Here is a 72,089-nt window from a genome sequence, read left to right as displayed (position 1 = left end):
ACTACTAGATGGTGCCATAATCATGTGAAACTTACATACCATAGGTTGTTTGGCTCTTCAGCTTGAACAAAGAGTGAAACAGGAGCCATCAAACGTTGTGTATCATATTTGATACATGGATTTAAAAGGAGGGTTTTCAATAAAATAATATACAAAATTTTAACCAAGCTCAAGTTGTTTATAGTCAGCAAATACTCATTTTAAAATATCAGTAACAATATAATCATTACTGTCACTTTAACTTTATTAAGTCATTTATCCCATCATAAGAGTCACTTTTCGTGAAAGTACGCCGCCACTTTTTTTCACAAATAACCACTAGATGACGAGGTGCCACAAACATGTTTAACTTACATACCATAGGTTGTTTGGCGGTGAAACAGTGAAAGAGTGAAACTGGAGCCATCAAATGTTGTGTATCATATTTGATACACATGGCATTATAGGGTTAACCTAAACCTAACCGATAGTATCAAGAAAGTGTTTATGAACTGATAATCTGCCATTGTATGTGTGATTTGTGTGAAAGTGAGCTTTGTAAAATAATTTTGCAAAAAGGCAGGTATTGCAACATGATTCTATGAGACCAGGTTGCATTTTGCTCTACATTCATTTGATTTAGCTTTAACATTACATGTGCTGGATGTTAATTGTGTGTCTGATTTTTTATTAAATGTTTCGTACTCTCAAACATACAGAAACTTTCTATTAGTCAAGGTAGACTGTGTACTTAGAAAACTGCCGAATGATAAAAGTGGCTTTGAATGTTCGTAACAGAAGTCGACCGATAGTGAATTTTGCCAATACCGATGACTAAGGTGGTGGAAAAGGCCGATAACAGATTAATCGTACGATGGTTTTTAAATTCAAGTTATAGAATATTTAAAAGTGTTTCCTTACTTTAATGGGCACAGACATAGAGTCTGAGGACAAAATGAATAAAATCCCACTAATAACCAGAAAAAAATGAAGATTTTGTGCTTAAAGCGGACGTTTTACCCATAAACAAGAAATACCCTTACTTGTTTCAGGACTCTTATTTTGAAATGTTAGATACTTGGCTCCATTACAATGCTTTATATGTAAGTATTTACCAAATTAATTTTTTCATAGCCTATATATATTCACCAGATTAAGGATTATATACTGTATATATGGGTCAATGATGTGATGCTATTTTTTATATATTTTTTGTCTTATTTGAGAGCTCCTTGGTCATAACAACACAGAAACACTTCAAAATAAAAGCTCAATTTAAATAAAAAAAAGTGTGACAGATATGTGATATTCACTGTTATACTAATACTACTACTACAACTAATAATACTAATAATAAATCAATAGTAATTGTATTATATTTAAGCAAAATCACACATCTGTGATGCTCTGTTATGCAGCACTTTATTTGACAAAAATAACTCCAATGGTGTATTTAGGATTATGCTGTGAGGTTCTGAATAAAAGCACTTCATTTGATAAAAATAATACAATATTATATTGAAAATTAATTGTTATACTTTCATTTGATTACAGTTTTAATGAATTATTTATTTAAACACCATTTTGATGATTAAATTGAAATAAACTGTTGATTTGCAGTTCAGAAAAAAAAAAAAAAGGTATCAGACTCGGTCTCAAAAAACTGTATCGGGACATCCCTAGTTTAAAGTCAAAAATGTCATATGGTGTAACTTTTTTTAAATTAATGATTAAGTTGCTTACACTCTTGTGTATTCTAGTTTCAAAGAAAAAAATTTACTTGATGGTTACACCACATGACATTTTTACAGTCATTAAATAATAAATAATTTTCAAAAATGTGTAAAGCAACATGAACTCAAGATTGCATGTCTACAAATATGACACGTGTTTTAAACTTGATTTAAAAAAACATTTCACGTTTTTTATCATCTCGGACAACTTATTTGTCAATGACCCATATATACATATATATATATATTCCAACAGACGAAGCTTTGTATGATTATTTACAAAATATATAGTTGGAGACACGATGTGCTGATGGGGCATGTTTCCATGTAGTCGCATTTAGGACACTTGATTTATCTAATTAAAATAACAACATATGCATTGAAGTAAGAATAAAAATATGGATGAATATTGTCAATGATGAAAGATTTAAATACAGCAAATCTCCACAAGGTGTCAGTGACCTCTAGAGGCCGCTGTTTATACTGTAGAAACAAGCCTATTGGCAACTATCGGCAAAAGTTCCAAAAAGCAACTATCGGCACCGATTAATCGGTAAAACCGAGATATCGGTCTACCTCTAGTACATAACAGTATATTTAGACCTTTGTCCACACACTTGAGTAAAAGTACCATAAATTAGACCCTGATGTAGTAAAGCATGGCCTGATTCCTCTGAAAAAGAGGTGCAGAACATGGATCATTCTCAAACCATTGTTCTCATTTAAGTAGAACAAAGAACATCTCACATGCAAAGGCAAAACGCAGCAACTATGCATTGTCAAAATTATGACCATAATCCAGTCGGCTCTTAGACTATACTCTGTTCTGTGACAGATGAGTTTGGGTCAACTATGTTCCAATTCAGAAAGAAAAAAAAACAGGGTGTGAAAATTGCAGTAACTCCAAAATCCACACTAAAACCTACTTTGAAGCCATTGTTTTCAGTTTCATTGCTGATGAAGTAACAGCGTTTTGCTTTTGTGGCGAAGAAGAGTGTCTTGAAGTGAAGAACCAATGTCATAGTTTCTGACACTTCATACCTCTACGCTTTCCTTTCATTGGAATTATCGTCACAGTTGTACAAAACAATTACATACAAGTGGTGCTCCATCCATGTTGACGCAGTTGAAGTAGCCCACTAATTTCCTACTCATTGTGGGTAAAGTGACTGTAGTTTGTCTCCCATGTCATGAAGGCACACGTAGCTTTGCACAACGTGCCTTGACACATAAAAGCAACACATGTTGTCTTTGTCACTTTGTAATGCCACTGTAAGTGACCTTGTACTAGTAAGACCAGCTGAAACCATCAGCAGAACCAGTTTAGCTGTTTGTTTGTCAGATCAGTCTCTCCTCTGGAGGCACTTTGAGCACACTGCCCATCTCTAGTCTGGCTCCAGCTACTTCCTGTTGACTTGGGCTGTACATACCCTCCGACTGTCGTTTTCTCCGGGCGCTGAGAACCATGCAAACCAGCACCACCAGTGCCAATAGAGTACCAAGACATGCCAATGGGATGGCAACCACCAGCCATGGCACACTTTCCCTCTGCAGTGGCTTCTATACACAGACAGGTGAGTGTAAACAAAATAAGTAAATAAGGATTGATTGCATAGCAGAGATAGTGAAATGAACAGGAAGAATAAAGGAGATTTCGACTCACGGTATTCTCACAGTTGTCTCCAGTGAAGTCGGACACACACTCGCAGAGGTATAAGTTCTGTCTGTTCAGGCAGGTGCCTCCATTAAGGCAGGGGTTTGACTCACACTCGTCTATATCCACTTCACATCTGGAAAAAATAGAGTGGTGAGTAGGAATGGGAACTGAGAATTCAATTTTGTTTTTAAATGTCAGAACTGAATGTTTATCATGACTTTCGGTTTCGTTAAAGGGGTCATGCCATGAGGAATAAAATTTTCCTTGATATTTGTACATATATAAGAGGTCATTGTACTACAAAAAACATACTGTAAGTTTCAGAGCTCAAAATTTCCTCTCGAGTCCAAAAAAAGCTTTTATTGTTTCCACTCTGCAATCAGCTACATTGTGACATCACAGCGCCGTGTAATTTGAATATCCCTGCCTCCACAACATATGTAATCATCACGGTGAGTTGACAGAGAGAGAAAGCGACTGGGTAACTGCAACACTGGAATGGTAATACTGTTACTGTAGTTTGCTTTTTAACCAGCAAAAAGAGAGTAAGGTCGCCAGACATGGTTGTGTTTCTGGTTGTGGAAAAACTGTTTTTCTGCATAGTCTTCTGAAGGATCCCAATGTTAGGAATGAGTGGCTAATTCAAACAAAGTTCCTATGTGGGATTTTATGTTTGGATTCTTTGGATTCATGCATTAATTATTTTGAGAACCAAGGATTCAGACTTTGCATAGAATCTTATATTATTAGATGTAGCAGTGGCAACTATATTTTACACTACGACGGCATTTTAGTGCCATGTAAAAAAAAAAAAAAAAAAAAACAAATCTATGATTTCAAGTCATCATATTTTGAGAATTAAGTCAAAATTATGAGATTAAAGTCTTTACTCTCATAATGCTATGACTTTATTCTCATAATTTTGACATTATTCTCAAAATATTACAACTTTATTCTCTAAATTTTAATTTTATTCTCAAAATATTGACTTTAATCTTGTAAACCTATGACTTTATTCTCGTAATTTTGACTATTCTCAAAATATTATGACTTTATTCTCGAAATGTTAGATTTTGTTTTTATTTTTTTACGTGGCACTACACTAAAACGCCGTCGTAGTACACGACAGCAATGCCGGTGAGTAACAAATTTAATTAATTCAGCTGCCTGTGTTTGTTTGATACAGTATGTAACTGTATAGTCAGCTGTTTTTATTGCAAAATAAATCATGATCGGATCGGATCGTGCTTATTACATGGTTACTTATCAATGAAATACATAATTCCTCACAAAATATTGATATAAGATTAAATGATTTAAATAAATGAAATGAATTATTATTAGGGCTGTCAATCGATACATTTTTTATCAAATTAATTACATGGAATAACGATTAATTAATCGAATGAATTACATACATAAATCTTCAAATAGAAATAATTCAATATACTGTATAATAACTAAAGAACTATAAATATTTATATTTAAATTATATATATATATATATATATGTATAATTTACCAAAAAAAGAATTTAGCAAAAAAAAGAACAATTTTGATAATTAAAATGCATTAAATTATTTTGACACAAGTAAAGCATTAAAAAGAAAATACAAAAAGTGTCTTTAGAATGCAATATATTGTTTATTTTCATATTATTGAACATAAGCCACTCATTGGCCTACAGTCCATAGCAATCCATATTGCGACTGAATTCATAAATCAGTCCGGGATTTATTATGAGATCTTGTCTAAAGACCCGTCAATGTACACCTGCGTCAGACAGACACTTCTGGAGCATCACGGTTGCGTCGTGTCTTAAAACTTACCATTTTTAGGTTGCTGTGTCAAGTTATAACACATATTGAGATCCCTGCATTCGGATTTGCACTCCATCAAGCTGTGTTTGTGCGTAAGAAAGTGTTCTCATCTTGTGTTGTCTGCTCTCGGTAAGTGTGGTTTGTTCTCTGTATAAGCTGCACATTGCCTATACAGCGAGTTTAACTTACTGCCCCCTGGAGAAAACAGGTGGTACTCCAAGCTTGGATTGCTCAGAAATATTCTTTATTACGGTCCATGGACATGATTAATTGCGTTAATATTTTTAACACATTATTTTTTGTACAATTAATCACACAGAATTAATACATTAAATCGACAGCCCTTATTATTTTATTTGTTATATTATCATAGCCAATTACAATCAATTATTAAATTCAGTAATCGATGCATCTAAGTTTCAGCATAATATTGATGCATTTTAAGACCCTGATATGCTATGGTTGAGTCTAAAAAATTTCATTGGGTGTGCCAGCTGATTTTTTGGTTGGCATTTGTACACCCTGGCACACCTGTAGCTACGCCACCACACTATAATTAACAAGGACTCTGATGCATAAGTCTACAGAAGAAACAGGCCGATGTCTGATGTATTAAGAAGTTGTAACTCTCACCTCTCTCCAGTGAACCCAGGTTTGCAGGTACAGTTTGCTCCCAAGAATCCATTGGTGCACACGCCTTCATTTTCACATTGCACATCCACCTCACAATGCCATCTGATGGGTGAGATACACACAGTCATGAATGTTTGTGTTTCACAATTTACTTAATAAAAAAATAGATCTACATTTGCTAAAGAAAGTTAGCTTCGAAGCATTCTACGCATTAGTTTAAACCATGTAGGGCATTAAAAAGGTCGTGTTCTAAACAGTGAGAACAAAATACAATAAGAAGGCTTCCCAAAGTGACAGTGTGACACTTGAGGACAGATATCGAGCAGAAACAGTTGCAAAAACAACAGCAGCAGAATAGCGCCCTCAACTGACAACTGTTATGAACAACATGGCATAAAAATAGGATTACGCCTAAATAATTCTCTGCAACTACAATACTATGAAAACGCGCAAAATGATTGACAGACAGAAAGCATCATTGACCGCGGACACATTTTTGTTTGCTGTTTACAGAGTCTAGAGCCACCACAGAGAACGGTGAGATATCTCACGACACTTAATTCATTAATATCTTTTAGGGAGTAGAATTTTATTTTATTTTTTATTTTTTTGCATACCTTTCCATGAAATATTTTTTAACATTGTAAAACGCCTCAACAGAAGTTGAGTTGTGGAAGTTTGGTCATGGAAAATTTGTGGAAATTTACAAGTCAAAATGTGTAAGAACTTTGGGTTCCACACTTCGAATGTTGTACTCAGTCATTGTTTTCTCACCCCTGTTTTGTTATAACCCCATATGACTTTCTTTATTTTTCTGAACACAAAGGGAGAAATTGTGAAAAGAAAATTGTGCTCAGTGATGTCATACAATGGGAGTTTATGGTGACCACCTCTTCAAGCTTCAAAAGAACACAAAAGTATAACTCAGAAGTCTAATAAATTATTCCATGAGACTCATGATTGTTATGAAAGCATACGATAAGATTTGGTGAGAAACAAACTGAAATCTAATGTACCGTTGATCTCCGGTGCGTGTTCATGATAGGGCACGAGAGCAACAGTTCACGCAGCCCCCTTGTGACATTGGGGCATTCAAGCAAAAACTCGTTTTATATAAACACAGGTCCTCCACAGCGATAGTAACAACTGCACACAAAACAGAGAACAGAACTTACTAAACATGTCTGAAGAGTTTATAGTCACATAATTGATGCATTTCTATGTCCAGCCTTATTGTTTTCAACCGGAGTCCTCAATCAAACAGAGAGAGATGGAGTATGTGGGAATCTCTTTTTCATTCTGAACTGTTGAGTGTTTATGACAGACCTGAGGAGAGTGAGACCTCTGCAAAAACACAACCTTTTTCACAATTTCTCCCTTTATGTTAAGAAAAAGAAAGTCATATAGTGTTATAACAACACAGGGGTGAGTAAACAACGACAAAATTCCCTAGTTTTGATGGTTTTATTATTTAGTAAGGGATGAATAATTCTTTGAATGAATGTTGTCAGAGCAACATATACAACTCTCTCGCTGGCAGGCTAAAGGCCGTGTGCCAATGACTCGCAAAGATGTCTTAAACTAAGCACATACTGTGTTGATGATGAAAACTGCACCAAGTATACTGTGTGATTTTGATGTGTCATGGTGCAGTTATGGTACTCACTGGCAGAATGGGCCTGAGTGATCAGGTGGACAGATGCAGGTGTATCCGTCAACTGTATGCAAACAGGAGCCACCATTCTCACAGCGATGGTCCTGGCACCTGTCCACCTCAACATGGCAGTGATTGCCACCATAGCCAGGGGCGCACTCACACATGTAGTCCCCCGGTAGGTCCCTGCAACTTCCATGGATGCAGGGCTCTTGGCTGCACTCGTTGATGTTATCCTGGCAGCGATCGCCCATCCATCCCGGGGCACATTCACATTCAAAGAGATTGAAGAGGTCCTGGCATCTGCCATTGTTCTGGCAAGGCTCAGAAAGACACAAGTGGGTGCTGGTGCATCCCAGCTGAGGCGCTGCCACCTCGCCAACTCGGATGAATTGAGAGGTTTGTGGTGCTTCCTCCTCGAGGCTTCCAACAAATGGTAAATATACCCCACCAATTCGTACCTCACCCAAACAGCCGGTATAGTTCTCGGCCAACCACACTATGGAGTGGTTGAAGAAGTCCATGTTGCCAGCGGATGCCAGCATGTAGTGGGCTTCTTGCCCATCCACAGTGAGACGCCAACGAGGCACTGCATTGCGCGAGCTGGACACGGAGAGCTTCACTTGGTGCCATTCACCGTCCGAAACAGGCACCTCACTGGTGAAAGATAGCACTTCCAGACTGTTAGCCTTGCGAAACTTCACAATCAGGGAGGAATTCAGAAGGCCCATGCAGAAGAATTCCAGATTGTTGGAGGCACGTACCAGCGTTCCGTTCTCCTCACGGGTTCGCAGCTCCATTGAGATGGTTGTCACAGAGACATATAAGGAGCCGTTGGCACTGTACTTCAAAGCATTGTTCTTGAAGGTGGCATTGGCTAAACCTGGTGAGAGGAGGGTGATATTCAAGAAAAGCGATTCAAGGCTTAAACGCTTAATGAGTAAAGACAGGATCAAAGTAAATCTTTCGCAGACACAAGTTGAAAAACTTTATTTTGCTCTTAATTATGGTACATTTGAGTCCTGCAAGATCTCTTGATTTTATTAATGGTTAAATGTTTTATTTGTGGGTGTAGTATCAAGGATTAAATAAAGAGATGTTATTCATCATTAGAAAGAAAATCGTAGCCATTTTTGTGGTTGGCATGTGCCACTTGCTAATTGACAAGGCTGGGCAATATATAAAATATTCACAACATACGGTACCATACCGAATGGCTCATCCCTAGGCCCCAATCCCTTCAAAGGGTCTACCATCCAGAGTAAGACCATTGGAGGGTTGAAGAGTGTAGGGCTCAAAAGTAGCGGTGATTTGGAACGCACTTCAGTGTCATCTATCCATGCTAAAGAAGGCGCTGTTACCGTCGAATAAAGGCTGAGAAACATTCTTTCGAAGGACTCTTCGAAGCAGCTAATTATGAGCACTTTGGTTTAGAACAACCCTTCAACCCAAGTGTATCTGCCCTCCTCCCCTTGGATCATCAAGCAATTCTATTGGCTACTTTTAAAATCCTATGCAAACTCTGTATGATTCATTTTCTCTTAACTCTTCAAATATGACAAAGAATAACTTTTAAATTATATGTCACATATCATATTATTAAACGGAAGATATAAATGGTTAAATGAACTTACTGAAATATTGTGGAGGTGCTCTGTACTCTATTCCTCATGGCGTTTGTACAATTTCTGCTTGTTCAAAAATAAAAAAGATATGAATGGTAAGATAAACATTTATCTGTTCTGTTTTCTACAGTTAGCTTACAAGCTAATCTGTTAGCCTATTAGCTTAGCATACCACTAGCTTCTTCTCCTCTTCACTTTCATTACATTTCTTCTCACTGTCGCCACCTAGTGATACGGTGGTATGATTGAATTCAAAAGAACCTTTAATTTGCAGTATATTTAATGATTTTACAAACTTTAAATGTTTTAAATCTTTGTGGTTATGGTTAGGTTTAGAGTTATGGATAGGTGTAGGTGTATGGTTGCTGCGGGACTCTAAATAACACAACAAACAGTGTATGAATGTGGCATCCAACTGTTCCAAGACTTCAGGATTTCGCTGGTTATTTGGAGGGGGTGTAACTTGTAGTGGGCGTGTCTTGTAGTTGTCTTGCAGGACACGGACAGACCTCTCTCCTTCAACATGGCAGCAATAATTGTTCTCCCTTCAAAGTGCCCTTAGGAGGCTGATTTATCCCGAATGGAACACAAGGATATTCAGAATTATTTAATATTGTTCTTCTTTGTGTTTATTTAGTGAAAAAAGTGTGGTAAACATGCTGTGACTATTTTTAACTAGACTTTTACTGCCTTTCACATCATGCATTTAACATGTTAATTAATGTAATTGGCAACTAACAGTGCTGTTACATGCTCAATCTAACACCGATAATGTGTAAGGTCATGCAAACACTTTAAACAGTGTTCCTTTATCGGGATAAGGTCATAAACGGTTTAAGCAAAAATCGGCACGAATCTCATACAAACGCATTTTACTTGGGTTTGCGTTGATTTTAGGTAGTTATCGACGTACTGGTTTACATGTAAACGTGCTCAATGAATGATTGATTTTGTCTGAAAATAAAATCACCTTTTAAAGTAATTTTTGAAGCAAATACTGTACATAAATATTGGGATACATCACCTGAAGTCTGAGAAATATTTAGAAAATGTTAGATATTACCCAGCCCTACCAATTGAATTGTTGGGTCTAGCCATGCTTCAGAGTTTTACTGTTGATCTATTTTCATAAACATTGAGATGTTGTTCAGCTAGCCCACAATGACATCTCAGTAAAACACATACTTACACTCATACCCATCAGGTAAGTCCACACATTTGCTCCCAAAGACACACGGATCACTAACACACCACACGCGAGTGTCACACGTCTTCCCAGAGTAGTTCAGAGGACAGGAACACTCAAAGTCATTCCAAATGTCCTGGCATTTTCCTCCATTCTGACAAGGTCTCATCTACAGAGATACACACCAAGACACACACTGTAATTATAAGAACACCAATCTTTCAAGCCAAAGCCAATAACAGCAAGTCGAAATGTGTAAACAAACGTCTCACCTTACACATTTGGTCGCTAACACAATGCTCCAGCAAATTAGATGAATTTCTTGGTAAGTAGCTTGGATGTTGTGGTTTTTGGCTGATGCTCCCTGAGTACATGTACAGTTGTGTGTTATCTATGCGGACGTCCTGCAGACAGCCTTTAAAGTATCCATTCCACTTTGCGGTGTCCTCTCCGTCAGGAAGCCCGCCAAGATACGCCACATCCCCTGCCTCTATCTCAAAATTATTAAACTCTCTAGGGGCAAAAATCTGTACTTTATTAAAGAATATAAAGCCTTGATGTTTTTCAATAGCCACAAACACCTTTTCCCCGTTGGTTATGACGTTGGAGGTCATTCTCATGGAGCTGTATATTGCAATATATATTGAGCCATTTCTTAGAACAACAGTGAGGTAAGCTTCATTCTGACGTTTCAGTTGAAAGATCAGACCATTTAACTGGCGTGATTTCAGCCAAAATGACACAGTGATATTGCCGCTGTGCTTCTGCATGATGGGAAAAGCAGCAAAGCTTCTGTTGCGCTCATGACTGAATGTCCATGAAGAGTACTCTGTTGGGAAAGAGAGTTGAAAGGTTTTCATTTATACCAGTACTGGTATGAAACATGGCATTACAAGCAATAACATGCATGTAAATCTCACAAAAACACGTCAAAAGTTATATTTCACACCAAAATATATTTCAAAAGTCTATATTGTATTTAGCACAAAGAAAATTAAACCTATTTTTAGGACCATTAAGAGTTATTTTAATGACAATTAAGCACATTTGTCATCCCAAATTGTTATTACCATAATTAGGGCTGGAAACCCATTTTAAACAAAAATACCAGAACCGAATGATTTTCATGACTTTCAGTTCTGTAAACAGTTCTCGAACATGTATTCTTCCGCTGATGCAGATGCACGAATGACTCCTATGAACTGGTTCTTTTAAATTTACAGTATAGTCAGATTCCAAACAAATTACTCTTACAAATTACAAATTACTCTTATGAGCCGGTTCTTTTGAATCTACAGCATGAAACACAGCGCGACCAGTGTAGACCGATTCTTTTGAAAATACAACGAGAAACACACAGCAGGACCAATGTAGACCGATTCCTGAATGAATGACTCTTATGAGGCCAATTTTTTGAATCTACAGTGCTAAACACAGTGCAGACCAGTATAGACCGATTGACTCTTAAGAGTATAGACTGACTCTTAAGAGACAGTTCATTTGGATCTAAAGCTTGAAACATACAGTTTCCCAGTTCCCAAAAGAATGACTCCTATTAGCCGATTCTTTTTAATCTACAGCGCAAAACACACAGCGTGACCAGTGTAGACCGATTCCTTAATGAATGACTCATATGAGCCGATTCTTTTGAATCTACAGTGCGAAACACACAGCGTGACCAGTGTAGACCGATTCCTCAATGGATGACTCATATGAGCCGATTCTTTTGAATCTACAGTGCGAAACACACAGCGTGACCAGTGTAGACCGATTCCTCAATGGATGACTCATATGAGCCGATTCTTTTGAATCTACAGTGCGAAACACACAGCATGACCTGTGTAGTCCGATTCCTAAACAACTGACTCATATGAGCTGATTCGTTTGAGTCTACAGCGCAAAACATACAGCGCGACCAGTGTAGTCCGATTCCCGAATGAATGACTCTTATTCTTTTGAATATACAAGAAGTTAATCAAAAACTTACTGAACTGACTTGAAATGAACCAAGAATTCAGAATAATAGTTGTTGTGTGAATGTGCGAGTTGTTGCTACGAATGTGTAGTTTAATGATTCTCAAAATCTTATCAATAGTTTTGAGGTGAAATACACCCTGACACATTTTCTCCCCTTTTCTCCCCAATTTGGAATGCCCAATTCCCAATGCACTGTAAGTCCTTGTGGTGGCATAGTGACTCGCCACAATCCAAGTGGTGGAGGACGAATCTCAGTTGCCTCCGCGTCTGAGATCGTCAATCCGCGCATCTTATCACATGGATTGTTGAGCGCGTTACCATGGAGACGTAGCACGTGTGGAGGTTTCACGCTATTCTCCTCGGCATCCACGCACAACTCATCACGTGCCCCACCAAGAGCGAGAACCACACATTATAGCGACCACGAGGAGGTTACCCCATGTGACTCTACCCTCCCTAGCAACCGGGCCAATTTGGTTTCTTAGGAGACCTGGCTGGAGTCACTCAGCATGCCCTGGATTCAAACTTGTGACTCAGGGGTGGTCTTGATGATTTGGACACTGGTCCCAGCATGATTAACTAGCTCAACCAGCAAGACTACTTTGGTCAACCAGCTTAATAAGAAAGACCATGCTGGTCGACCAGGTTCACAAGCTAGGTTTTGCCATTGCATGATAAAGAATCAACCTGTTCATATTCAATTACTTTGAATACAGTTAAAATTAAGTCTCACCTTCTGAACAGTTGTGTCCATGAAACGGCCTGTGACAGTCACACTTATAGTCCGACCACAGGTCTACACAGTGACCGCGATCAGAACAGGGGTCTGGTTGACACCATTCTGTCTTCTCACAGCCCACCTCAATGTCCACGGCCTGCTCTGGACTGAGGTGTTGCGGAAGGACTGGCTGAGAATCTATCAGCAGATCCTCAAAACAGCCAACAAATCCCGTCCTGGTTGCGGTTTTGTTCAAGTACTCCTCTGGAACTCCACCAATGTACACTTTCTCCAAACCATGTGGCTGGAAGGAGAGAAGCTGGTTGTGACCTTCATCCTCAGCTTTGGTCTCGTCTTCTGCCAGCAGGGTCAGAATTAACCTCTCATCCACAGTAACCAAAACTTCATGCCAGAGTCCATCGCTGAAATTACCCTTCAGTGTCACAGCGAGTTTCAAGTCTCCTGATTCAGCTCTCGAGTTGAGATTTCCACCAATTAGCTCCAGTATGAAAAAATGTTCTTGGCTTCCTCTGTAGAAGAGAATTAAATCAGGCAAGGTCGTCCTAAACCGCAGTTGGATACTTGGCCCCAGGAATCCAGCTTGCCTGCGAGTCCTGTTACTATGTGGAACTTCGACGACCATATAACCCCCTCTAGAGAAGGAGAAGGTTGTGGTCATTTTACATTTGTCACCGTAGAAACCAGGAGTGCACCGACAGGTGTGCTGGTGCTCATCGCCTTGCAGTGAAGGTATACAGGTGGCACCGTTTTGGCAGGGGTCATCCATGCAGCCGGTCAGTGTGATGTTACAGTCATGGCCGCCCCAGGGCAGCTGGTCAAGCGCAGGAGGAGGACATTGGCATATGTAGTCATTAATGCCGTCTTCACATTGGGCTCCATTCTGACACGGTTCATTCTCACATTCATCAATGTTGATCTCACACACAACACCTGTAGGGGAAACACAAAGACAAAGGTCTTGTGATAAATTTGGTACATCTGTTCAACCGGAAAAAAACTGTTATTTTGTTTTATTTAATAGCTTTTTAAATGCAATGCTTTTATTTTACGGAAAACATTTTTATAAGCAATCCAAACAGACAGACAGACAGACAGACAGATAGATAGATTGATTTAGTCATGTCTGTGCGTTGGATGCTTTCAACACAAAGAGTTTTGAACACAATAAAGTGTGTAGTGTGCAGTTTCTGTTTGACTTTCCAAACAGTTTCCCAAAAACATACACCTGTCTACCAATGGTTGGAAAAACAGACAAGCAATTCAGAAAGACAGATATGTTTAGTTTTCAGACGGACAGACAGACAGACAGCCAGACAGACAGACAGATAGATAGACAGATATATATTTTTAGTTTTCAGATGGACAGATGGGCAGGCGGACGGACGGACGGACGGACAGATAGATATATAGATATTTTTAGTTTTCAGACAGACAGACAGATAGATAGATATTTTTAGTTTTCAGACAGACAGACAGACAGATAGACAGATAGATAGACAGATAGATAGATAGATAGATAGACAGACAGATAGATAGATAGATAGATAGATAGATAGATGGACAGATATTTTTAGTTTTCAGACAGACAGACAGACAGACAGATAGATAGATAGATAGATAGACACAATAACATCATAGTCATGCAGAAATGTTAGTAGCACCATCATTTTTTTACTGCTGTTTCACTTACAATCCATTTTGAGCCAAATGGAACAAAAACATGGCATACATTATATATGAGATTCTTCAAATACTGTATTAAATGACAATGCCACACTTAATTGGCCTAATCTGGACAGGAGAATGATGAACTCTCCACAGGTTAATTCTACAGTAATCCAGCAGACCTGAAGCCCTCCAGAAAGTGTCGACACTTTACCTGTCAGGAGAAGCAGCCCATTGCATATCACTTCCACTATTTCTCGTTTCATCCTGCCAAACGTCCAGACCGCAGTCACTCTCCTCAACAAGACAAGCAGTCGCAGACACTGACACAAACTTGACAGCTTCCAATTCAGACGTCTATCTCAGTCCCTACTTTCTATCTACTTCTCTTGGTCTTTCTTTCCTTCTGGCTTCTCTCTCTCCACACACCCACAGCTCTCTGTACCAAGCGTTCAGGAGTGATTACGGGGGATGAGTCCAGCAGATCTTCCCCTCCCTTCCCAGCTGCCTCCTGTCCATGCTGACATCAGGAATGTCTGACAGCTCAGGCTGCTGTGAACGATTGCTTCCATGCCAGCTAGAGGCCGACTTATTACTGGGGATGTGGTTTTAGTCATGTCTGTGCGTGGGATGCTTTCAACACAAAGAGTTTTGAACACAATAAAGTGTGCAGTGTGCAATTTCTATTTGACTTTCCAAACAGTTTCCCAAAACATACACCTGTCTACTAATGGTTGGAAAAACAGATAGTCCCGCCCCAAACTCACACCTTTTCCTGTTGGTTAGAGTCGGAAGATAAGATGTTGGGCCTCTCAAAAGAAACAGCAATGTTTTAAAAATGGCACAGAGTCACAGTTTTTACACTTTTCAGGAAGTCAGCTAACATATATTTGTCTCTAAAAAAAATTTTTTTAAATTACACACTTCACCTTTTATATATGAATAATTTAAACACAAGTGTTGCTGACTTTAAAGGGATTTTAAAGGGGAAAATAAAATCCTTTGAACCATCAGTTATTTGTCCAACAAAGTCAAGAACATTTGTTGTTCTTCAGGATGATCTGTCTTAAGCAGCTCTTCTGTAAGCTTCTCACTTCACGCAAAAAAACAACAAAAAAATCAGACATGTAAACACACACAAACACAACCTAAAATTACCTCAACATTTGACATTTGGAAAGTGCTCTTTCCTCCAGTGATCATCTAACATGTTTATCCTCCTTGTTATTGAAATGCAGCATTTCCTGTTTTAATTTCATTTGTAATGACATGTCTAGCATCTTCAGCTCAATCACTGTGTATGTGAAGGCGTTTGGGGTAATCATGGGTAATTCGAATTAGTGGCCAATTAGCCGATAAGTGTTCCATTAACAGACACGTCTGTAATCTTTCCTTTTCTATTCACGCTGATGAATTGCATCTCCTCCAGACCCAGTATAAGGAGAAGCCACTTGTTAACATTTTTGGGAGAAATCGCAACACTCAGTTTGGCAGCTGAAGAAAGAAAGTCCAGCTCTTCGATGAAAAAGCCATTCGCCATATTGATGGATACTTTTTTTATGCATTTGGCAGACGCTTTTAGCCAAAGCGACTTACAGTGCCGAGGGGGATCTCAGAGCTCAAGCCCAGTTCTGTGCTGGAACCCCTTCATTGTGGACAGCACTCCAAATCTGTTACATGCAACGACCGTGTGCTACGTCTTAACCAATGTTCGTGAAAGAGCTCATTTTAAGCAAAATTTTTGTGCCAGCTTAAAGCGCCAGTGGGCGTGGGTAGGATCATTTGCACTATCTGTGGGTGTATGCGCACAAGCTGGATTGCATTGCGTGTAAATGAAGTGTCACAAAGCATAATTTGTTATTTTTCCTGAGAAATAGGTCATTGTGCTAAGACATTTCAGAAGCACCACTTGTCTAAACTCAGTTCCTGCATTTGCAGTTTAGAGATTCCACCAGCAGGTGGTAATAAAGTTAATGGCCAAACTCTGAAAGTATAGTGGATTATCCAATTATGTCCACTGTTGTTGCTGTTTTATGAAACAAAAATTTATGAGATTTGTGTTACTTACTAGAGCTCATGGTTTATTTTTTCAGTTATTATTATTATTGTTTATATGTTCAGTTGTATTAATGATCTAATTTACAGCATATCTGTATTTTATATTTTTCCACCTGTTGTCATAGAGTGATTTTTAAGTCACTGCAAAAGGGCCGGTGGAAGAATTTGGAGAGTAAAATATTTGGATTTGGTATTATTTGACCAATTCGTTATTTTGATTATATTTTTCATTTAGTTTAAAGTGTAATTTGAATTTAGAAATATTTTTGGTATAATTTTTATGTTTTTCAATAAATTAATTTAATCTGTCAAAATCAAAATCAAACAAGGTGCGTGCAAAAATCCCTCGAGCCACGGCCTAACCTGGAAGCCGATACAATCGAGTGTCAGGTAGATGAAAATTATTAATAATACTTAAAATCTCTACAATATAAGGGAGCCTATGTTCAAATCCTGATGAGAACCACAGTCACTGTCATAGAAATATGCTTGACATTTAACAAGGATTCAGTTATTGCATTTATATTCTTTTATTTGATTGCATACAGTCTATTTACACTAGCAACTCCTTATGAATGTGCTGTCTTTGTTTATATCGCTGCTGCTTGAGGGAATGGACTGTACAATAGGACGCATACAGTTCAATAACCTGAGAAGAACCTCAAAATTAAATTGTGCATGAAATAAAGCATCTACTGAATCAGATATTCCGTCGCAGCACAATAGTAATGACTTCATGAATTTTTTTACTGATAAAATTTAAATAATCAGAAATAAAATTGGAATTATGCAATCAACTGTCACAGAACCTCATAAAACAGTGTCTCATAATTTTCCTCACGAGCAACTTCAATCCTTCGCTGTCATAGTTCATGATAAGCTAACAAAACTTATCAAAAAATCAAAAGCCACAACATGTATGTTATATCCAATACCAACTAAGCTCTTAAAAGAAGTATTCCCAGTAATCTCAGAACCTCTTCTTAATATTATTAACTCCTCGCTATCCTTAGGACATGTCCCATGAAACTTTAAAATGGCAGTTATCAAGACGCTTATTAAGAAGCCACAGCTTAATCCTGGAGAACTGGGTAATTACTGACCGATTTCAAATCTACCATTTATGTCGAAAATACTAGAAAAGGTAGTGTCCTCCCAACTATGTTCATTTCTACAGAGAATTAGTATGTTTGAACAGTTTCAGTCAGGATTTAGGCCCCATCACAGTACAGAGACTGCACTTATCAGAGTAACAAATGACTTGCTCTTATCATCTGATTGCGGCTGCATTTCTCTTCTAGTGCTTTTAGATCTTAGTGCTGCCTTCGACAGCATAGATCATGACATTCACTTGAATAGGCTAGAGAATTATGTTGGCATTAGTGGACTTGCATTAGCATGGTTCAGGTCCTATTTATCAGACCGCTACCACTTTCTATGTGTAAACAAGGAATTGTCAAATCAAACAAAAGTTAAGTATGGAGTGCCACAGGGATCAGATTTAGGGCCTCTGCTTTTCTACTTATACATGCTTCCCCTGGGAGATATTATCAGGATTCATGAAATAAGTTTCCACTGTTATGCCGACGATACCCAACTTTATATTTCTTCTAAACCTGACGAAATTTCACAATTCTCCAAATTAGCAGAGTGTATCAATGAAATCAAAGATTGGATGGCCAGAAATTTCCTTCTACTCAGTTCCAACAAAACAAAGGTACTAATGATTGGACCAAAAACCTCTAGAAATATAATGTGACTCTCGATGGATGTACTGTTACATCGTCTTCTATAGAAAAGAACTTAGGTGTTATATTTGATACCAATCTTTCCTTTGAAAATCAAATTACCAATGTTTGTAGAACAGCATTCTTCCACCTCAGAAATATTGTTAAATTATGACACATGCTTTTTGTTGCTGATGCCGAAAAACTAATTAATGCATTCATGACCTCAAGATTAGATTATTGTAATGCATTACTGGGAGGATGTCCAGCAAGATCAATAAATAAACTTCAACTGGTTCAAAATGCAGCAGCCAGAGTGCTGACTACAACCAAGAAATATGATCATATTTGCCCCATTTTATCATCGTTACATTGGCTACCTGTTAAATTTCGTATTAATTTTAAAATTCTGTTAACTACGTACAAAGCTTTAAATGGTCTAGCTCCACAGTACTTAAGTGACCTTCTACCATGCTATATTCCATCACGTTCATTACGATCACAAAATTCTGGCCTGTTAATTGTTCCTAGAATATCAAAATCCACAAAAGGAGGCAGATCCTTTTCCTATTTGGCTGCTAAACTATGGAATAGTCTCCCTAACACTGTTCGAGATGCAGACACACTCACTCAGTTAAAGTCTAGACTAAAGACTCATCTATTTAGCAAGGCATACACCTAATTTATCCTTCAACTCACAATTAGGCTGCTTTAGTTAGGTCTGCCAGAACCAGAAACATCCATCATGATCTACAATATGCATAAAATTCATATCCCGTGGTTACAGAGTTGCAGACTCCACTGCTCTATGTCGCTGAGTGATGACGACTAACCACAGGCAGTGCTAGCCAGACATCACTTCAGTCTTTTACGACGGACTTCAGAGGATGAACTGATGCCAACTCCATCTGAAAGACACCAGATACTTCATATGCCAGTGCGTGAACCTTGGACTTAGGATGAACCCCACCGAACCTCACTGAAATGACCTGCAGGTTGAACTGCGATGCACCTCACTGATCTCTGCCTACATCACCTCGGTCTAATGATGGACTACATCCTTCATCATCCAACTAACAAAGGACAATACATCTATGTGAACTTCTGCAGTTAATCCAGGATGGACTTCAAAGACATTAGTCATTAATCTTACAGTTCTTACAAATCTTTTTTTTTTTTTAAACACTGGTCCTTAACGCTTACTTAGTTTATTAATTTTAAACCATGACTTGCACTACACATAAATAACTTATATTGGCATTATATTCATTTTTTTTTTTTATGCATGATTTCTGTAAAGCTGCTTTGAAATGTTGTGTGTTGTGAAAAACGCTATACAAATAAAAATGACTTGACTTGACCTAGCCCATTAGCGCTATGCGAGTGCAATTTCACCAAACCCACTTGCACATAGACTTATCGCATGCTTGCACAAAACTATCTAAACTTCATGGCGTGCAATCTACAGTATGTAGGGGGACTTTAACACTTTATCTGCAGCCAAAAAAATGCCACTTTATCGAATAACCGAATTAAAAGACCCTGCAAACAAAGCATAGTGAAATTTTGCACTTTGAAATTTAGAAAATGTTATCTAGCTCATTACTTTCCATAACATTTCCCAACACTGGTTGAAAGGTTAGCTAAGTAAAACGTTTTAGAGATTTATCTTTCCCCATGAATGTAAGGCCAAAATGGCCACAAAGTGGACCAACCTGCATAAAATAAGACTTTGCATCCATCTGCCACAGTCATGTGATTATTTCAAACAAACTGTTGCATTCAAAACTTTACATGGTAATACTGAAAACAACGACACAAATAGACTCAAACTTGCAGAAATGATATGCATTGTCTCACCTGTGAATCCTGGAGGACATGAGCACTGATATGCATTGATGAGATCCTCACAGGTGCCTCCGTTTTCACACGGCATAGACTCACATTCATTCACATTAATTGAGCAGTTTTCACCTATATAAAAGAAAACATCATTACCAGCAGCTCCTTTTATTTTACGAGTTAACTATTGTAGACTGTGAACGCTGTGTCAAAGTAATTTCATCTTCATATGTCACCTGTGAATCCAGCGATGCAGTGGCACAGGAATCCGGCTGCATTCTCATAGCTGAAGTCGGTGTCCAGTTCAGGCAGAACTCTGTAGTGACTGGAGTCTGATCGCTGGAAACATTCACCGTCATTCTCACACGGCCAAGTTTCACACTCGTTCACATCAATCTCACAGTTCCCACCTATGTAACCTGAGAAGATTCATTTAATTCACAATTACGTTAACTGCAAAGGGAGTGTGACCAAAGTAATTTGCACAGTCGCCTCAACTAAAAATGCATAAATGTCATTGCATTTTGCATTAGATTGCAAAATATCAAAGTTTTGGGTTGTTCCGTGTTAATTCAACCAAATTTCAGAAACTTTTTTATTTCATTAATACTTTTTCAGAAGAAAGATAAACATAAATTATGATGAAAGCCCAAATATTAAATGTAATATCGGTCAAATATCATTTGGATCAATATTCGGTCAAAACTAAAAAATCATTATTTTATGTGTACACAGACATTGGTTGGTCTATTTCTAAAATCAGTTGACTTCAGCACCCCTTGCATTATACGGCAATGGTGGAGTCCAAAAATTGGGGGGAAAAAAACATTTTTGTGTTGTGTAGGATATCTTAATCTCTTTTTAGATTCTGATTCAGAAAAAAACGTTCCTTTTGTTTTCCTAATTTTTAAGGCGCTATCGTTAATCCATTTTCAATGGTCCATGCACATTTTGTTTTCGACTACTGACAATTGGTAAAGATTTAACAATTTATGCATGGAGCCACATTGAGAGTCCCATATCTCTGGGATTGAACCATATAGGGCCTTAAAAATGAAGATATAGAAAGGAAAGTTTGTTCTGAAAGGATATTAAGATATGTTTAATACTTCTGGAGCTATAGGCACTTCAACTTTGGAAAAACAACACAAAAGTGTGTTTTTTCCCCATTTTTGGACTCACACCATTGGCATTTAATGAAACAAGGGGTGCTGAAGTCAACTGATTTTAGTAACAGACCTACCAATCTATGTGTACAAATAAAATAATGGTGCTGGTTTTCATCATCATTTATGTATATCTTTCACCAGTAGAAAAATTATCAAAACCAAAATTTTGAGCTGGGGGACTCACGCTTGCTTTGATATACTGTTATCCAATGCAATGACATTCACACATTTTTAAGTGTCAGATGTGTTGTCTGTAGCATCATAGTGTCTCATTTGATTACAGTAAAGTAAGCAGTGATTTAGGAGATGCTTTTATCCAAAGCGACTTAACATTACTCTTAATATGGGGTCAGCACCGCTGAATCAACCTGGGATTAAGAACCTTGACCAAGGGCAAGACAGCTCATTGTTGATCCCTTACAGGGTTTCTAGGCCAGATCTTTAACCATTAAGTCCCTCAAAGTAGCCATAAGAAAAGCATATGTGTGCTTCGTAATAAGGGAAAATGTAAAAGATTCGGTTAATCAGATGAGTGAGATTAAATAGTTGGGTGAGGGTAAAGCTGTGTGGAATAGAACATGGTTAAACAAGGATTATGACTTTAACAGATGGCTGCACTTGTGTTATCAGGTGGTGGGGTTCAAACATGACAGCAACAGCCTTTTACATGTGCCGTGACCTGTACTTTGCCTAAAATGTATGTACATCTGCTCAGGAAAAGACCTTGCATCCATAATAAATACGTTCATTTCATATATTAAATAGTCTGTTTACCTTTTACTGCTTCATTTTTATTTATTCACAGCTGTGATGTCTACTTTATTGTGGCTTTTTGATTGTTTAGAATAGCATACTTATACTATTTCTGTAGTATGGAGTATTTATATTATGCTCTGTATGCAAATTGTCTCTATGCATGGAATAAATGGATGAACAACTACAGTCTAGTTTTTGTTTTGTTTTTTTTACACAAAATTACACTAGAAATGCAAAATAACGTTATTATTTTTGAGACAAAAACTGGATGCCACTCACTGAAATAAACATGCTATGTGATGTCATTTGACAACAATGCAGCATACTAACATTTGAAATATTTACTGTTGCATTATGCATTTTTTCACATGCTATTTATTTAAATTAGTAGACAGTATATATTATGCAGTATGCAGTTAATATTATGCAAGTATGCCATCCAAATATACCTGCAGCCTAAGTTTATAACGATTTGAATGTTTGCATTGGCATACATGTTTCTCTAGAGGGCAGTGTGATGTAAAGAACATGAACAATGTTTAAACATTGGTTCTTTGGCACGTGGATGAACCAGATGAAATATTATCTTCAATTATTACTGTAATTCATCTGCCTAATATAACAGCATCAATGACATATAACAAATAAGCTAAACTATAGTTACCTGGCCAGCAGAGACAGGTGTATTGGTTAACTCCCTCCTGGCAGGTCGCACCATGCTGACAGGGGTCAGATGCACACTCAGGTATATCCTCTTCACAGAAAGAGCCCACAAATCCAGTGCCACTGCAGTCACACTCAAAGCTGTAATTAAACCCCAATAATTAAGTTAAACTTTGAAGTCACAATGATTGATTAGTTAAATCATTGGTTGATTAGTTAAGCCACTTAGTGATTACTTAAGTTACTGATTGATTGGTTAACACTCAACTGTAAATACACTCACCTGTTGACCATGTCCAAACACAGACCATCATGCTGGCAGGGTGAACTTTCACACTCATTGATGTTGAGTTCACAGTAAATGCCTTCATATCCAGGTTCACACTCACATGTGTACAGTCCCACATGATCGTGACAGGTGGCGCCGTTCTGACATGGAGCCACTTCACATTCATCAATCTCAACTTCACAATTCACACCTGCAGCCCAGATGAACACTTACACAGTGAATAAATAGAAGTCTCTCCAAACACAAACATTTTTAATGTATTTATGTTAAAACAACTGCAATTTAAAAAATAAACAAAGTTATTTGGACGAAACACATCTGTTCCGTGAGCACACTAATTGCACTTATCACTGCACTCAACCTGCACTTAATGTACAGAAGAAAAAAAATCCTTGTCTGTCTCTTTCTTCTGTTCTAGCATCTTTGAAAAATTGCTTGCTATGTGTCTCATTTGTAAGTCACTTTGGAGAAAAGTGTCTGCTAAATGACTAAATGTAAATGTAAAGGTATCATGGAAAAAACATATTTTTTTGGACAAGTACCAATACCGTCCTTTTTCTGTATATATACTGTGGTTTTACCCTGTTTTTAGACATGTCTCATAGTAATGTAGTAATACTATGTTTTTGACAATGGTACTATGGTAGTAGCATGGCATTTTGGGGGATGTTCCATGGTAATACCATGTTTTTTAATGTACAATGGTAATAGCATGGTATTTTGAACATGTATCATGGTTATACCATGTTTTTGGACATGGTGCTATGGTAGTACCATTTTTAGACATAACATGGTAATACTATGGTGTTTTGAATATGTGCCATGGTAATACCCTGTTTTTCTCGACAAGGTACCATAGTATTACCATGTTTTTGGAAATGTACCCAGGTGATACCACGTTTTATACATGCACCCTGGTTTTACCATGTTTTTGGGCAAGGTACCATGGTAATACCATGTTGTTTTTGGATATGTACCCTGGTTATACCATGTTTTTAGACATGTACCCTGGTTATACCATGTTTTGTGGACATACTATGGTAATACCATGTTTTTTGGGCATGTACTCTGGTAATACCATGTTTTTTGGGCATGTACTATGGTAAAACCATGTTTTGTGGATGTGAAGTATGGTAATACCATGTTTTTTGGACATGTACTATGGTAATACCATGTTTTTTGGACATGAAGTATGGTAATACCAAGTTTTTATACATGTACCCTGGTTTTACCATGTTTTTGGACAAGGTACCATGGTAATACCATGTTTTTTTGGATATGTACCCTGGTTATACCATGTTTTTAGACATGTACCCTGGTTATGCCATGCTTTTTGGACATGTACTATGGTAATACCATGTTTTGTGGACATACTATGGTAATACCATGTTTTTGGACATGTACTATGGTAATACCATGTTTTGTGGACATGTACTATGGTAATACCGTGTTTTTTGGACATGCACTATGGTAATACCATGTTTTGTGGACATGAAGTATGGTAATACCGTGTTTTTTGGGCATGTACTATGGTAATACCATGTTTTTTGGGCATGTACTATGGTAATACCATGTTTTGTGGACAAGAAGTATGGTAATACCATGTTTTTTGGACATGTACTATGGTAATACCATGTTTTTTGGACATGAAGTATGGTAATACCGAGTTTTAATACATATACCCTGGTTATACCATGTTTTTAGACATGTACCCTGGTTATACCATGCTTTTTAGGCATGTACTATGGTAATACCATGTTTTGTGGACATGAAGTATGGTAATACCATGTTTTTTTGGACATGTACTATGGTAATACCATGTTTTGTGGACGTACTATGGTAATACCGTGTTTTTTGGACATGTACTATGGTAATACCATGTTTTGTGGACATGTACTATGGTAATACTGTGTTTTTTGGACATGTACTATGGTAATACCATGTTTTGTGGACATGAAGTATGGTAATACCGTGTTTTTTTGGACATGTACTATGGTAATACCATGTTTTGTGGACATGAAGTATGGTAATACCATGTTTTTTGGACATGTACTCTGGTAATACCATGTTTTTTGAAAATGAAGTATGGTAATACCAAGTTTTTATACATTTACCCTGGTTTTACCATGTTTTTGGACAAGGTACCATGGTAATAATTTTTTTTTGTAAATGTACCCTAGTTATACCATGTTTTTTGCTCATGTACTATGGTAATACCATGTTTTTATACATGTACCCTGGTTATACCAAGTTTTTTGGATGTACTATGGTAATACCATGTTTTTTGTTCATTTGTGTGTTTGTTTGTATTTTTTGCCCATGTACCCTGGTTATACCACATTTTTATACATATACAATGGTTAAACCATATTTTTTGGACATGTACCATTGTTATACTATGCTTTTTTTTTTTCAACAATGTACTATGGTAATACCATATGATAATACATGTACCCTGGTATTTTTATTATTATTATTATTATTATTATTATTATTATTATTATTATTATTATTATTGACATTCTTTGACACGACATGTAAATGCTTATATGAACATAGTAAAATATATGAACAGTAATTACCATGGTACATAGTCAAATTTTTTTGCACAAATTTTACCCCCTTTAGGGGTAAAAAATCTTGTCACTGGGGCAGTACCCTCAAAGGTACACCCACTGTGCCCTCTCAAGATACTAATTTGTACCCCTTAGGGACTGATAAGGAACAAATATATTATGATTGACATGCAACGTGTACCGTGGGTTTGACTTTAAATGTACTGCCCCAGTGACAAGCTTAATTACCCCTAAAGGCACACTCTTTGCACCATTTCTTTTATGACAGTGTATATATCAAAGCATCATGGTACTCCCATCTGACACAATCACTATATTGTGAAACCCCTACAGTGATGGTAATACACAGTCCTTACCAGTAAACCCAGGCAGACAGTCGCAAATGTAGCGGTCCTTCCCGTTGATGCACGTCCCATTGTTCTCACAGGGTTGTGAGGCGCACTCGTTGATGTCAATCTCACAGTGGTAGCCTTGGAAACCAGGCACACAGTAGCAGTAGTACACATCAATACCATCCTGACAGATGGCACCATTCTTGCAGGGCTGCGACAGACACTCGTCAATATCATCTTCACAGTGTTGGCCCTGGAAACCCCGGGCACACTGGCACTCATACCCAGTTGGTGCCCACACGCAAGTGGCATTATTGTAGCACGGTTCATCTGAGCAGTCTCGCACCCTAGTCCTGCAATCATCCCCACTGTATCCACTGGGACAGTGGCAGGAATATCTGTTCACTCCATCCACGCAGTGGCTCTTGACACCCATGCAGGGGTTACTCTCACAGTCGTTGATGTTGTGGGTGCAGTTGGGTCCGTCAAACCCGTAGGGACATAGGCAGGTGTAGTTTTTGGTTCCTGGAGTGCTGATGCAGTTGGGGCAATCTTTGTCAAAACACGGGTCAAATAAACGCTCACATTGTATGCCAGTGTAAATAACCGGGTCATCTGAGCAGACACAAAGGAAGCCAACCATAGTATCAATGCATGTGCCTCCGTTTTGGCACGTGGTTGGCGAACACACGTCGGCCGTCACTGTGCAGAACAGACCTGTGGGTGAGCAATAATCCATTATCTGTTAAGTGTCCTTAAATATCTCACCAGTCTCTGTGACAGCTCTAGACTCTTTAAACAGCGAACAAAAATGTGTACACGGACAATGACGCTTTCTGCCTGTCAATCATTTTGCATGTTCTTATAGTATTGTAGTTGCACTGAATTACTGAGGCATCATGCCATTTTTATGCCATGTTGCTCATAACAGTTGTCAGTTGAGGGTGCAATTTTGCTGCTGTTGTTTCTGTCAACAGTTTCCGCTCGTGTCGATCTCAGTAAAGCTCATTTGGTATCTTTGGAGTGCAGGGTTTTGGAAAAAAGGGGGCGTGGTTAATTCAATGGCTCAGTTTGTGGAAATTCTAGAACAGCTAAAATCACTTACAGCACCTTTAACAACTACTTTGATTATTTGTACAGTACTCTAAGAAAGTTGAAGACTTAAAGGGATAGTTCACCCAAAAATGACGACACCTATGTTGATCCAAACTCGTATAACTTACTGTCTTTGTTTGGATCAACATGACGGCCGTGATTTTTGGGTGAACTATACCTTTAAATGAGAAATAGATAGAAGTGGATTTAAATTCCAGTGGGATAAAGGGGCTTTCCTTCTCTCTACCTCCTCCACCGGCAGATGGGTGCACAGCATAACCGTCTTACCGACGCTGACTTAACCTCCACCAGATGCTCCGTCAATGGATTGCGTCTGCTCAACTGACAACCACTCACTGACACAAATCCATCTTTACACACGTGACGGATCGCAACGTATCTGCTGACAGCACGGCCATGCACAAGGCCAGGAGACCCTGGGTAAATTTTGAAGCTAATAAGCTCATCTGCTGGTTGTCACCATGAGGATTCTTAACTAGCCTACCCAGCAAGAATCAACAAGCTGTATAATTTGAGGTATCATTCATGTCTTTTGCACAAACTGTGCAGGGCGAGTAACAGGACAAAGTTTAATCCTTAGATGTTTAGAACAAACATCTAACCCTAAATGTGAGCCATAATATTCATGATGTTTGCCTTAGTGGAAGACATAAAAACTTTAGTCCCTGTCTGGCCTTCAGACTCTCCATAGACAAGATCAGAGAGAGAACTGTGTCAAGAGGTCTAGCAATGACTGTGAATGACACATCCTTTAATCCAGGATCATCTGCTTTGTTAAAGTGGGTGTGTGAGCAAGAGATCTGGCCTTTAGGAAGAGAAAGAGAGTTTGTCTGAATCAAAACCAAGTCAGACCGTTGTTACTTTGTCAGCTATAGCTGTCAATAACAATAGTGGCTGTTGTTCTTCAAATGAAAGGAAAGATTTGAAGTCTAGACGGGTCAGGCAGAGGTTAGAGATACTCATAAGCTTCAAAAGCTTCCCTTTAAAATGCAGTAAATTGAAAAACTCTAGTAAAAAACATTCTAGCAGTCAAAGAGATGATCGGTATGTTGGACCCTCAGGACAGAAGACAAAATCCAAACCCCCATCATGTGACAGAAAATACCAAAAAGCCACTATTGAGCTCCTTTTCTACAATAAACACATGCCAAGTGTTTATCAAAGGAATAGTTCACGCAAAAAGTTAATTCTGTTGTAATTTATTCAGCCTCATGTTGTTCCAAACCTGTACAGTAATTTTGGCCTCATCAGCATTCTCTTATCGAAGAAAGTTTGCTTCCAGCTATGTTTTCTGTCATGTTTCTTTACACTATTTTTGCGTACCACAGCCTTGAAAATCCAGCACTACAGAAACAGCTCACCCAAAAATTTAAATTCTGTTATCATTTATTCCTCTTTTTAATCCATGGATCACAAAAGCAGACATTTTGAAGAATGCACTAGTTGCTTCTATCAATGCAATTACAAAGAATGGGGACTAAAGCTTTCAAACACTGAAAAAGACGCAAAGTACCATAAATGCAACTCATGCTGAAGTATCCATTTACTGTTATTGCATGGGGAGAAAACGACTTGTACATTCGTCAAAATTTCTCTGTTTGGAATGACATGTGGGTGAGTAAATGATAGCAGAAATACATTTTTGGGAGTACTGTTCCTTTAAAATTTCTACAGTAGAAAAGAAGACTAAAAGAGAGCCATTAGAAACCTATACAGTGGTAAGAATAAGTATGTGAACCCTTTGGAATTAGCTGCCTTTCTGCATTAATTGCACATAAAATGTGATCTCATATTCATCAAAGTCACAAGTATAGACAAAGCACAGTGTGATAAAGCTAACAATACATAAACAAATTTAAGCTTTCATGTCTTTATTGAACACATCCCATTCAACATTAACAGTGCTGTGGAAAAAGTGAATCCCTAAGCTGAAGGCAAACCTGGCATCCAATTAATAAAATGAGATTGGAGGTGTGGGTTAGAGCTACTTTGACTTATAAAAAGCACTCAAACATTTTGAGTTTGCTATTCACAAGGAGTATCAGCTGACGTGGACCATGCCTTGCAAAAAAATAAATTTCAGAAGACCTGTGATCAAGAATTGTTGCATTGCATAAAGCTGGAAAGGGTTAAAAAGTTATCTTGAAGAGCTGAGATATTCATCTGTCCTCAGTTAGACAAACTGTCTATAAATGGAGACGATTTTGTACTTTGGCTACTCTCACTAGAAGTGGCCGTCCAGCTAAGATGTCTCAAAGGGCACACCGCAGAATGTTCAATGATGTGACAAGAACTTTAGAGTGACAGCTAAAGACTTTGGTTGAAACTGGTTAACATGTCTGTTCATGAGTCTACTATATGGAAAACATTAAACAGGCATGGTGTCCATGGCAGGACATCACAAAAGAAGCCGCTGCTTTCCAACAGAAACATAGATGCACATTTAAGGTTTGCCATAGACCACCTTGACACTCTACAACACTACTAGGAAAATGTTTTGTGGACTGATGAAACTAAGGTTGAACTGTTTGGGAAGAACACGTAGCACTACGTATTGCATAAAAAGGGCAACACATACCAACATGAAACCATCATTCCAACTGTGAAGTACGGTGGAGGGAGCATCATGATTTGGGGCTGATTTGCTGCTTCGGGGCCTGGACCGCTTGCCATTATCGAGGAAAAATTAATTCCAAAGTTTATCAAGATATTCTACAGGATAATGTCAGGGTGGCTGTGCGCTTGCTGAAGCTCAGTAGAAGTTGAGTGATGCAGTAGGACAATGACCCTAAACATCAAAGTAAATCCACTACAGAATGGGTTCAGAAAAAGAAAATTCACCTTTTGGAGTGTCCCAGTCAGAGCCCAGACCTTAACCCAATAGAGATGATGTGAATGACCTCAAAAGAGCCATTCACACCAGACATCCTAAGAATATGGCTGAGCTGAAGCAGTTCTGTAAGGAAGAATGGTCCAAATTTTTTTCTGAACGTTGTGCAGGTCTAATCCGCAGCTACCGGAAACATTTGATTGAGGTTATTGCTGCCAAAGGAGGATCGGCCAGTTATTAAAACCTAGGGTTCACTTACTTTGTTCACAGTACTGTGAATTTTAAATGGGATGTGTTCAATAAAGACATGAAAGATTAGAATTGTTTGTGTGTTGTTAGCTTAAGCACATTGTGTTTGTCTATACTTGTGACTTTGATGAAGATATCACATTTTATGACCAATTAATGCAGAAAAACAGCTACATTCAAAGGGTTCAAAAATATATTTCTTGTGACCCTAATATAACAATCCAAGGTAAACGAAAAATAACTGCACAAATTCACTCAAACATACATTAAAAACAATGAAAACAACCTTGAGCTTAAATTATCCCAAATCCTGTTTTGATTAAAACTCTAAAGCTGTCCATAATGAACACACAATTATAGTGAGGTATCTTGCTTAAAGGCATTTCATATACAGTCAGTGTTTTGTCTTGTTATTGTTTTCTTTGTTATACCCAGTCAGAAACATATTGCATTCAACCAATTCTGCTGTTATTACCAACTCCAGAAGAAATGAGACTCAAATTTGTGGTTTGATGCTCCAACATCGAGATTCCATTGCACTTAAACCTTCATAGACGGGGGGATTTAGCCACGTTGTACCCTAGTGTGTTAAATTGGGTACCATTCCTGGTCTTTATCAAACACACATTCTGACTCACATCTCTCCTGCAAACCAACACAAGAGCCATTAGTGCTTTAGTACATGTCTGAGACCCCCCCCCCCCCCCCACACATCCTCCTCTTAAGACATTATAATCCCTATAATGCTTTTGTTCGAGTGAAGGAGGGCCACTGTGCTCCAAGAGAACTTTCTCTTCTGTTATCTACAGCCCATCCACACCACCCTGATGACCTCTGACCTTCAGATGGAAAGAGATGCATGTGAATCTTTCAGAGTGAGCAAAAGCAGAAAGAGAGAGAGATAAATCCAAGGGGCTGGTACAGACTTCCACACAAGGGAATAGGGTGCTGGTGGAGGGGGGTCACCAGAGACCAGACCATACATACACACACAAATGCTGAACATGATTCAATCATGGATAGTTCCTCATGTTTGAAATGGGTTTTCTTAAATTAAAATGACCATGCAACCTTAAATACTTAAAGTAAAGGGAAGATAACTGAATCAAGTATACCCAAAAAAATGTAACATGTCAAAATAACTCAAATGAAACTCTTTTAGTGGTATGTTATCTAGTGACAGGAAATGTTAGCATGCTAAATACAAGCTGGAAAGTACTTCTGAGTGCAACTTGGTTACTATGATATGGTTAGCATAGCACTTGCTCAATGGATAAAGCAAAATGTAGAATACTTCAAATGTATTGGTCCTCAACATCGGCTCAAGTTCCACTCTTCACCATGATGGTGACCCCCAAAACTAACAGACATTCTTCTAAATTTCAACATAACAAAACATTAAATGCTAACAAGTCTCCCCCTTTAGGTAACACTTTCTATGAAGCTCATATTTATAATGCATTGTAAAGTCATTATAATGCATTCATAATGTCTCATAATACATCTAATAATATGTTATAACTTCTCATAAATAATTGTAACTACAGTTATAATACACTTACATTATTCATATTTATACCTAAAAGAGTAAAATGCATTACAACACAATAAACTTCCAATTTTATCCTCAAAAAATGTAATTTAGTATACAGTATAAATTAGGTATAGTCAAAACATAAACTTGTAATATACAGTATATTACAAGTCAAACATATATAATGGAATTTATAGAAAAATGCACAGAATTTAAAGGAACACACATTCACGATGTAAATATTGAAACATGAAGAAATACACTCGTAAAGCAAAGTTAAAACATATGTAATGTCTTGTAATATCTTATAACCATGTAATAATATTTAATGGATGTTAATAAGAAGACATTGCTTTTGTCACTTAACATAAAACATACCTAATATATATAATACAAATAGATATAATAGATTATAACTTTTACAGATAAAATGTGATGTTGGTCATGCTGTAATGCATTATATTCTAAGATATTACTATGAAAAGGTAAGTATTATAACTATGGTTAGAATTATTTATGAGAAGTCACAACATATTATATGAGACTTTTCGTATGCATTATAATGCATTTATAAAGCCCTTACAATGCATTATAAATATGGGCTTCATAGAAAGTTTAACAGAGACTTTTTAGTTGAATCAACTCATTACTTTAAGTTCCCTTGGTTACATGAATTTTCAATTTTATTTATTTATTTATTTATTTATTTATTTTTATTGGTAATTGGAACACGGGAGGATTGAGTAAAATGGACAATAGTGAAAGTACATGTTTTGAGTGTTGACGTGCCAGGTGAGCATTTGTATAGTAAGACTTGTGTTTGATGATGCTTTAAAATCCTTCACAAAATGCATTGTTAAAAACAAAAATTTAACAATTGCTGTGGTCAGACAGGTTGGACTACTTCACCTCCACTCTCAAAAATAAAAGTTCCAAATAGTTTTTTACTTCCTAATGCAATGAGAGGACCACTTTTTCTGTAAAAAATGTTTGGTTCCCAGAACGTTCTGGGAACATTTGTTTGTGGTTACAATAAAATAAAACCTAAAAAGAACATTCTTAGAACTTAAGGAATTTGTTCCATCCAGAAAATAACCAAATTGCAACCATACACTAATGTTAGGGGAAAATTATGTGTTTGCTGGAATGATAATTTAGAAAACCATCTACAGTGTGTACAGGTGTTTTAAAGAACCAAGGAGGATTTTAGTCTTATATATACAGTACTGTGCAAAAGTCTTAGGCACATAAGATGTTTCACAAAAGCATTTGTCTTCAGATGGTTATTTATATCTTCAGCTTTAGTGTGCCAATAGGAAATATAAATGTTAGACTCCCAAACATTACTTTTGCAAATAGAAAAGATTAGAATAGAAGAACAGGGAGCCCTGCAACAGATGCCATGGCCCCCACAGAGCCCCCCACTGAACATCATGTCTGTCTGAGATTACATAAAGAGACAGAAGCAACTGAGACAGTCTAAATAGATAGAAGAACTGTGGTGAATTCTCCAAGAAGCTTGACACATCCTATCTGCCAACAACCAAGAAAAACTGTGTCCAGGTGTACCTAGGAGAATTGTGGCTGTTTAAGGCAAAGGTTGTCACACCAAATATTGATTTAGCTTTTTTCTGATTACTGGACTTTGTATGACATTAAGTGATAAATGAAAACTATTTATGGCATTATTTTTAAATATAACAATTTATAATTATTTCATCATTATATATTGAATTATTGTTATATGAGGGGCTTTCTCAGCAAATATTTATATATGCAATTCACACCATGTAATTAATTCATTTAAAAAATTGTAGCGATTGTCAGCCCTTTTTCAGTCTGATGTTGACTAATAATTATTATAAAACACTTCATTAGGCTTTTAATGGTTTAAGTCATCTCTGTAGACAATATCTGTATATCTGAAAGCAAAGCTGGTTTGTTTTCTAATATCTAAACATCATTCGAACTGAATTTTATTAAGTGTGATGATGTATAGTTTAAAAGATCTGCATGACAAATGACACATAATTGTTGGCGCATGACACATTGTTTTAGCCGTTTTCCTCATCAGTGTTGGTTAAAATGTCAGGCTCTCCGTCGCTTCAGATGTTTGACTTCCTCCATAGCGCTTTAAGGTAAAAAACTAAAAACTCAGTAGAATTTGAATGGGTCAAGCAAGTTTTGAAGTTTGTGCTGTGAATTGCGACAGAGAGAATCCGGGTTGAGTAGCGCAAGTGTCTGCGGAGCCCAGTCTGGAAGCATGCTGGACTCACGTGCACTTTCATGCTTCAGAAATAGCACGCGAAAATCATGTGAAACACAGCTGAAATGGTCAGTACCTGAAAAACCCTGTTTCTTCAATTCTCTCAGTCTCACATAAAGCCGGTCCACCTTCCTCCTCCATTTCTCCAACAGAAAGTGTACGGCGTACATGTGAACAGAATGAAGTGCACATTTCTTGCACGACTTGGCGGTTTTGCATAACCGTTCCCAAATTTCTACCTGTTTATCATGTCTACTGGTATATCGGCCACCCCTAATACTGTATATACACCAATGAGCCAAACCATTATGACCATTCACAGGTGAAGCAAATAACGTTGATCATCTTCCAACAAGACCACATGTAAAGGTCTGGGTAGATCTGAACAATCAGTTCTCGTAGTCAACATGTTGAATGCGGGAGAAATGTGCAAGAGTAAAGACCTGAGTGACTTTGACAAAGGCCAAATTGTTATGGCCAGACGACTGGGTCAGAGCATCTCTGAAACGACAAGGCTTGTGTGGTGCTCCCGGTCAGCAGTGGTGAGTACCTACTGACATTGGTCCGAGGAGGGACAAACCACAAACCGGCAACAGGGTGTTGGGCGCCCAATGCTCATCGATGAAGGAGGGCAACAAAGGCTATCCCGTCTGGTCAGAACAGACACAAGGTCTACTGTGGCACAAGTCACAAAAAATCTTAATGATGGTTACTGGAGGAATGTGTCACAACACACACTGCTGCGTATGGGGCCGCATAGCCGCAGACCGTCAGAGTGCCCATGATGACCCCAGTCCACCATCGAAAGCGCCTACAATGGGCACGTGAGCGTCAGAACTGGACCTTGGAGCAGTGGAAGAAGGTCGCCTGGTCCGATGAGTCCCGTTTTCTTTTACATCATGTGGACGGGCGTGTACATTTGTGCCGTTTACCTGGGGAAGTGATGGCACCAGGGTGCACTGTAGGAAGACAACAAGCTGGTGGAGGGAGTGTGAAGTCTGCCGCACACCGGATGAGAAGCGCCATGCCACGTCGTGGCTAAGACACGGCTCAAGTATCAAACACAGGGCATGTCAATGCGGTTCAGGTGGCAGACAGTACACACAAAAGTTACCAAGGTTTTTCCCTTCTTGAAGAATGAACAAGGCTAGAGTAAATAATATTTGTCCATGAAACAGTTCATGATGAGGGGGCAAGGAGGAAGCGTGAGTCGGCGAGTTCCAACACAAAAAGGTACTTCATTATTCACAACTCAAAAACCACGCTTTTCAGCGGAAAACTCAAGTCCACACTTTTCAGTGGAAATATCATATTCCTTGTCAATGGCATGGTCTCGGGTGTGTGTAACTCTCTGTCGTATGGCTCGCCTTTTAATCCGCCTTCAACTCTCACTGCAATGACAGACACCTGTTAGACACAATCATTGACAGGTGATCCTTACCGTTCTCATCTCCCGATCTCCCTCTCCATTCACAAGCCAGCGCTCAACCACGCCCCCACTTCCACAGTCCATTGATAATGATTTGGGTCGAATTTAATGAAAAATATGCGAGTTGTGCTCTGTGGTGCGGCAGACATTTGAGCAGTCGTAGGTGGGTGCCGCTGATGGATGCCAAGCGGCGGTGTGCGTACATTCATAGAAAACAATTGTTTCAAATTTTAGAACGTGCCATGTCATCCGCCAGATGCGTCCGGTGTGTGACCCCCTTGATGCTCAGGGCAATGTTCATGTGGACATCAATTTGACACGTGCCACCAACCTAAACATAGTTGCAGACCAGGTACACTCCTTCATGGCAATGGTATTCCCTGATGGCAGTGGCCTATATCAGCAGGATAATGTGCCCTGTCACACTGCACACATTGTTCGGGAATGGTTTGAGCAACATAATGAAGAGCTCAAGGTGTTGCCCTGACCTCCAAATTCCCCAGATCTCAATCCGATTGAGCATCTGTGGGATGTGTTGGACCAACAAGTCCGATCCACGGTGGCTCCTCCTCGCAACTTACAGGACTTGAAGGATCTGCTGCTAATGTCTTGGTGCCAGATACCACAGGACACCTTCAGAGGTCTTGTAGAGTCCATGCCACGGCAGGTCGGTGCTGTTTTGGCGGCACGCAGAGGACCAACAGCATATTAGGCAGGCGGTTGTAATGTTTTGGCTCTCCAAGTTGTTTCCTCTAAACAATAATGTTTACAAACACATTTCTGGAGGTGTCTTTAATGTAAATAAATGTTGGGAAAATAACTATAACTCCCAGGTGGGAGAATTTTATGTATTTTGTTTTTAAAGCCCCCATAAAAAAGAAAATTTTAATTGATTCTAACCCGTGACGGTCACGCTGTATCAGAGCTTAAAGAAACAATGAAGCACATTCAGTCAAAAACATGTTTGAGCCACTTAAAAACAAAAAGTGAAGTGGCAGCGCTCTCCAGTGGGGTTGCCATGGTGATGGTCAACTATGCCTCCCCCAACTCACGCAGCTCACCCTGTGCTTTCAGCCCGCCCAAAAGTACCCAGAATTCAGGCTTCCCGCAACTGCAGAAATGGGTCAGTGCTTCATTAGGTTGGAGTGAAATAATTTGCACTTAAACTAAACAAAACAATGAGAGATACACTCATCAGAACACCAACACACAATACTGTTTATTTCACAAGCTAATGACCAACTATTGCAAACAGCTCATTAGTGGTGATTGCTAAATCAAGCATCACTATTACTTTTGCTCTAACTTTAAATTCTGTGTTTAACTTGTCCCGCAATGTTTGTGCTATAGACATGAATAAAAAGACATGAAAACTTCAAATCATGTGGATTGTTCAGGAGAGGTGTGCTATTACTTTTCTAAGCAGTTGGACTTACGATTTTCATCTGGTGGATGATACAATAGGCAAAAAAAAAAAAAAAAATCCCATAGACTTACATTGAAAGAGGAACTCGAGTCATATTTAAAGACCAGAGTTTCGTAGAGACTTGAGAGTGGACTCTTTTGACTTGGGCCTGTAAGCAACCACCTAGCAACCACCCAGAATACCTTAGCAATGGCATAGCATCACCCTAACAACCACTCACAACACCTAAGCAATATGGCGCAGATTTTGCACAGGCAAGCATAACTCACACTTCCTTCAGAACATGTAAACATTTAGTTATCTATATGATGTCACAGTGATTGTGCTTACATGATCTTACACCGATTTTGCTTAGCCGATAACGTGCAGAAATGCTAACCAATGTAGCCTTTAAAATCGTATAGAAAGCTACAAATAATATATTTTCTGCCTCATTCTTGAACAGATTCTTGAATGCACATATGACCAGAAAAGGATGTCGTTGTTATGAAGTTTGGAACAGCAAAAATAGTACACCTTGGCTGTGTCTCGTTTGGAAGGCTGCAACCTCCGGAGGATGCATTTCTTGGCCGCATACGTCATCGAGGCTGTCTCGTTTCGTAAAAGCAAGTAGGACGCTTCGAATGCATTCTTCGAATGTGACCTTCTTTCATGGGAATTCGGAGGATGCATGAGGTGTATCCTTCCTGGGCACTCACAACCCACAATTCTTTGCTTCAACGGAAATGTCTAAAAAAATGAAAGCAATTTGCCCGTAAATATGATGTTCAAACGCAAGTAATGTTAATTCCCAAGTTGAAGTACCTCAGTAGAAGGGTGCAGAGTATATAATATGTATAATTATATTAATATATAATTAAAATAAAGTATTAGACTAAAAGTACACCTGTAAAATCTATTTTCTCTTTACATCATTATAACTCTCCTAAAATGTACCTCATGCATTCCCTTCTAAGGGGACTTTGTTCCCTTCTCACTCAAAGCGCTCGTGCTTGTTAAAGAGTGGTGTGCTGTCATAGCAACCATGTTACATTCCGTTTCCGTTCATCCTACGAAGGCCGTCTCGTTTAAACGAGACTTGTTTAAAGGAGGACACTCGGTATACTGCAGCCTTCAAAGGATGCATCCTACCTAGCACTCAGCCTTCGAAACGAGACACAGCTCTTGTGTAAATTGTCATTTAGCTTTATGCTAAGCTAAAATGCTATTTCTTGCCTTTACATGCATCTGTTACCAGGCGTGATAATATTTTATAATGGATTCTATGAAGAAAATTCACGTTAGAGCATAACTTTTTTACTCTAGTAAGACCTTTGATATTAGAGCAAAGATGTACTGAAAAAATCGCATTCTTAATGAGAATTCAAATATTGTTTTTCTGTAAAAATATCTAAAAATCCAAAAAAAATGATAGATTTACTTGAGTAGCAAAATTGCATAAGATATTTAGGATTACTTTATGTACTTGTTTATAGTTAAAACAAGTGAACAAGCCAGTGCTGAAGAAGTATGTAGATTAGATTAGTTACTGACCTTGAGTAATCTAACGGAATACGTTACAAATTACATTTTACAGCATGTATTCTGTAATCTGTAGTGGAATACTTTTTAAAAGTAACCTTCCCAGTAGTATAGTCTAGGGCGTACACAGGCTTATGGCGTATGCCCACCTATCTTTCTTAGGATTTTGCGTATGCCCACCTAAAATAAGTGATGATACGTATGGCCACCAGAACAACGAGTAGTCTTTTGACTCGGAACTTTTTCAATCTACTAACACGATGCCGCAGCACCATTGAGTGAATGACAATAAAATGCAAAGTAATCTCTTCAGTAATCAAAACACTTTTTGAATGTAACTGTATTCTAGGGTTGATGAGTAACGGAATACATGTAACGGATTACGTATTTAAAATACAAAATATAAGTAACTGTATTCCACTACAGTTACAATTTAAATCATTGGTAATTAGAATACAGTTACATTCAAAAAGTATTTTGATTACTGAAGAGATTACTTTGCATTTTATTGTCATTTGTTTCATTTAATATTTAGTCCTTTCAGATGGAAAACATTTATACATATAAATGATGCGATCCAAAGTGTGTTTGAACAGCAGTGAAACACTTTCTTATGATGTGTTACATTCATACGAGCACACAGAGAAGTAAGTTTGAAGTAAGTTTGGAGCAGAAGAAATAGAAATAAACCTTGTGTAAATTGTCAGCTTTACGCTAAGCTAAAATGCTATTTCTAGCCATTTCACATGCACGTTATCAGTCACGATCATATTTTTTTATCAAGAAAATTCACGTTGGATCATAATTTCTTTTTTTCTAGTAAGACTTTTGATATTAGGGCAAAAATCATATTCTTGATAATAATTTTTTTATTGTTTTCCTGTAAAAATATCTAAAAATCCTTAAAACAAGATCAGTTTGATTTATCTTGTTTTAGAAACAACACTGCATAAGATATTTCGGTTTTCAGAGAATGTATTTTTAACATGTGTATTTTGTCTTACTGTACTGGCAGAGTTTTTATAGTCAAAACAAGTGAAAAAAATCTACCAGTGCTGAAGAAATAATCCAAAGTATTTAGATTACATTACTGACCTTGAGTAATCTAACGGAATACATTACAAATGACATTTTACAGCATGTATTCTGTAATCTGTAGTGGAATACATTTCAAAAGTAACCATCCCAACCCTGTGTGTGTATGTGTGTGTGTGTGTGTGTGTGTGTGTATATATATATATATATATACAGTATACACTGGCAGCCAAAAGTTTGGAATAATATACAGATTTTGCTGTTTCGGAAGGAAATTGGTACTTTTATTCACCAAAGTGGCATTCAACTGATCACAGTGTATAGTCAGGACATTAATAACATGAAAAATTACTATTACAATTTGAAAAAAAAAATTCCGAACTTCTTAAACTACTTTAAAGAGTTCTCATCAAAAAATCCTCCATGTGCAGCAATGACAGCTTTACAGATCCTTGTTATTCCAGCTGTCAGTTTGTCCAGATACTCAGGTGACATTTCACCCCACACTTCCTGTAGCACTTGCCATAGATGTGACTGTCTTGTCGGGCACTTCTCACGCACCTTACAGTCTAGCTGATCCCACAAAAGCTCAATGGGGTTAAGATCCATAACACTCTTTTCCAATTATCTGTTGTCCAATGTCTGTGTTTCTTTGCCCACTCTAAACTTTTCTTTTTGTTTTTCTGTTTCAAAAGTGGCTTTTTCTTTGCAATTCTTCCCATAAGGCCTGCACCCCTGAGTCTTCTCTTTACTGTTGTACATGAAACTGGTGTTGAGCGGGTAGAATTCAATGAAGCTGTCAGCTGAGGACATGTGAGGAATTTATTTCTCAAACTAGAGACTCTGATGTACTTATCCTCTTGATTAGTTGTACATCTGGTCTTCCACATCTCTTTCTGTCCTTGTTAGAGCCAGTTGTCCTTTGTCTTTGTAGACTGTAGTGTACGCCTTTGAATGAAATCTTATATAGCCTTCATTCCTCAAAACAATGATTGACTGATGAGTTTCTAGAGAAAGCTGTTTCTTTTTTTGCCATTTTTGACCTAATATTGACCTTAAGACATGTCAGTCTATTGCATACTGTGGCAACTCAAAAACAAACACAAAGACAATGTTAAGCTTCATTTAATGAGCCAAATATCTTTCAGCTGTGTTTGATTTAATGGCAAATGATTTTCTAGAATCAAATTAGCAATTTAACATGATTACTCAAGGATAAGATGTTGGAGTGATGGCTGCTGTCTAGATTTGATCAAAAATGACTTTTTTCCAATAGTGATGGTGCTGTTTTTACATCAGTAATGTCCTGACTATACTTTGTGATCAGTTGAATGCCACTTTGGTGAATTAAAGTACCAATTTCCTTCCGAAACAGTAAAATCTTTACATTATTCCAAACTTTTGGCTGCCAGTGTACATTTTGTAAGTTCATGTGGGACTATAAGTACAACAGTCAATATATTAATTTTAGAGACCGGGTGAGTGCATGCATGCGTGTGTGTGTGTGTGTGTGTGTGTGTGTGTGTGTGTGTGTGTGTGTGTGTGTGTTTGTGTGTGTCAGTGAGGGGCTTGTCTGATTATCACTCTTTCTAAACAATCTGACATCCAGCTGGCAGCTCTTGTCCTCTACATGCCTTAATTCCTAATTACTGCTGCTCTTCTCTCACAGCACCCCCACTGCAGATGGTGCGGACACACAAATCCACATACACAAATCCACAAACTCTCTCTCTTTCTCTTTTATTGCACACACACACACACACACACACACACACAGACACAAAACGACCTGACAAGTGCAGATGCTGTACGCAATAATGTAGAACTAGTTAGAGCCACTTGTTGCATGAAAATTATTTAATTCCACACTATAGAGTATTAAAATTAGAATTACTAATACAGAGAGCACTACAATTGGACAGAGATATTTACTATTTATAATCTATTGATGCATCTGAAACTGCTTCACACAACATTTGACACATTTTTGTATAATTATTATAGAAACTGTAACGAGTTTGTGAGTCTGCATTTAATATTTGCACTCTTTGTAAAGCTAAAACGCTATTAAACATGGTAAACATTTTAATATGCTCGTTTTCCAACACAATCATTTCATTTTTAACCTAAAATAACAACTACTTTCTAATATAATATCTAAATGATCTACTATTTACCGTCTTGATAAAACATGTGAAAAACTCACTAAACATTATTAATGAACTGTCTAAAACAGTCAAATAACTTTAAAAACAAAAAATTAAATACGAAAATACTTTAAAAGGTGTCTTACCCAACTTGCCCATCATCAAAGACAGCAGGACTGTTCTTTTATATCGTAAATAAACTTGTCCAAACTCCATGTCATGAAATGATGCTTGACTTCCAGCCTTAAACCTGTGGACACTCCAGAGAATATTCCAACATCATCCTGATTTCATCCCGTCTGGAGTGTAGTTGAGTCAATCTATCGTTCAGTCTTTTCAGGCACTGCAGGTGATTTACTCCACTAGGGTATGATGGAAAAAACAGTGTGGACTATTTTCCTGAACTGGAGTTTATCCTGCTCTCCTAATTCACTCCTGTCTGCCACTGCAGTGTGAATACATCATGTCTCTCTCTCTCTCTCTCTCTCTCTCTCTCTCTCTCTCTCTCTCTCTCTCTCTCTCTCTCAGACATATAGGAACTTTGTTTCAATATCAAGACATTTGATTAAAATGTATACACTAGGTGCTCTAACAGGTCAGCATTTCTTCTACGTTTTCAGTACTTCAATAGTCCTGCGATGTGACCAATTCATTTTTCTCAATTTAAATGAGGTCAAAAATAGCTGCATGTATACTATATGTACAAATTTCCAAGAACATATGTGACCCACATTTGGTTTTCAACCATTGAAAATGGGTACAACTTACCAATTTCAACACTGAGAGCCCCATATCTCTGGGATTTAACCATGTAGGGCCTTTAAAATGAAGATATAGAAAGGAAAGTTTGTTCTGAACAAGAATATAAAAGAATATTAAGATATCTTTAAGACTTCTGGAGTTATAGACACTCCAGCTTTGGAAAAACAACACAAAAACGTGTTTTTTCCCCATTTTTGGACACACACCATTTGCATATAATGCAACAAGTGGTGCTGATGTCAGCTGATTTTAGTAATAGACCTACCTACCTCTGTGTGAAAATGAAGACATTGACTTTCATCATCAGTTATGTACTTCTTTCACCAGTAGATAATGATGAAAGCCAAAATATTTAATGCCATGGATCAATATTCGGTCAGAACTACAGATCAAAAAATTAACCTTAGAAAGGTGTCAGCATCATTATTTTATTTGTACACAGAGATTGGTAGGTCTATTACTAACATAAGTTGACTTCAGCACCTCTTGTTGCATTATATGCCAATGGTGTAAGTCCAAAAATGGGAAAAAGCATTTTTTGGTGTGTGTTGTTTTTCCAAAGTTTGAGTGTCTATAACTCCAGAAGTATTAAAGATATCTTAATATGCTTTTAGATTCTGGTTCAGAACAAACTTTCCATTTGGTATCTTAATTTGTAAGGCCCTAATTCTTCAATTTTACTCATTTTCATTGGTCCATGTCATGGCACCCACATTTTGTTTGCGACCATTGAAAAAACCGTAGGTCAAATTGAACAATTTACGCATGGAGCCACATTGAGAGCCCCATATCTCTAGGATTTAACCATATAGGGCCTTAAAAATGAAGATACAAAAAGGAAAATTTGTTCTGAGCCAGAATCTAAAAGGATATTAAGATATCTTTAATACTTCTGGAGGTATAGACACTCCAACTTTGGAAAAACAGCACAAAAAAGTGCTTTTTTGCATTTTTGGACTCTCACCATTGGCATATAATGCAACAAGAGGTGCTGAAGTCAACTGATTTTAGTAATAGACCTACCAATCTCTGTGTACAAATGAAATAATGGCTCCACCACCTTTTTAAGGTTATTTCTATGACCTGTAATTTTGCTCCAAAATCATAGGTGAAATTTGTGATTTTGACCATCTTCTACAATATAATGGATTATTCTGTAAATATCAATCCATGGCATTTAATATTTTGGTTTTCATCATCATTTATGTATTTCTTTCATCAGAAAAAAACAAATCAAAATTGAGCCAGGGACCTCTGGTTGAGTTGACAGACAAACCCTATTGTGGCATCAGCGTTAGTCTCAGATCTGTCATTGTCATCCATAGACGGCTAACACAAACCTCCCAAACAAACCCCTCTCATCTGAACCGAGTACTGCTCGGGTTTATCTTCATCTTCTAACTACTGTTATTAATTTGTCTAACTTAGAGTATTAATAACTAAATATGGCGTGTACATTTTTGTGACGCTTTCAGAATGATTGCAGGACTACTGCCAACCCCTGTGAATCCCCTGGCGTGATCGTAATGATGTCAGGGACGAGACGGGGTCAAAGGTCAACATTACACCCCCATACAACACAAAACATAGGTCAGCTGATCACCTTTCATCCTGATAAAGTTTACCGCATGAAAGAGGCATGATTAATACTTTGATCAGGATGACCTCTTTTAAACACTGAGTAAACAAACATGATCAGTGAAGAGGCACAATTCCTTCTAAACCTTCTAGATGAATTTAATAAAGTTTGAGCGGCATATTTCAGAACAGATTCTTTTTGAATCTGTCATAATTTAATGCTGGTTTACGAAGAGGCTGTTATTTAAGAATGAGGCTCTTAAAAACTATATTGAACTCGATAGCAAACCCGCAGCTTGTATGTGAATCTAGAAAAGCGCTGTTACTCATGTTTTCATAGTAGTCTTAAAGGCAGTGCAGCACAAAAACACCCTAATTCAAAGGGTCGGAGAGAGGGTGGAAAATGATCAAATAAAATGACTTTATAATATCATGAAATCTAATAAAAAGTCAAATGAATTTATAATATGTCCCCTTTAAAAAGAGTGTAATAATCCCTTGTGTAAAAGAGTGTAATCCCCTCTAATCCGGTCTTACTGTATGTTAACTGTAATCAACCCTGTAATTGGCTCAAGTCATTGTTACAGAATAAACTTAAAGGAATATTCCGGATTCAATACGCGTTAAGCTCAATCGAAAGCATTTGTGGCATACTGTTGATTACCACAAAAATTAATTTAGACTCGTCCCTTCTTTTCTTTATAAAAAGCACAAATCTGGGTTACAGTGAGGCACTTACAATGGAAGTCAATGGGGCCAATTTTTAGAAGGTTGAACGGCAGAAATTTGAAGATTAAAATTTTACAAAAGCACTTTGGTTAAAACTTGTTTATCATTTGAGCTGTAAAATAGTTTAAATAGTCGTTTTTGCAGGATTACAGGGTTTACGGTTACGTCATCATGGCAACAAAGTTGTAAAATTGTATTTAACCTCCTGAGACCCCCAGCGTGACTGCTGTGTGCATTTTCCATTTCCCTTTCTGAATTGTAACTAGTAGCACCTAATAAATGATAAAAAATAAATAAAATAAAAATAAATAAATTCTAGAGCAAATAGTTTTCCTAAAAATGAATGTCCACATATGTGGACAGCGAGACTACGTAACACTAAGATATAGAAAATCAGATTTTTTTAATCAAATTATTTACGTTTCCAGGAGTGTTGGTTAATCGTTTTTGAGACATTACAGACATTACAGCTGATTTTCTGTAAAGCTGAATAAATAACTGTTATTCAAAGTATTGTCCAGCATCATCCAATCACTGTCAACCATGTTAAAATAAAATGATACATTATAAATTCTGAATCTATGTACTGATTATCATTGTCACATGTCTGTCAAACATGTTGAGTGTTCCAAACATCATCTGCAGCCTGAAACTGAACTTTTGATCAGATTTTAGGAGTGAATGCTATAGGATACTCCCTTGCTCCCTATTTAGTGAATGACTTAACCTCCAGTGTGCTGTCTGTCTGCACTGGTCTCAGAACAGTTTGAAATGCACCTTATTTTCATCCTAACTCCATATAAAGCCTCTGAAAGCAACATTTTCCAGCTTTTGGATGAACCCATTGATTCTCAGTTTGAAAATGCACAGTAAATATATATTAATGCATTAACTAATGTTAATAAATAGAATTGTGTTGCACAGTGATACAACAAATAAAATAACAAAGTGTATATTAAAATGAAGCTAAATGACCCACAGATGTGTTAGAGTTGAAAGTTATTCAAAATAACGAACATGTTTTTTCTACTTTTGTGGAAATGCGGTGCCAGTGTCCTCATATGTGGACATCATGTTTATCAGTGTGCTGACGTGCCAAAAATGAACGGATTTTTTAAAGAAGCATATCAAATGAAACTAGAGACTCTACTCTTTACACCCAAACAGGTTTCATTGAAAAAGCGTAGAGATTTCTTACCAGAGGCACTTTTGTTGGCGCTGCGTCCATAGGAGCGCTTCACGGAAATCGACGGCATGTTGTTGTCACGTGACTCGGTGCGGCAGAAGTTTTACCCTTAAATGACAGTCTAGAGTCTTGTGAACAGTATTCAGTTGTGTTTTATTCATTTAAAGTATGCATTACGTATAGCGAAGACGAAATACAACGTTCACGCATGTGGACGCGGGTTCGCACTAAGACAACTTTACACAAAAATGGTTAGTAAGCGATTTGATCACACTAAAATCATATTAACACATATTGTTTATGTCTTGTGGCTATACTTTTGAAACAGTGAGTATTTTAACTTTAACAGATTGGCCCCATTCACTTCCATTGTAAGTGCCTCAATTTTGTGGTAAAATGCTGTCGATTGAGCTTAAATGTACTGAACCCTGAATATTCCTTTAAACAAAAGCTCAGTGCGGAATAAAACACCATTTAAAAAATAATGAAGCCTTAAAACTGATTCTGTTGAGTGAAAATACACTGGAAAGTCCCTGCAGTTTGTCTGCGAGCGTCCATTTATAAACATCTCTTCAGTAAAATGACACACTGATGCAGTTTGACCGAGTCATGAGCAATGCTCTCTAAATTTACCCATTTGCTACATAAATACATCACGCTTCAATCAGCCTTAGAGGACTTTTTTTTATTTGCACATTTTTCCCCAAAAATAATGAATTATTACCTAGAAATTCATGTATTATGGAAAGGTGTATTGGCAGATGTGTCTCTTGATTTAAGCATAAAACTCTCTAAATTTTGTGGAAAAAAAAAACCTGCCAATGTATCAAGACAAATTACATTTCTATTCTCTACAATGCATGTTTTAAGACATTATGCAATTTTGCTTCTCGTGTAAAAGTATCTTGTTATATTACATTAAATTGTTTCAACATTTTACTGGAAACAAGACAAAGATCCTGATTAAGAAAATTATTTTTTGCCTGTTACCAGCCATATTTTCTGCAGAATACAGTCGAGCATCCAAGTCTAAACTCTCTCTCTCTTATTTCTCTGCTTCCACTTTTCTGCTGAGCAGATTTCTATGGTTTATTAAACCCCTTTAATTTAAGTACAGCCCATAATCTCATCCCACATGTATCTCACTGAGAAGGAATGCCACAGCAACATTACCAGTGATAAACAGATGTTTCACCTAATTTGCCACCTTGGTAATATTTCATTGTATAACAATTCAGAGATACAATGACTACATTTAGACACAGCACTATTATCACATTTCACTGTGTTTCTTGGTAACACCTTACAATAAGGCTGTATACGTCAATACAATTGTTAAAATCAATGAACAATACTTTAACAGCATTTATTAATCTTGGTTCATGTTTACAGTATCAGATATTAATACATTTATAACATTAATGCATTGTAACATGAACAAACAATTAACAATAGTAGACTATATTTATAAATTAACATAATATGGTTAATTGTTTGTTCATGTTATATAGTTCCTAATGCATACAACTTTTAATGTTAATTTGTTTCATATATATGTAGCAGTTAACAGTAACCAAGATTAATATATATATATATATATATATATATATATATATATATATATATATATATATATACACACACACACACACACACACACACAGTACTGTGCAAAAGTTTTAGGCACTTGTGAAAAAAGTTGCATAGTAAGGATGTCTTCAAAAATAATGCCATAAATAGTTTTCATTTATCACTTAATGTCATACAAAGTCCAGTAAATATAAAAGCTAAATCAATATTCGGTGTGACCACCTTTGCCTTCAAAACGGCACCAATTCTCCTAGATACACCTGGACACAGTTTTTCTTGGTTGTTGGCAGATAGGATGTGTCAAGCTTCTTGAAGAATTCATCACAGTTCTTCTATCTATTTAGACTGTCTCAATTGCTTCTGTCTCTTTATGTAATCTCAGACTGACACGATGTTCAGTGGGGGGCTCTGTGGGGGCCATGACATCTGTTGCAGGGCTCCCTGTTCTTCAATTCTAATCTTTTCTATTTGCAAAAGTAATGTTTGGGAGTCTAACATTTATATTTCCTATTGACACACTAAAGCTGAAGATATAAATAACCATCTGAAGACAAATGCTTTTGTGAAACACTTTTGCACAGTACTGTATATATATATATATATATATATATATATAGTTTATTTGTAGTGTAAAGTTAACTTAAAGACCCTTCAATCACTGTTGTATAATACTGGGAGTTAAAACTACGTGGGAATGAATCTGTTTTGGTCTCAACAAAGAGGTTTAACCAACCTAATCTGATTAGCTCAAAACGCAACAAAAAGAGCCGAATCATCCATTCATAATGAACAGGTGGTTTGTAGAGATGGTGTCATGGTGGTTGTGCTTACACATCCATTATAACGAGATTTAAAAGAAGTTTAAAAAAAAAAGCGAAGTTTACCAAGTCATTCCTTAACTATCAATTTCGAGATAAAACGTAACCTATCACTAAAACAAAGGAAATGCGAGTGAGTCAGAATGTGTCATTGGTGACTGTACTGATGTGTTTTGATCATATGCTGATTCACAGTCTTGTGAAGAGTGGAGTAATCAGTTTCTAAATGAGTTCTTATGACCGCTGATACTCACAAACTCCTCACGGATTCTCACAGAGAGGGAACAGAGCTGTATGACTGTGACTCAAAACCTTATAAGTAGTCTTGCTTTGACTGGAATTACATAGGATAGTTTGTTCGCATAAACATTGTGTCCAGATCAATACAGCTTAATAACAGGATTTTACTGCCATAATTATATAGGTTAAACCAACCTTATTAGTTTACCTAAACCATGGGGAATTAAAAGGAATAGTTCTTCATCATTTATTCACCCACATGTTGTTCCAAAAGCCTGTTTAACTTTCTTTCTTCCATGGAACACAAAAGGAGAAATTTTGTAGATTTTTCATGGTACTCTTTTCTTTGCAATAAAGTGAATAGTGAGTGACTAGTACCCATACTGATCACAATTTAAAGAAAAGAAAAACATAAAAGTGCCCTAAAAGTAGTCGATTCGACAGTACATTCCAAGTGTTCTGAAGTCATATTTGTGTGTTCTGAAGTCTTTATTAACTGAAAATCTTCCCCGCTCTTAAGCCTCTTTGTACCACCAAACATTCTATGGCATTTTTAAGCACTTAAAAAATACAGGGAAAATTTAGAACTGCACAACTCAAAGTACAGGCTGATTTATTTACCAACATTTTCAAGGATTTTTCCTCTGTACAGTTTTGTCGTAACTCACAACTCTGAATTAAGTTTAAGTTTCTTTTAAACACTAAAAAAATACCAAAAAGTTCAGCATTACTGTACAACATCATGCGCATGCATAACAATCCTGCAGGGTAATATCATTGAAACACTATACTGATATTGTACTACATCACTTTCACTTTGAACTGAGCATAGGACTTACTGAATACAATATTTCTGACCCCAGCATTCCACTAATCATTCAGTAAGGCATATATGAGATGCAGTTTACTTATTCAGTTCAGATTTCTTTTGCATTCACTCAGGCAGTTTGGGGTACAAGGTAAATGTAAATGTCAGCTAATTGGCTCCCTCTAGTGGTAACTGTTAACAAAAAGTAGAGATTAGTTGTGGGTTAACAGAGAGTTTTGTGACCATATTTATTAGGCAAATAAATAACCATTCTATTTGACTTTATCTAGCTTCTAGCATGTAAGTATTGCTTGATTTGGAAAGATACTGGAGAGAATAATCAAGTTCAACTTTACTGAGATTTGTTTGACATACACTAGAAGAGTTTTGTTAAGTTATGTGTCAATACATCTGGTTTGCTATGATATAGTGTTAACTGTTGAAGGTTTCCAGCTGATCTTTCTATGAACATGTCTGAGAAGAGACAGAAACAGTGTTTGTCTTTGCCAATGTACTGTCTGTCCTCAACTGCCCACACCTGAAACACACACACATTTACGTATCTAGCTGAAGAAATATCATAGACTCCAATTGATTAATATAAAGCTACATATAGGAGAAGTTAGTCAAGACAACCTTTGATGTTGAAAGTCTGAAAGTTTTAAATAGTTTTAAAAGTCTGTAGTTTGAAGGTTGTACAGGCCCAACGGTCAGAAAAGACAGACAGAAAAAATGTCAGATAGTCGATCACATTTTGTCAATGTACTTTTCGTGATGTTTGATCTCCCACTACAAGAAAACCCTAAGTTGGATTAGTTTAAAAAATTTGAGCACAATAAGTCAGAACAGTCTGAAGGGCAGTGCCAAGTTTGGTGGATGTAGCTTTAAAGCTCTAGGAGTTATTGTAGTCAGATATGGCAGTGGGACTCGCTGAGAATTTTGGTCTGTTTTTAAGTCCACTATGGGAAAAATCTCAAAAGTCTGACCAATTAGCAAAGACACAGAAAGCCGAGTTAGAATAGTTTGAAGGTCTGTGCCAAGTTTGGTGGATGTAGCTTAAAAGATCTAGGAGTTTTTGCAGTCAGTTATTTTCAGTGGGAGTCACTGGGAATTTTGGCCCGTTATTAAGTCCGCTACAGGAAAAAAGCAAAAGTCCAGCCAGTTGAGAAAGACACTGCAGGCCGAGTCAGAACAGTTTGAAGGTTTGTGCCAAGTTGGGTGGATGTAGACTGAAAGCTCTGGGAGTTATTGCATTTAGATATTTTCAATGGGAGTTATTGGGAATTTTGGCCCATTTTTAAGCCCGCTATGGGAAAGTGCAAAAGTCTGACCAATTAGAAAAAACACAGAAAGGCAAGTTAGAACAGTTTGAAGGTCTGTGCCAAGTTGGGTGGATGTAGCTTGAACATTCTAGGAGTTATTGTAGTCAGATATTTTCAATGGGAGTTCTTGGGAATTTTGGCCCCTTTTATGTCCACTATGGGAAAATTGCATGTCCGACCATTTAGAAAAGACACAGCAAGATAAGTAAGAACAGTTTGAAGGTCTGTGCCAAGTTGGGTGGATGTAGCTTGAACGCTCTAGGAGTTATTGTAGTCAGATATGGTCAGTGGGACTCACTGAGAATTTCGGCTCGTTATTAAGTCCGCTACAGGAAAAAAGAAAAAGTTCAACCAGTTGAAACAGACACAGCAAGCCGAATCAGAACAGTTTGAAGGTTTGGGCCAAGTTGGGTGGATGTAGTTAGAAAGCTCTGCAGTTAAATATTGTAGTCAGATGTTTTCAATGGGAGTCATTCGACATTTTTGCCCTTTTTTAAGTACGCTAAGGGAAAATCACAAAAGTCTGACCAGTTAGAAAAGACACAGCAAGCCGAGTCAAAACAGTTTGAAAGTCTGTGCCAAGTTTGGTGGATGTCGCTTGAAAACTCTAGGAGTTACAGTTGGAAATTTTAGTCTTTGTTTAGGGATTTTGGAAAAAACCCTAATAAGCTTAAAGTGCTAAATAAAATGTTGGCTTTACAGACAAACCCACCAACACCTAAAAGAACATTTTTTATTCATATTAAATGAGGAGATTCCAAAATGTTCCCAAAGGAGGGTTTTATCAGATTTTGCTCACTTATGAGGAAAAATGTGTAACTATACAAACTACAGTAAACTTATAAGTGGATGTACAACATTTGCTCATAACAAACCAGCACGTGCAGACCTAATATCAAGGGCACTCATAAACACACACGCATGCATGCTAAAAAACAGGCCCACACACACACAGTCTTGGTTGTCAATTATTAAACAAACATGATACTGTTCAGAGTGAGACAGAGTGAGATTGCACGAGCCACAGCTATCACATACACACATCTCATCCTAAACAACCCGCTGGATATTTCCCACTGGATTCTGCTGCCTGATGAACACCTGATCTCTGACCTTTGAGAGCAAAACACCCCTGATGGCCGCAGGTAAAATTAGCTGTTTTTGTCAATTATCACACTTTCTGTCCAGTTTACTTCATGGAAACTTCTGTTTAGCTTCTAACGTCATAATACAGGCTGGCTGGAAAGTTTCCAAAGACCTCGAGTGGTTTTGTAAATGTTTATTATGTAGACATGGACAAAATGACTACAAGAATAAAGGCACACATGAAATAAGAACTGAAAAAACATCTAGTTTTTTTGTTTTGTTGCAAAAGTGCTTCAAGTACATTATGTTTCTGAAATTGCATTATGCTCTGAGCTGAGATATGGTGCATTAACACACCATGAAAAATGAACTGAAAAAAGAAATTCATATTAAAAATATAATTTCAAAGATGGTTACTTTTTACACCTCTGCTGCCTTAGTGAGGGAAGCATAATTTGTATTAGTATTTCAGCTCTATTTAGACTAGTATTGTAATAGTGCACACTGGCCAAACTTTCAATAGTATTTGAGTTGTGTTGTGTTTGTTTGATGTGAGTCAGTTCAATATTGAATAAGAAACTCAATGAGGCTTGACCAGCATCTACTGGAGATCATTACTGACTAACAGACTAAATTAATCAGTTCTTCATCTCGGCACCAAGATGAAAACTGGGTCACCACTGAACATCTTGAAGAATGACCATTAAAACCTGTTCACTTTCAATGATTTCCATTTCAGTGCCTTAAAAGAGGCTTATATGTCCAGACTGAATAATTCATTGGCTGTATCTGAGGTGAAGGTTTCTCTCAGAGCAGAGTTTCCTACAGCATTGAGCTCTTTCAGGGAGGTTTCAAGTATCTTGCAGGTGAAGTGTCATTAAGCGGCACCAAACTGAATAGCAGAAATAACTAGAAACTGACATTTCTTGAAGAAAATATGAATGGTGCACTCCAACCTGCCCCTGTTTTCCATTGTTTAACCAGATAGTCCCGCCCCAAACTCATGCCATTGGTTGATTTAGAAGCTGACATGTCAGAGTTTACACTCTTCAGAAAGTCAATATAAAAAGGGCAATTTTTGGAGGGAAAAAATAGCATATTAAATGTCAAAGCTTGCAAACAGGTCACACCTCTAGTAACAATTTTGGAAGCAATTTAGCAATTTTCCAGTTAAGTATTTGACTTATATTGTTGTTGATTTTTTTAATTCCCAACATGTTTAGGGATTAAAAAATGATTACAACCCCCAGGAAATATTCATTTGAAAAAAAATTACAATTTGAGACAATGCCAGATATTAGTGCTCAAAAAATGATTTCTGTAGTTAAAAAATATATATTTGTTTTATGATATTAGTGATATACAGGTGCATCTCAATAAATTAGAATGTTGTGGAGAAGTTCATTTATTTCAGTAATTCAACTCAAATTGTGAAACTCGTGTATTAAATAAATTCAATGCACACAGACTGAAGTAGTTTAAGTCTTTGGTTCTTTTAATTGTGATGATTTTGGCTCACATTTAACAAAAACCCACCAATTCACTATCTCAAAAAATTAGAATACATCATAAGACCAATAAAAAAAAAACATTTTTAGTGAATTGTTGGCCTTCTGGAAAGTATGTTCATTTACTGTATATGTACTCAATACTTGGTAGGGGCTCCTTTTGCTTTAATTACTGCCTCAATTCGGCGTGGCATGGAGGTGATCAGTTTGTGGCACTGCCGAGGTGGTATGGAAGCCCAGGTTTCTTTGACAGTGGCCTTCAGCTCATCTGCATTTTTTGGTCTCTTGTTTCTCATTTTCCTCTTGACAATACCCCATAGATTCTCTATGGGGTTCAGGTCTGGTGAGTTTGCTGGCCAGTCAAGCACACCAACACCATGGTCATTTAACCAACTTTTGGTGCTTTTGGCAGTGTGGGCAGGTGCCAAATCCTGCTGGAAAATGAAATCAGCATCTTTAAAAAGCTGGTCAGCAGAAGGAAGCATGAAGTGCTCCAACATTTCTTGGTAAACGGGTGCAGTGACTTTGGTTTTCAAAAAACACAATGGACCAACACCAGCAGATGACATTGCACCCCAAATCATCACAGACTGTGGAAACTTAACACTGGACTTCAAGCAACTTGGGCTATGAGCTTCTCCACCCTTCCTCCAGACTCTAGGACCTTGGTTTCCAAATGAAATACAAAACTTGCTCTCATCTGAAAAGAGGACTTTGGACCACTGGGCAACAGTCCAGTTCTTCTTCTCCTTAGCCCAGGTAAGACGCCTCTGACGTTGTCTGTGGTTCAGGAGTGGCTTAACAAGAGGAATACGACAACTGTAGCCAAATTCCTTGACACGTCTGTGTGTGGTGGCTCTTGATGCCTTGACCCCAGCCTCAGTCCATTCCTTGTGAAGTTCACCCAAATTCTTGAATCGATTTTGCTTGACAATCCTCATAAGGCTGCGGTTCTCTTGGTTGGTTGTGCATCTTTTTCTTCCACACTTTTTCCTTCCACTCAACTTTCTGTTAACATGCTTGGATACAGCACTCTGTGAACAGCCAGCTTCTTTGGCAATGAATGTTTGTGGCTTACCCTCCTTGTGAAGGGTGTCAGTGATTGTCTTCTGGACAACTGTCAGATCAGCAGTCTTCCCCATGATTGTGTAGCCTAGTGAACCAAACTGAGAGACCATTTTGAAGGCTCAGGAAACCTTTGCCGGTGTTTTGAGTTGATTAGCTGATTGGCATGTCACCATATTCTAATTTTTTGAGATAGTGAATTGGTGGGTTTTTGTTAAATGTGAGCCAAAATCATCACAATTAAAAGAACCAAAGACTTAAACTACTTCAGTCTGTGTGCATTGAATTTATTTAATACACGAGTTTCACAATTTGAGTTGAGTTACTGAAATAAATAAACTTTTCCACGACATTCTAATTTATTGAGATGCACCTGTATTAAAAATACTACATTGTAAAGAGATGGGTATTTTTTAATTGTTCTGATGATACCAGCAAATATATCTTCAATATCAATAGTTTTTATTAGATTTACATTTTCAAAAAAACATTTTACTGTTCATGAATGTACCCTTATTGCTCATAATTAATTATTATTCATATTCTTTTGTGTGTCGAATTGTGTTGCGAATTCAAAATTGCACTTGATTTAAAGGGATAGTTCACCTAAAAATGAAAATTCAGTCATTGTTTACTCACCCCTGTGTTGTTATAACCCAATATGACTTTCTTTCTTTTTCTGAACACAAAGGGAGAAATTGTGAATACATGTTGTGCTCAGTGATGTCATACAATGGCAGTTTATGGTGACCACCTCTTCAAGCTTCAAAAGAACACAAAAGTATAATTCAGAAGTCTAATAAATTATTCCATGAGACTCATGATTGTTATGAAAACATACGATAAGATTTGATGAGAAACAAACTGAAATATAATGTATTATTTAGTGAAAATATTCACTGACCGTTGATCTCCTGTGTGCGTTCATGATAGGGTAGGAGAGCAACCGTTCACATTTGTAGCCTCCTCTATATTTCTGTTCAATTTCCGAGTACTTCGTTCAAAAGATTAGGCTGCCATTGTATATCTTCACGAAGCACAATGTTTTTTCACAATTTCTTAGAACAACACAAGTTAGAACAACACAGGGATGAGTAAACAAGGACTGAACAAATCCTTAAAAATAAATAAATAAATAAATAAATAAATAAATAGAAATTTTGCAAGTTTTTTTTATTAATTGTTTTATTCACCCTAAAACACCCTAAAATATGCATAACAATCATTATTTTCATAACCAGTGGCTTCTTAAAAACAATTTCGAGGTGGAGAAAAAAATATACATCACCAATGACAATTCTTGGGGTCTCTGAGGGTTAAGTTCTGAGCGTTTTAGAGGTCTGGTTAAAAGTCTCTCTCTCTCTTGTTCTTCCATCATCAGTCACTCCACCAAACATTCCAGACAATCTGAGACGGCTCCATTCCTCTTCCTCTGGGCAGAGAGTGGTCACGACCTTACCCATCGCTTCAGCATATGACTCGGTCAGCATCCTCACCAGCAGCCAGGCCAACGACACGGACAGCATCCAGACCTCCCACCAGGTAACCGATGGTGACAGCATCCAAACAGCCCATCCTGCATATGACACCGACAGCAATCAAACGGCCAACCTGGCGTATGAAACGGACAGCAACCGGACCCTGAACCCTGCGTTTGACACGGACAGCACACACACACTCCACCCGGCGTACACGCTTGAAAGAATGAACATGGAGGGAGTATCGGGTCCACCTGGAGGTGACGGTCCAACCACCAGCCTCTCCCTGAACCCCTCGATGGACCCGCCTCCATACAGCCCACCTGACCCAAAAACAGCGTACCTCATGTACCCCTCTCCAATGCCCCATTACGCCAACCAGCCTGTGATCGCATGCCAGCCGGGGGCAAATCAACCTGCTTTCTACCAGCCCACCTTCCTGCCACCCTCCACCTACCCATCTTATACTATAGTAAGATTACAACTTTATCTTTAATACTGACAGACACATTTAATACTCTAGCTACGCTATACTGCCTGTCAAAGAGAAAACGCAGTAACTACACAAACACTTTAACTATTTGATTTTCCAGTCAAATGTGGATCAAAAATAGTTCCATTCAGTTTGCTCTGAATCCAAACATAGTTGAGCCAAACCCATCTGTTTACAGGACAGATCACAGTTGAAGAAACCTGTGTTCAGTCATAACTCAATTTTGACAAAATGTGTTTCTGCGTTTTGCCTTTGCAGTGGGCAGTGTAGTAAGATCACAAATTTATCTTTAAGACTCATAAATGTAATGCTATTACAGCTGTATTAAACTGACCCAAGTAGAATCAAAACTTATTATCAATTATTATAACACTGCTCTCTGGATTATTCGATTCAGATTAGTCAATTGCGCAATCCAGCAGTCTGACATTTCTGAATAACAACCAAACATCCAGGGATAAAGTGATAGCAGACCGGTCATCCTGGGCATTGCTACCCATCTTTCCTACTTCTCATATCACTCTGCAATCTCTACAAGTAATCTAATAAAATAGTTCAAACTGAAATCAATGTTTCATATCCATTTATTTATTTATTCAGCAAGTAGTCTTGTAATAAGCAGGATAATGAGCAGTGAGACAGTAATATTTTCAAAATAAACACCAACAGATCTCTGATGCAAACTGGATTTGACATGCAGCTGTTTCTGGAGACTCTACAATTTCTTTCTTCCCACATAATAATAATTAAACTCAAATCAATATTTCATGTCCATTCATTTTTTATTGGAAAGTAGTTGTGTAATAATCGGGATAATGAGTCAGACGGTCATTTTCATAAAATAAACTCCCACGCTAACCGGAGGTGGAATTCAGCTGTTTCTGAAGACTCCATGGATTATTTGGAAGGTGTGTAATAAACGGGATAATGTACAGTCAGACGGTCGTTATCGCAAAATAAACGAGAATGATATAGCTGCAGGCATAGCTCCAAATCGCTAGCAAAGATACAGGGAGCCTCTAATCTAACACGTTCCCTAACTGTGAGTGGAAGTGTCACCCCCTTTTAGAGTTGGTGCAACCCCTTTTGGAGTAACCACGCCCCCTTCTGAAGTAATCACACCCTTTTTGGAGATTTCGCCCCCATTTGGAGAACACCGGCCTGCAGCATTACCTATTTGAAATAAACCCCTTCAGGGTAATACAAGACCCCTGTCTGGTTTATTTTGCCATAACAACCGGCTGAGTGTAGATTATGTAGCTTATTACACGGACCATTATTTCGGACCATTAAATGGCAATGAAATAATGATTTTAGTTGAAATTACGTTACGTGAGAAGAAACAGAGGAACACTGGTTTCCACCTCAGGTTTGCATCGGAGTTGTGTAAGGTATTCATACATATTGCATCTGACAGCTCATTATCCTGCTTATTACATGTCTACTTGGCAAAATAAATGGAAATGAAATATTGATTTGATTTTAAATTAAGTAGCTTACTAGCAGAGATCACAGAGTGATACAATAAGAAGAAAGATGACACAAAATACCCGGATGATCAGTGTAATATTATCACCTGATTTCAGATGTGCAGTGGTTATTCAGAAATATCAGACCGCTGAGTGGTGCAATTGACCAATCAGAATTCCAGAGAGCTGTGTAATAATTTGTGATAACGAACAGCTGACATTATCCCTTACTGATAACAGTAAACAATATTTCTGGTCATTAAAGCAAACTCTTGAATGGGATTCATAAAACTGTCGAGGTTGCATTTACATTTTTATCAATTTTGCATATGCATTTATCTGCTTAAGTGACTTTCACTTGAGGAAAACTATAAACAAATTACTGAATTCCCCCTTCAACATTGTGTTCTTAAACAAGACATTTAAAGAGATTATATCATGACAAATCCAATTTTTACTGTTCTTTTGAGATACAAGAGCTACTATATGCATACTGAAACTTTAAAAACTCAAAACTTCCTAGCCAGTTCAAACAGATGAACTTTTCAACTGATTGCGAAGGTGGGAAATGGTTATGAAAAACTAAATTCTGACTGTTTTTGGCCTTATTATACAGGGTTCACGCTCTTTTTGACCAATGACCAGATAGGGGGCATGGCCCTGCCCAACCCCCAGAATTTGCCTGACCTCCCCAGGTGCCACCCCAAATTATAAACTGTGATTGGTCATTTCCCAAGTTGGAGGCAGGCCTTCAATAAAACCAGACAGAGCCTCGTATAAATAACCTTAGTTTTTAGTTGATTATATAAGTATAACATTAATAGTTTTTACCATTATTATTTCCCTTTTTGTTTTTATTTCGCCTATCTGAACTTTTATTTTGATGTGCCATTCCTCTGAAGAACGGGAGAGTGAATGGAAGAGGAGAGCAATCAGCACACTATACATAACAGTTAGTGGGTCACAGTGTAGTTAAAGGAGCTGTAAAGTGGAAATTTGTACATTTAGTTCCCTTACGACTCAGTACACTTAACGTTTGCTAACACATATGGGGAGTGTCCTTCCACACAACCTAGTTGAAACCTCTCTACAATAACGTCAATATCCTAATATTGGCTATGGTGTGTGAGCCCCGCCTTTTTAGGTGCGAAACTGTCCACTATAAAAGCAGGTGCGCAAACACCATTCCTCAGAATTTTCTTCCTTCAAGACAGCGATTCATCTCTCGTCTAGAAGCCTTCTACTGCTTCTCCGTTGACTACACAAGTCAGCGGGCGGGATCTTCAAGGCAACGAGAAGACTCTCTGCTCCCCTGCAGCGGTGTGCGCATTTTGAACTACCTCGACGATTGGCTGTTACTGGCCCAATCAGATGCTCTGTTATACCAGCACAGAGACTTACTGCTTCAGCATCTAAACAGCTTAGGCCTCAATGTCAACTGGGTGAAGAGCACGCAAAATCTCCTTTTTAGGAGCCCGCCTCTACTCACGAGCGAGCACGTCTGTCTCAGTTCAAATTGGGAGAACACTTCCACTGAAGATGTTTCAAAAAGCATTGGGGTTTAGGTGGTGGCATTCGCCGTCATTCCATTAAGTCTTTTACACGAGACCTCTTCAGTGCTGGCTTAAGTGTCATGTGCCACAACATGCTGGTGGTGACTACAGATGCTTCCAACACAGGTTGAGGGGTGGTATGCGATGGACGCCCAGCTTTTGGCACCTGGACAGGTGTGAGGAGGGCGTGGCACATCAACCGCCTAGAGCAATCGGCTGTATTCCTAGCCTTGAAGGCTTTTCAGTCAGAAATAGCGAACTGTCATGTTCTGGTTTGCTCCGACAACATGACAGTTGTGGCATATATAAACCGCCAAGGTGGAATTCATTCACCGCCATTAATGAGACTGACGTGTCACATCCTCCTGTGGAGTGAGCGCCATCTCCTTTCACTGAGAGCGACATATGTCCCAGGCCGTCTGAATTACGGTGCAGACCTATTGTCACGCCAAGGGGTGATACCAGACGAATGGAGAATTCATCCACAAACTGTTCTGAGGATTTGGGAAATATGTGGCAAAGCAGAAATCAATCTATTTGCCTCAGTGGAGAATGCCCACTCTGGTTCTCAAAGTCCCAAGCCCCACTAGGAGCAGACTCAATGGCCTGATAATGGCCAGCAAAATGCAAATATGCATTTCCCCCTTGTCCGAGAGGACAAGGAAACAATTTTTGGTTGTGCCAAAATGGCCCAATTAGCCATGGATTCCAGAAACGATAGAGATGTTATACAGCTCGCCATGGGAAATACAGCTGAGGAGGGATCTCCTCTCTCAAGCGCAAGGCACAATCTGGCATCCCCAGCCCAAGCTGTGGAACCTGCATATGTGGCCCCTGAACGGAGTGCACTAAACATGCCAGAACTGACGCATTCATTCATGAACACCATTTTACAGGCCAGAGCGCCATCTACGAGATGCCTCTACATGCTAAAATGGAATGTGTTCACTGATTGGTGCCTTTCACATGGCAAAGACCAGGTAAACTGCCCCATACATGAAATTCTCATATTTCTTCAAGAGCAAACAGATGCAGGACTCACTCCGTCAATGCTCAAAGTTTATGTGGTGACTATATCTGCGTATCACGCACCTGAAGCCGGTACCACTATAGGCAAACATGATTTAATCATAAAGTTCCTTAGAGGAGCAAGACAATTAAATCCACCTCAGCCGGCTACAGTTCCGACTTGGGGCCTAACTTTGGTCCTAAAAGTGCTCGCAGGGCCCCTCTTCAAACCATTGGACTTTGATTTGCACATCTCCATTAAGACCGCACTACTGGGGCCTGGGTAGCTCAGCCAGTAAAGACACTGACTACCACACCTGGAGTCACAAGTTTGAATCTAGGGCGTGCTGAGTGGCTCCAGTCAGGCTTCCTATGCAACGAATTGGCCCGGGTGGCCAGGGTGGGTAGAGTCACGTTGGGTTAACCTCCTCGTGGTCGCTATAATGTGGTTCTCGCTCTTGGTGGGGAGCGTGGCGAGTTGTGCTTGGATGCCGCGGAGAATAGCGTGAAGCCTCCACACGCGCTAGGTCTCCGCGGTAACGCGCTCAACAAGCCATGTGATAAGATGTGCGGATTGACTGCACTACTGCTGGCTCTGGCCTCAGTAAAACGGGTCGGTGACTTACATGCACTATCAATTGACAATTCATGTTTGGAGTTTGGCCCCGAACTTTCAAAAGCCACTGTCAAACACAGAAAAGGCTATGTGCCTATGGTTCTAACCACAACCCTTCAGAGCACAGATGTTTCACCTTCAAACCTTCTTCCCTCCTCCATTTTATTCGGATAAGGAACAATCCTTGCATTTGTTATGTCCTGTGCGGGCACAACATGCATACGTTGAGTGCACCCACCAATTCAGACTGTCTGATCAGCTATTTGTGTGCTATTGATGACGCACTAAAGGAATGTCAGTCTCCAAGCAAAGATTTTCTCGCTGGATCGTTGATGTGATTGCCATGCCTTACGAGTCGCAGGGTAAGATTTGCCCAATTAGTGTTAAAGCACACTCAACTAGAGGCATGGCCTCCTCTTGGGCATGGACGAATGGTGTCTTTACAAGACATATATTTTGCTGCAGGATGGTCTTCTCAAAACATATTCAGAAGGTTTTACAACCTAGACATAATGTCTCTCTCGTCACAAGTCCTCTCTGTTTAGAGCGCTTGGGGGTTTGTGTCAGTGGATTCCTTAGGTCATGCAGATTTCAGTGATACCAGTTCTTCCCATTTTGGCCATACTGCCTATCCACTATATTGACATTTACTAAAAAATGATATATCTTTTAAATACATTGTTGGATTTCAAAGAAAATGGGTATGCATCATCGACATTATGTCCTGATTATACTTGAGCAGTTTGGAGACAGTGCCACCTATAGTTCAAAAGATAACCCGTACTTGTATGCTGACTCTCAATGGGCATGTCAACTGAGTGGCTCAGTGTGTCAAAGCACTGATTTATAGTTTGAAGGGTTGTAGGTGTGATTCCCAGGTGGACCAGTGTTAGAGATGATGTTATATTGTACTGGAGATCTTTGTTACTGAAAAGTTGCAGGGCTTATCACAGATAATTTCTGTTTGAAGGTATACTTCTTGTTCTTTGTCTTAGTGTTGTTCTTCTGATATATATGGGAGTGATATCTTTTGAAAGGTTTGAGAAGTTTGGAGATAGCATCACATGTAGTTCAAAAGAACATGTTCTGTTTAGCATGGTTATCATGCTACATGCTATGATAGATTAGCATGCTAATCGGTTAGCATGCTAACTGTTGGGTTTTCTGCAGATATTATTTAGCAGAGATGAGCCACTTCAATTAAAATGAATGGGAGAAACTGGAATATTCAACCAAGGAGCTCTGAGTGCCCAACGGTCAATGGATGTAGATAGGAAGTCCTGCCTTACAGTTAAAAGAGCCAATCACCATTTGGATACAGACATCACCTGTCAATCAACTCTAGAACGTGTATGCGCATTAGCTATACACACCGGGAAAATTGCGTTTTTTAGCGTAATATGACGATAAAATCACAATTTATGATTCCAGTATTGTCAGATTTTATTGCTGATTTAAAATATGTTCTTTGATCGTAATCTTGACCAACTGTTTTTGAAATTTTGGTTTTCTCCATTCAAGTAGATAGGAGCTGCACTTTCATGACTGGAAATAGCCTCTTGAGAGCATCCCAAAGATGGCCGACAGTGGACTGACTTGCTAGAAAGGCTTTGGTTTTCTGTCTTATAAGGCTATTTGATCACAATGCTATCTGTAGGGCAACATTAGTTTAGCATGCTAATCAGTTAAATACATCACGACCAGTCTGTTCTTTCTTTCTGCTGTGTTTGATATCAGCCATATCGGCTCTCCACCATTTTGAATACTTTTTTTTTCCCAATTCAAAACCTGCTGACTCTAAGCTTGGTATGTTTCTTCAGCATCTGTGGCAATGTGGTCCAGCAGTAAGGTGCACCATACCTGTGTGCTATGGAGATCGAAAGGTTGCCATTTGTCCTAGAAACAAAATTCTTTTTTTTTAGTCTGATTACTCTCCTCTTAATGAACCCCCATACATTATAACTCCGATTACTCCCATTATAGTAGCTGCCATCTTGGATAATGATGTTTACAGTTTAAAAGTTTCACATCCTTCAAACTTTGTCCGATTTGTCCAAGCAATGGCTCAAAATAATTTCCAGACCTAGCCACACAGAAATGACTGTACATCATTTTGATTTTCGCCTTTGTTTAAAAGTTACGGCAGCGCAAACTTAACAAGGTTGATGTAAAACTGAATATGAGGCAGTATCTCGGCAATGGTTTGTCCCATCAAAACCAAACTTGGTATGCTTAATCAGGACCATGATCTGAGGGTGCACGCAAAGCTTGGAGACAGCACCACCTGACATGGGTCAAAAGTGTGAAAGCACTGGTTAATAGTTTCAAGGGTTGTGGGTTCGAATCCCCACCTTGACAAATCATGCAGTTAAAATTGCAAATCATGCAGTTGTTATGGAGATCTTTGCATTGTGCTTTTAAATTGTAAAGTTACATGAATCCGAAGTTGATTATGGTGACTACGATGATTGACTGTGATTGCTCTATGCTTGGTATGTCCCTTTGGTGACTGTCAATGTTGTGGTACTGTGGTCCATTGGACTGTGTAGTGACCTGTTGAACAGAAAGTTGTAGGTTCAAATTCATCCTGAGGCAATGTATAATGTTATGTATGTTTATGCTTTATGTCATGTGATTTTTGGGTTGTCATTAATGTGGTGCAATGCTTGACATTTCGGTGCTTGGCCCTGTAATTGCTGCTTGCAGCTATATTTAGTAGCGGGATTTTACCCTGCTTCAAAAGTATTATTTCCACACTGCAAACCTCTCTATGACACTGTAATGCTTCTGAATCTCTAAATCTGTTTTTTCAGTACATGAACGGACCTCCGCTGGGAGAAGAGCAGCCGCCGTTACCCAAAGATTACCTGGTGGAGTCTCTTCTCGTCACCATCTTCTGCTGTATAATGAGCGGTCTCGTCGCAGTCATGTATTCTTATGAAGTAAGCATACCTGCAATATATATGCATATCTGCAAATACATAGTGTTTATATAGTGTATACAAACTCTTTATGACAAAAATGTTAAAACACTTAAATTACTGACTCTAGTTTGAAGTCTGTATGTTAAATGGTTCAAGTTAAATTTAAATAGATTATATAAACAAAGTTTTAATGCAGAATATCAACACAGCGCTGGCTTGCAAGAACTGAATTTATTGTAATAATTATGTTCATGGATTGCAACCTACTGACCTCTGACCTCTCTGCAGACCCGTGCGGCGTTGGCGAGGGGTGATATCCGCGAAGCTGAGAAAACGTCCCAGAAGGCTCGTCTGCTAGTTATGTTCAGTTTAATGTTTGGCATATTTTTGTTTTTGGGGTGGATTATTTATGTGGTAATAGCACTCTGTGCATAGAAATACAGATTACGAAAATATAAAACTATTTAATGTGTAATTTCTGGGAAGAAATCTAGTTTCTACAGCAATACTAGTTTCCACTCTCATGAGCAGGAACAGAATGCAATTATAAAAGACTCCCATGTTGTGTGAGTTTCAAAATGAAGTCTTACCATTTAAACCAATTCCACCTCTGCTCGTATTTCATCATATAGTGTTTCAGTGATGAAAATGAGTTTAGAGACTAGAAGGGAAAGCTCTACGTGCTTTCATTAGAAAGTCATTGATAGAGTTGTATTTTACAATTACAGTTCTATTTTATTTGTTCCTAGAAATTGAAACCACTGGCAATAAAATCTGTACTTTGTTCCTTATACTACCCGTAATAAGTACTATTTAAATATTCAGTCTTTCCGTGTTTGTCCTTTATGTGTTTGTGCTTGAGCTCTATTTTTTTAAATAGTTTTATTTAGTTAGTTTCGCCTTGTAGCAGTGAATAATAAAATAAAATAAAAATCCAGTAGCACAATGCTGTTTATGTTTAAAATATAAGTGAAGACCTTGAGAGGGTTATTTGTTGATAAAGATTAAATGTATTAAATTTTCTCACCGCATGGCTTGGAGAGCCGCCAATAAATACACTGAAGAGTAACATACAGATGGAAAACAATCAAGTGACCAACAGAGTGTGTCAGAAGGGAGCTTTCTCTCAAAAACAAGTGCTATGTTCGGAATAGCATCCTAAACTACTACTCGTACTATTTCTGTAGTAAATAAATAGAATGTATATACAGTACTGTGCAAAAGTCAGATGTGTCAGCAAGTCAGCATTTCAGATGTTTCACAAAAACATTTGTCTTAAGATGGTTATTTTATCCTCAACTTTCCATTTCCAGTGACAAATGAACCGGTAACACTTTACAATATGGTTCCATTCGTTAACATTTGTTAATGCATTAGGTATCATGAACTAACAATTACATAATTTTTACAGCATTAATTAATCTTGGTTAACCCTTTAAGCTCTGAAGTTGTTTTTAAAGATTTACTGTTTCAGGGGCATAACCAAAAATAAAGGCTTATAACTCGACCAACAAAAAATAAATTAAAAAAAAGGGGAAAAAAGGAGAGTCATTTGGTATCATTGCAAAGAAAACTATTCAAATTGTGTAATGATATAGATTATGATACATTCTGAGACTCTCAGCCTAAGAATAAAAAAAAAAATCACAAAACAAATTGAGCCAAAAAATGTACTTTTTTTCTTATTTGACATCATATATCTCTGGGTGTCTCCGAAAAACTGATTTTGTTTCTGTAAATGTTCCCAATCATGTCACCTGTAACATTTACCTGTAACTGTAAAATTTTGTGTTGATACAACATAGCAATCAAAAGTTATAGCATTACAAATAAATTAACCTAGTGTACACAAACATCTCAATGTGTCCAAAAGCCCCTCCAAACATATAAAACATAATAATTGTACATAAGAACTAATTACATGCAAACACAATAATGACTAAAGGTTTGTATAGCATGCAGACATGATTTTAGTAAAGAGATTTCACAGAATGAGTTTCATTTGAGTCATCATTGAGTCCGTGTCGTGTATTTGGCGCCATCTCCTGGTGGCCATATGTAACATTGTGCTTCGTGTGTATTATCTAATGATCAATGCATCCGATTACATTGTGTGTGGGCTCGTTTGAAAGACAATCACCTCCTCTAAGTAATTATATATTTTATGTTCTGTTTATTTTTCATGAAGTTATAAGCGAAAACGCGGCATATAAGCAACACCAACATAACTGTCAAAGACATATACTTAGCTATTACTCACTAGACATTTGTCTGTGAGTAAAACAAATGGCTGGTTGTATTCTACTCTTTGAGAGCTTTCCAACAATATAAGACAGATGGCTATTTGATGAGTTTGATGTTTTTACTGATTGCAATAATATGTATAGTGCAATTTATTTTTTATTTTTTTTATAAATTATCAAGGAACACTTCTGATTTGTCTGCAAATTTCAAAGCACTTGTTCAGTTTTGGTCATAATGTCTACATGCATTGTAAATTAGAGCTTCTAAGCTTTCAAACGATACCTATTTTGTGTTGGTCAAGACTGTAGTTATTAATATTTTGACAATTATTTGTGTTTTCTCGCTGGCCCGTCCGAGCTTAAAAGGTTATACTAATTTGAGTAATTTGCGACCACGTTACACGTTACTGACAAGGCACAAGATCATCTTAATATGTGTGACTAATATTTTGTCCCTATCCACAAAGCCTTGATAAAAATTTCCGTAATTGTAAATGGTAAAAGAAAGTAAAAATCATACAGTAAAAAAACGTTTATTGGTTAACTGGTAGTTAAAATACAATATATAAACGAGATATAAATATAAACCCTTAAAATATATGGTAAAAAATTATATTTAAGACAATACATGTAATTTAACACTAAAATATGGTTAAAATGTATTTTTTAGATGTAAAAATGTGTATTATGTTTAGCAAGAAAATATATGTTTTTTATTTTTATGCTATTGTATTTATGGGAATAGCTGTTTGTTCTTATTTTTAATATCAGTTATGTGTATTGGGGTGTTTGTGTTATATTTTATGCATTTAAGTTCATGTTTATTGCATTATTTTAGTCATGTCTCTTCATGTGTAATAATTATACTTATATTAATTATTACTCCTGGAAGGGCCACTCCTGATGAACTTTAAGTGATCATGTGGCGTTTTGTTACTATGGTGATTAACAATACATTTTAAAGTGAAAAACAGTCTTTTATAATTTAGGAGTTTAGTTTATCAAGTTTATATAATTTAAAATTATAAACAATAGTGAACCGTAAAATATACAGGCATTAAAGCAGGGGTTTCCAAACTTTTCTACTGGGGGCCAGATGCAAAAAGAAATAAGGTGTCGTGGGCCGCACCGCTGTATTAATAATAATAAAATTTTTAAAAAAAGGCTAGATGCCACTATTGCATCATCTTTATGTTGTATGCTTAATATTATGCAAATTTTAAATCATATTTTGTGTTAATAAAGGATATTTCTCTCACCAAGAATGCTTGTAATAGAACAGTGATGCAGGGTCAGAAATTAAGAGGGGCTTGGGGCAAAATGCCCCCAAAAGTGACCAAAAAAATGCAAAATGTGGGGGCAGCAATGCTTTCGTTTCTGTTTTTTTATTTATTTATACCATCTAAAATAGTTCTTAAAATTCTACTTAAAAATTCCCCTGAAAATTATATCCATAGGGCAATTATTGTCCCTGTAGAGCTGAGGAGGGCGGGGCCGGGATGGAATGAGACACACCCGGTCCCCAATCAGCCTGATGGGGCGCGCGAGGGATAAAGGCGGCCGGGGACGACAGTTCGAGAGAGAGAGAATTGCAGGCAGCTGTACTGTGTGTGTTTTTGGTTGTGTGTTCTGTTTAAATTGTTTATTAAATTATTATTTATATTATTAAGCCGGTTCTCGCCTCCTCCTTTCCACTGAACTCCCTTTACACTGGTGACAAAACCTGGGAAGGAGGAGGGATTCCCGTCGCAGAGTCCTCGACACTGCCGTCCACCCAGGGGAGTGCCGCTGCCGTCCGATGGGGGACGGAGTAGCCCGACCACCCGGACGCGGGGAACGGCCACCGTCCACGAGGCGAGTGGGGACGGGACTCCCCGACCACCTGGAGCGAGGGAGCCGCTGCCGGGGGCGGAGGAGTGCCCTGCCATCCCCCGGGAACGCGGAGGGGTCGAGGGAAGACCGCCGTCCACGGGGGGAGGAGGGAAGCGACTCCCCGACCGCCTGGAGTGGTAGGGCCGCTGCCAGGGGCGGAGGAGTGTCCCCACGGGACGCCGGGAACGCGGAGGGGCGTTCTGTCCGCTGGGGGTCGGAGGTCTGACTCCGGTCCGCCCGGGGAGGAGCGGCTGCAGTCCGCCTGAGAGGGTGGAGTAGTGATCGAGGACCACGTGACGGTGCATCAGAGAACCGGTGAGTTTCTTTTTCTCTCTCTCCTCTCTCTCTCTCTTTCGCTCTGTGTTGGCCTTTCCCTCGCCATTTTGTTTTGTTGTTTTTCCCCTCCTGTCTCCTCCCAGGTCGAGGAAGGCGGGGATGACCCGCCGGCAGTCGGGGCGTAAGGCACGCCCCCCCCCCCCCCCCGGAGAGGAAGGGTGGGGGATGTACGTCATGCCGGGGGCTCCCCGGCCTGAGGCAACGCCGGGAGGAGTGTAGAGCTGAGGAGGGCGGGGCCGGGATGGAATGAGACACACCCGGTCCCCAATCAGCCTGATGGGGCGCGCGAGGGATAAAGGCGGCCGGGGACGACAGTTCGAGAGAGAGAGAATTGTAGGCAGCTGTACTGTGTGTGTTTTTGGTTGTGTGTTTTGTTTAAATTGTTTATTAAATTATTATTTATATTATTAAGCCGGTTCTCGCCTCCTCCTTTCCACTGAACTCCCTTTACAGTCCCCTTTATGGAATAGTTAACTTCTGACCATACGGTAATGTAACAAATATTATACTGGGTAAGAACTTGTTACTTTCAATGCCCTTGGATTTTGCGTGTTTATTTTTTGACGTCCATTCAGTGTCACTGTAACAAGGAATTAATCTTTATTTATTAGTAATTCAATCATAGTTTCTGTTCTGTTGTTACTTGTGTTTCAAATACGATTTTTATTTGATCAAAATGACTGTGCTCCCTTGGTTGATACACAGGTGCGAGCTGAGCACAGGCAGTATAAGCAGAGATGCACGAGTGTGGGGGTCTGGGTAGCTCAGCGAGTATTGACGCTGACTATCACCCCTGGAGTCACGACTTCGAATCCAGGGTGTGCTGAGTGACTCCAGCCAGGCCTCCTAAGCATCCAAATTGGCCCGGTTGCTAGGGAGGGTAGAGTCACATGGGGTAACCTCCTTGTGGTCACGATTAGTGGTTCTCGCTCTCAATGGGGCGTGTGGTAAGTTGTGCGTGGACCACGGAGAGTAGCATGAGCCTCCACATGCTGTGAGTCTTCGCTGTGTCATGCACAACGAGTCACGTGATAAGATGCGCGGATTGATGGTCTCAGAAGCGGAGGCAACTGAGACTCGTCCTCCACCACCCGGATTGAGGTGAGTAACCGCACCACCACGAGGACCTACTAAGTAGTGGGAATTGGGCATTCCAAATTGGGAGAAAAGGGGATAAAAATAAAAAAGAGAGATGCGCGAGTGTTTTGAGCACTCTCTCTTATCTCCTTACTCTCAAATGGTGCTGAGAAGTCCATGAATCATTTTTCTTGTTTCAATGAAATATCAAAATGAACCAATTCACAACAATTAATAAACTTCCCAGCATTGCAGAAGACATTCTAGGAGAGTGTTCTCGGCTCGCGCATCTCTGTGCGCGCTCAATAAACTCTGCACAACTACTGCACAACGGCATCTCTACTCAGTTACGATGCTTGCTATCAGGACATTTTATTGAGAACGAGTACATGAGCAAAGTATCTAACCGGATACCAGTCCTATAACAAACGCATCATTCTTTTTGCATGGCGCTTCATCCATGGGAATCTGGAGGAATCCAAACTCCTGAACTTTTTTAATGGATGAAGCGGGTGGCAACTAAAGAGAATGCACTAGTGGAGACAAATGTGCAGTGAAATGCAGCGGAACGTGATAGCGACACTCGGTGTTCAGAATATGATTTTCATATAATTTCTCAATTTCGGGCCAAATTATGTTCTATTTCCAAAATCTCCCAGGGGTGTCCAAACTGCAGCCCGCCGAAAACGTGGTCACCGTACAGTAAATCTCTGGCCATCACAGCTGCCCGTATTTTACTGTAAATTCTATGGCGGGCGGCTGAACTTCCTCGATCTGCATGGTGTCTGTTTCCAGCGGAGAAGGCAAGTTTAGCAGCAGGACAGCAGACGGGCTGCCAGCACGGTGAGAATTCACCACAAATGAGTCGGGGCATGTCCTGAAAGAAAGAAGATTTATAAAGTAAAACCTCGCTGTGACCTTTGCATGGGCTAGTGTGTCCACTAAAAAGACAACAAAGTCAATACTAACACATCTCCACTAGAACTGAGAGCAGACAGATGCGGAAAAGTGAGACAGGTGATTATTACAGTGATTATTACTTAATAATCTCAAATCAAAATGATAATTCTGTCATCCTGATGTTGTTTCAGACCTGTATGACAGAAAAGGTGATGTTATGCAGAATGTTATCCTCAGTCACTGTTCACTTTCATTGCATCTTTTTTTCCATACAATGGAAGTGAATGGTGACATTTGGCCTAAAATCTTTCTAGTTCCATGGAAGAAAGTAAGCCATGGTTTGGATGGGCATAACAGTGAAACATCCCTTTTACAAGTGCAACAAGTAATACAAAGTCAAGAGCACTGTAATATCAGCCAGACTTTTAATGCACGTTTAAATTCCAGTAATTATTTTTGCAAAGACACATTGAACATTTCAACACAGCTTAATGTTATTTGTATATGCATAATCTATTAACAGTGTCAAATATGACACAACATGTGCTCACCTGCCCAGCTCCCTCTGCAGCTCCTGCATGTACTGATGACACTGTTTATAATACACCGCCTGCGCTTCTACAAACTCACAGATGATTCACCTGCGCAGACACAAAAGACGCCCATCTCTATAAATCCCACAGCGTGCTCTGTAAACAAACTGCTCTCCATTCGTTTACAAAAGGATATTCATGGATATTTGAACCTTGTTTTCAAAGTTTTAGGAACTAAACACAATGAGATTTATCTGTTTAAAATGGCATGTTTACTTAACGTTAAGTGCTCAATCTAACCCGTCGGTTCAGGTGTGTATTGCGTGTTAATGTGTGTATTGTGTAAACATGACTCACGTGTGTGCTGCTGATGCCCTCTAGGAGCAGTCACGTGACCTCTGCCTGTCTGTCAAACTCTGTCTGCGCAACACACAATTCATGATCTGCCTGAGAGAGAGAGAGAGAGAGAGAGAGAGAGTCAAGAGTGATTTTTTGAGTCAAGAACATCAAGATTTGGTGGGGAAAAAAAGTGTTTAAAATATTAATTATATTTTAAACAATTGTTTTACTGCTATATTTTTTTTTACTGTCTCCAGAACAAAATATCAAAATGACTTTGAACTCACAAATGAAAAACATGATCATCATAGAAGAGGTGTATTCAAGTATTAATTGCATTTATGCATTTTTAAGTAATTAAATAGATCTGGATCTGAAAAATGAATGTCATGCCATAATCCAGAAATGATTACATCAGTTCCACTGAAGTCACCTGACCGTAGGGGTCACTGATTTCTGTTGTTTGGAGCCCATGAAGAATTGCAGAACTTGTAAAGAGTGTTGCCGCACTGTATTTCCCTTACAAATGAAAGTGAAGGTCAGGAATTCAGATATGTCAGGAATAGTGGTCTGTAGGCCAGAAGGAAGTTGCCTTCTAAAAGCTGCATTTTTCACAGCTTTACCAATCATTAATGTACATGAACACATATATCATAGGGTTTATGACACCATGTCTGCTGCAAACAAGGGTTTGGCTGAAGCAGAACTTCAGTCTGTCTGTAGATTTTCTCTGTCCAGTTTTTGGTGCAGTCAGCTTTGGACAGCAGATTCTCAAAGTGTGCATCCAACTCTGTCTTCTCAGCCTGGCCCAATTTCTCTTCTGTAAACTGGAGCAAATGTAACACATGATCATCAAGAATCTGTTCCATTTAAACAGCAGTCATTCTGAGAGGAAACAACTTGTAACAATGTAACAATTCTCA

At 38.3% G+C, this 72,089-nt stretch overlaps 2 protein-coding genes across 2 annotated transcripts; one reads left to right on the top strand and one right to left on the bottom strand.

The window, feature by feature from the left end:
* Positions 1-2,563: 2,563 nt before the first annotated feature.
* Positions 2,564-26,819, bottom strand: LOC127415353 (protein crumbs homolog 2-like). Its single transcript, XM_051654085.1, has 12 exons — positions 26,105-26,819; positions 23,167-23,362; positions 22,885-23,024; positions 20,532-20,714; positions 20,314-20,427; positions 12,998-13,933; positions 10,560-11,116; positions 10,291-10,456; positions 7,489-8,359; positions 5,823-5,924; positions 3,376-3,502; positions 2,564-3,272 (listed from the first exon to the last, which is right to left on the bottom strand). Exons 1-12 carry the CDS (start codon positions 26,817-26,819, stop codon positions 3,051-3,053), a joined length of 4,329 nt encoding a protein of 1,442 aa, XP_051510045.1. The 3' UTR covers positions 2,564-3,050.
* Positions 26,820-51,670: 24,851 nt separating this feature from the next.
* LOC127414514 (proline rich transmembrane protein 1B-like) lies at positions 51,671-67,633 on the top strand. Its single transcript, XM_051652579.1, has 4 exons — positions 51,671-51,811; positions 55,707-56,275; positions 63,756-63,884; positions 64,155-67,633. Exons 1-4 carry the CDS (start codon positions 51,802-51,804, stop codon positions 64,299-64,301), a joined length of 855 nt encoding a protein of 284 aa, XP_051508539.1. The 5' UTR covers positions 51,671-51,801; the 3' UTR covers positions 64,302-67,633.
* Positions 67,634-72,089: the final 4,456 nt, after the last annotated feature.

Source organism: Myxocyprinus asiaticus, chromosome 24 (assembly GCF_019703515.2).
Source record: "Myxocyprinus asiaticus isolate MX2 ecotype Aquarium Trade chromosome 24, UBuf_Myxa_2, whole genome shotgun sequence".
NCBI classification, from domain to species: domain Eukaryota; kingdom Metazoa; phylum Chordata; class Actinopteri; order Cypriniformes; family Catostomidae; genus Myxocyprinus; species Myxocyprinus asiaticus.
The sequence above is the reverse complement of the archived record's forward strand: the minus strand, read 5'-3'. Positions and strand labels throughout refer to the sequence as shown.

Excerpts from the sequence above, each read along its gene's own strand:
- LOC127415353 (XM_051654085.1), bottom strand. The coding sequence starts at position 26,819 with ATGGATTATTGCTCACCCACAGGTCTGTTCTGCACAGTGACGGCCGAC. Across the intron at positions 20,715-22,884 it reads CACCTGTCTCTGCTGGCCAG|GTTACATAGGTGGGAACTGT; the intron begins GTAACTATAGTT and ends GAATCTTCTCAG. Across the intron at positions 3,273-3,375 it reads GAGACAACTGTGAGAATACC|AAGCCACTGCAGAGGGAAAG; the intron begins GTGAGTCGAAAT and ends GTCTGTGTATAG.
- LOC127414514 (XM_051652579.1), top strand. Across the intron at positions 56,276-63,755 it reads CCTACCCATCTTATACTATA|TACATGAACGGACCTCCGCT; the intron begins GTAAGATTACAA and ends CTGTTTTTTCAG. Across the intron at positions 63,885-64,154 it reads CAGTCATGTATTCTTATGAA|ACCCGTGCGGCGTTGGCGAG; the intron begins GTAAGCATACCT and ends ACCTCTCTGCAG.